The sequence below is a fragment of the Taudactylus pleione genome, unplaced genomic scaffold (genome assembly GCF_031769625.1).
Source record: "Taudactylus pleione unplaced genomic scaffold, aTauple2 ptg000893l, whole genome shotgun sequence".
In the NCBI taxonomy this organism is placed as follows: domain Eukaryota; kingdom Metazoa; phylum Chordata; class Amphibia; order Anura; family Myobatrachidae; genus Taudactylus; species Taudactylus pleione.
Window position 1 is genome coordinate 958,434 of NW_028285294.1, and position 72,089 is coordinate 1,030,522.

The 72,089-nt window shown below is 50.7% G+C and overlaps 1 protein-coding gene across 2 annotated transcripts; it reads left to right on the top strand.

Annotated features, from left to right (window-relative positions):
* Nucleotides 1-26,196: 26,196 nt before the first annotated feature.
* On the top strand, nt 26,197-52,496 carry HYAL2 (hyaluronidase 2). Of its 2 annotated transcripts, none has more exons than XM_088459067.1 (4): nt 26,197-26,287; nt 41,623-42,593; nt 50,020-50,109; nt 51,398-52,496. In XM_088459067.1, exons 2-4 carry the CDS (start codon nt 41,655-41,657, stop codon nt 51,800-51,802), a joined length of 1,434 nt encoding a protein of 477 aa, XP_088315193.1. In that variant the 5' UTR covers nt 26,197-26,287; nt 41,623-41,654; the 3' UTR covers nt 51,803-52,496. The 2 variants fall into 2 exon arrangements, with proteins under 2 accessions (XP_088315193.1, XP_088315192.1); XM_088459066.1 differs by lacking the exon at nt 26,197-26,287 and adding an exon at nt 33,394-33,562.
* The last annotated feature ends 19,593 nt before the right edge of the window (nt 52,497-72,089 follow it).

Sequence of the window (72,089 nt, forward strand, 5' to 3'; positions counted from 1 at the left end):
GTATAAAAGTGGCAGACCCAGCCTTACATGTTGGATAAAGTCCAGATTCTGTGGGCACATAATGCACCCATTGAGCTTGAGAAATGTATGCTCTATGGACCATTTCTATATGAACCTCTTGTAAATAAACAGATTGAAGAATCCGCAACGTAGAATCATAATGATCAATCAAAAGGGAGCTATCAACTTCATTAGGTAAATCTTGTTGCTAAGATGATATTGTATGTGACCAAATTTTCTCGTTCCGAGGTTTAAGAAGTTCCGCATATAAATATCTAGTTCTATAAGTTGTTCTCTTTAAAAGATTGAGCAAAGTTATGAGCCAATCTGGATTTTCCAAAGAAAATGACTCCAATGGAAACGATCTCACAAAATGACTCATCTGAAGCTACGCATAAAAATGAAATCTGGTTAAGTTAAATTAATTTTGTAGATCAGAAAAAGATAATAATTTTCCTCCCGGGTCAAAGACATCAGCCGTTGAGCGGATACCCTTATTTCCTAGGGCTCCATTTAATACCGATGCTTACTGCCGGTAATGGGGACTTACCACTAATGCCATCTATAGATGGCAAAAAGCGGTACAGCGACAAATAGTGGTAAGCTAAGCTTGCTGGAGTTTGGGGTCATGTCCTCTGTTCTGTATTTAACAAACTCCAGTAAGCTTAGCTTACCACTGTTTGTCGCTGTACCGCTTCATTTAAGAATGACACCCATTAGCATTCGCTAAAGGAGTGTCATTCTTAAATTAAGCCCCTAGTTTGTAATCTCTCACGAGCAGAGCCCCCACCCCCTTGGTTCTGACCCTGCACTATCCTTGTCTCTAGTGTGTTCAAACTCACTCTAATCCTTCCTGTGACTCTAACCCTCCTATTCACCCTCCCAGGGCGCTGGGTCATTGAGCTCTACTGGTTTTATCTGTCACTTCTCTTCTTATTATATCACTTTTTGATTTGGGTCATTCCATGTCTTCAAGATCAATTGTGAAGACCGTCCCCACCTGCTGATTGTGCGCTGCGGAGTCAGTGACAGTTACTCCCACCCCCACTACCCACCTGCTGATTGTGCGCTGCGGAGTCAGTGACAGTTACTCCCACCCCCACTACCCACCTGCTGATTGTGCGCTGCGGAGTCACTGACAGTTACTCCCACCCCCACTACCCACCTGCTGATTGTGCGCTGCGGAGTCGGTGACAGTTTCTCCCACCCCCTCTACCCACCTGCTGATTGTGCGCTGCGGAGTCGGTGACAGTTGCTCCCACCCCCACTACCCACCTGCTGATTGTGCGCTGCGGAGTCGGTGACAGTTACTCCCACCCCCACTACCCACCTGCTGATTGTGCGCTGCGGAGTCAGTGACAGTTACTCCCACCCCCACTACCCACCTGCTGATTGTGCGCTGTGGAGTCTGTGACAGTTTCTCCCACCCCCACCACCCACCTGCTGATTGTGCGCTGCGGAGTCACTGACAGTTACTCCCACCCCCACTACCCACCTGCTGATTGTGCGCTGCGGAGTCCGTGACAGTTTCTCCCACCCCCACTACCCACCTGCTGATTGTGCGCTGCGGAGTCGGTGACAGTCACTCCCACCCCCACTACCCACCTGCTGATTGTGCGCTGCAGAGTCACTGACAGTTACTCCCACCCCCACTACCCACCTGCTGATTGTGCACTGCGGAGTCAGTGACAGTTACTCCCACCCCCACTACCCACCTGCTGATTGTGCGCTGCGGAGTCGGTGACAGTTGCACCCACCCCCACTACCCACCTGCTGATTGTGCGCTGCGGAGTCGGTGACAGTTGCACCCACCCCCACTACCCACCTGCTGATTGTGCGCTGCGAAGTCACTGACAGTTACTCCCACCCCCACTACCCACCTGCTGATTGTGCGCTGCGGAGTCGGTGACAGTTGCACCCACCCCCACTACCCACCTGCTGATTGTGCGCTATGGAGTCACTGACAGTTGCTCCCACCCCCACTACCCACCTCCTGATTGTGGGCTGCGGAGTCGGTGACAGTTGCACCCACCCCCACTACCCACCTGCTGATTGTGCGCTGCGGAGTCGGTGACAGTTGCACCCACCCCCTCTTTGAGGGCCATAGTTTTGCTACTATTGCATACTGTGAACTGACATTTTCCGATAGTTAGTCTGATATATGCCTACTGTACCTTCATGTTACATTGTTTTAAAATTGGAGCTGGTCGGGTGAGGACATGGAATGACCCATTTATCCCCTTGTACTGTCTGCTTGGATCTGAGGCCTGAGAGGGGAACTCACTACTTGTATTCATATTCATGCTAACCATGGTCTGAGGAGTCTGGGGCTTATTGTCACTATAACCAGAGAACTGAAGACTCCAGAACCCCGTCACTCCCAGAGGGATTGGGGCCACATCATTCCATATGAGGCCGGAGCTTCTCCACCCAAGAGAGATTGTTCATACACTGTGTGCTGAAGTCTTACCTTCTGTAAGCATTACACCTAAAGGTGTGTATTCCCCGACACATATGTTATATTCATATTATTAAATACATTTCACCTGGGTCTCTCCAGGCTACCTGTGTGTACGGATACTTTCCTGTTTTGCATGTATTGAGCCATTGAAGGCCGCTGGGCTGTCATCCTGTGTATATATAGAGGGATGTTCTGCACTATATTTACTTCATTATGTCATATAACCCATTTCTTCTGCATCTTGGAGTTTTTTTAGCGCCTTGAGGGTTCACAATTACGACATCTGACGTGTTGCAATGTGATCACGCCAACATTCTCAGAATGCCGACAGTTAGGGTTAGGCCTCGGGTGGGTTAGGGATTATTTTTGTCGATATGACAAACTGCACCACCCAAGTCATGCAAAGAAAACACACACGGAAATCACCCAGGCCACTGCTGACGGCCAGTATACTGACAAAAGTGGCACTACAAGTACCAGCACTCCCTGTCACCTGCTGACCCCATACATGCCTGACAGACAGACAGACAGAATGGAAGTTGCCCAAGTCATTTTTAAGTAACACCATACATGTCTACACTTCCGGACCAGCCCCCCGGATCCCCCTCTCTTCCCCACCTAATGGGTAGTTGGCGGCTCCAGCGGCATGATATGACAGTAATGGCATTGCGCGGCGTGGGGTGGGGCAGCATGGCACTAATACATAATCTCCTGGAGGGCAGCAATGAAATGCCGTCATGTACTGTATGATTACCCTTAGATGACGTGAAATACAATGAATTTTCAGGGCAAGAATTAGGGTTGGAGGTAATTTGCGGCAATTATTTAAAACCATAATTTCTAGTATTCTGACAACAGTTATGAAAATGAAAAAAGTGTTTGGAATATATGAAGTTTAGCAGAATAGAATTTGTTATTGGATTTTCAGGGATGAAGAGGGCACTAAAAAGGGAGGGGGGCACAACACAAGGATTGTTAGAGAGGAAGGTGCCTATCCACTAATAGACATAGGGCTCTATTTACTACAACCCGCATTTGTAATGCAGATTGTAGTGTGATATTACCGACTGAATTCGCATTGCCAATTCAGGCAATATCACAGGGATTTACTACAAATCCCTTGCAGGGACAGAGCTTGCGATAAAGCTCTGTCCCTGCGAATCCCCTCCGCACACTTATCACGGTATTTTCACAAAAAATACTGTGACAAGTGCCGATGCATGCGCCGACCGTCGGTAAGTCCCGCCCCCCCGCGAGCCCATAGAAACGAGAGCACGACTACGACATTGTAATCATGCTGTCGGTCCCTCAATGTGACGTCACACGGGGCGGGGCCACAATCGCCAATGATTACAGCAATACCCAGAGCATCCTGAGGATGCTCCGGGGAGGTGTAAGGGCAACGGTGTACCGTCAAAAGGGTCCTAAGGATGCTCCAGGCGGCACGGCTGCATAGATTCTGGCCGCATGGTGCCATTCTAGGCACACTGCTAGCCAGATGAGGCTAGCAGAAAAAAGCTCAGAGGGCCAGACCAAATGATTCCGGGGGCCTTATACGGCCCCCGGGCCTGAGGTTCCCCATCCCTGGCCTAGACTGAACGTTCACTCGTTCAGTACAGGCATGAGATCACATGTGAGTGTCCAGCGTCATCAGCCTGTGACTATGTTGTTTTGTTGCCCTTTCGGCAGTGGTGTGAATGTCCTGGTATGCAGACAGCAGCACAGGCACACGGGAGGTTATTATCACAGGAGACTTTTGCCATTCACTCCTATCCAGAGGTGCTAAGGACACAACGGTTCCGAGAGTGCGGCCACAGGCGAGACTTCAATTCATCCTCCTCTCTCCTGTACTCAGCAAGTGTGTCCCTGCCAGCTGAGCTGACAGTGATGTGTGAGCTACAGTATATGCTAGGTGCTCTCTTCTTGTCATCCATTGCTGTCTCTCCCGTACATGCTGAACCTGACGGGATCGACCAGCATGTACGGGCGATGATAAATGGCAAAAACGACCAGCGGGCGCTGGTATCGCTGGTCGTTTTTGACATTTACATGCCCGATTTGCGGGCGATTAACAAGCTATTGCAGTATAACAACGTCGTTATCGTGCAATCGTCTGTCAAAATCGCCTAGTGGATAGGGGCCTTTAGGTCTCCATTCCAGGCAATGTACTTCAGTTATATAGGGCCTCATTCAGACCCACTCGCGAGCGGCTGTCCGCTCGCAGTGGGTCGATGGTGTGCACTGCGCATGCGCACGACGGAGGGAGCTCCGTCGTGCGCATGCGCGAGACGCGACGAGCGAAGGACTTTCCTTCGCTCGTTGTGTCTGATCAAAGGGGGCGTGCTGTCGATGTTGATTGACAGCACGCCCCCTTTGGTGGGCGTGCCGGAGGCGTGCCAGCCAGACGGAGGCGTTCCCAAGGGAACGTCTACCGTCAGAAGCCGGCCCCACTGACATCACTAGTGATGTCAGTGGGAGTGATTTTGGCTCTGATAGAGCCAAAAAATCACTCCTGGCCTTGCGGTTGAGAAACTCAACCGCAGGCTTCTGGTCGCACTGGCGATGGTGACCCACAGCTATACGAGCGTCCAGGAGGACGCTCCATATTTATGGAGGTGGGCCCTGATTCAGAGCGAGCGCTCTGGTCAGAGCGTTCGGCTCTGAATCAGGGCCATAATCCCCAATAAAAGTCCATTGTTAAAATAAATATTTAAACACATGATCATATCGCAGTGAAACACCTTCATCTTTCAGAATACTGGCGCCGGAATCACGACCGGCAACATCCCAATGGTAAATTTTAGGGTTAGGCACTAGGGGGAGGGTTAGGCTGCGGGTGGGGGGTCGGTCAGTGTTAGGCTGGGGGGGGGGTTAGGGTTTAGGTTACTTACCCAGATCCCGTACCCAGCCCCGTCTGTCACGTGTCCATAGTTTTCATGCTAATCTTTAAATACTTCAGTTTGTCATGTTTGGTTCTTTATTTTTTTGATTGGCTAAAAATGTTACTGTTTTTTTCGTTGAACCATTTCCACTGGCTACGCTCACGATGAAATCGATTCTGCCCAAATTTTTTATGGTGTTCTAGTTGCATAGGGGCCCTGTCACAGGAGTGGCCCACGTGACCGGCGCGCGCGGCAAAAATTGACATGGTCACAAGGGGCGGGGTCAGTTAACAATGGGGCGTGTCAACAGGACACATATACCCCTTTCTCGTCACTCTTAACATTCCTTTCCATATGCACCTTAACACCTGTAGTGCTCCTTATACAATCCGCCCTATGCAGTGCCCCCTGTAGTGGTCCCTCTTATGCAGGCCCACAGTAGTGCCCCTTGTACAGTACCCCCAGTATCCGGTATGCAATCGGGAAGCCGACTGCCTAAATACCGGCAGCCGGCTTCCCGACTGTCAGATGTAGACGCCTGGCATTTCCCCAACGCCGGGAGACCGGCATCCCAATCGTAGTGATGCCGGGCGCCGCGAGCGGACAGCCGCGGGGGGAGGATTAGGTTTAGGGCTCCCGGGGGGGACATAGGGTTAGGCACCCCCCCAGGAGGGTTAGGGTTAGGCACCCCGGGGGGGGGACTTAGGGTTAGGCACCCCCCCGGTGGACTTAGGTTTAGGCAGCGGGGAAGAGGGTGGTTAGGGTTAGGCACTTAGAGGGGGGATTAGGGTTAGGCACTTGGGGGGAGGTTAGGGTTAGGCACCCCTAAGAAGGGTTAGGGTTAGGGGGGTTAGGTTAGGTTAGACAATACTTACCTATCCGCGATCGGGATTTCCAGCGCTGTCGGGCTTCCGCTGACGGGATCTCTGCTGATGTCGGGCTGCCGCTGCCGGGAATCGAACCATGCGGCCGGCGGTATTTCATACCAATTCCCAGTATCCAATGTCCCCAGTAGTGGTGGCTCTTATGCAGGCCCCCAGTTGTGCCCCTTGTACAGTACCCCCAGTAGTGGTCCCCCTTGTGCAGCTCCCCATTAGTTCCCCTTATACAGTGCCTCCAGTAGTAATCCCCTTTATGCAGCCCCCCAGTAGTGGTCCCCACTATCCAGTGCCCCTTGTAGTGGTCCTCCCTATTTAGTGCCCCCAGTGCAGTGTCCCTTGCGCCTCCAGTAGTAAGCCCCTTATATAGTGCCCCCAGTAGTAGACCCACCTTATGCAGTGCCCCTTATATAGTGCCCTCAGTAGCAGTCCCCCCCATGCAGTGCCCCCAGTTGTGGTCCCCCTATGCAGTACCCTTTATATAGTGCCCCCAGTAGTAGTCCCTTCCTATGCAGTGCCCTTTATATAGTGCCCCCAGTAGTAGACCCCCCCTATGCAGTGCCCTTTATATAGTGCCCCCAGTAGTAGTCTCCCCAGTAGTGGTCCCTGATGGAGTGCCCCAGTAGTAGTCCCCCTGATTAGTGCCCCCAGTAGAGGTTCCCCCCAGTGGTGCCCCCAATTACTGCCCCCAGTAGTAGTACCCCCGATTAGTTCCCCCAATAGAGGTTCCCCCAGTGGTGCCCCCGATTACTGCCCCCAGTAGTAGTTACCCCGATTACTGCCCCCAGTAGAGGTGCCCCCCCCAAATACATAGCAAAAAAATAAAATAAAAACAAAACTTACCTGCATCCATGCTCCAGCTCCGGCTCCTGCCGCCGCGATGTCTGCACATCAGCCCTCCCGGGCTGGCGTTCTCAGCATTATGGGAGAGACGTCATGACGTCTCTCCCATTACCCACTGCAGGAACCGGAAGGGAGCCGGCTCTTGCAGTGGGTGCTGCAGCAGCCAATGAGAGTCTATCTGACTCTCATTGGCTGCTGTTTAATACACATCTCCGCCAGCGCTGGCGGAGATGTGTGTGCAGCAGCAGCAGCCAATGAGAGTCTGTCTGACTCTCATTGGCTGCTGATTAACACACACATCGCCGCCGCGCGGCGGTGATGTGTGTGTTAGCACAGCCTGAGCCCGCCACAGGCCCAAAGCACCTCTCCCTCCACCCCTTACCAGCCACACACATGGTGCCACACCTATCTCACCAATGTCACTGTGGGCCTAACTCAGACCCGCTCACGAGCGCTCGCAAGCAGGTCGATGTTGGCCAAGTGCACATGCGCACGATGGAGGCGGCTCCGTCGTGCGCATGCGCGAGACCCGAATAACGATGGCCAAGCCGTCGATATGAGTCTCGCACCAAAGGGGGCGTGCTGTCGATGGTGAGTGACAGCACGCCCCCTTTGGTGGGCGTGCCGGGGGCGTGGCTGCCCAGACGGAGACGTTCCTAGTGATGTGTCAGTGGGAGTGCTTTTGGCTCTGATAGAGCCAAAAGCACTCCAGGGCTTGTGGCCACGAGACCCTACCGCAAGGGTCTCGTCGCAAGCCCGATGGTCGCGATGGTCTTGACCATCGCGACCATCATTTTGGACGCTCGCTATAGCTGTGGGTGGTCACCCACAGCTATGCGAGCGGCCAGGAGGCCGCTCTTAATTTCAGAGGGACGGCCCTGATTCAGAGCGAGCGCTCTGTCAGAGCGTCAGGCTCTGAATCAGGGCCTGTGTGCCCTGTGCACAGACTGCTATGTAGCCTATCCTATTCATGTGACCGCGGGCTCAAAGCCCCTCTCCCCCCACCCCTTACCAGCCACACACATGGTGCCACACCTATCTCACCAATGTCACTGTGTGCCCCGTGCACAGACTGCTATGTAGCCTATCCTATTCATGTGACCGCGGGCCCAAAGCCCCTCTCCCCCCACCCCTTACCGGCCACACACATGGTGCCACACCTATCTCACCAATGTCACTGTGTGCCCTGTGCACAGACTGCTATGTAGCCTATCCTATTCATGTGATCGCGGGCCCAAAGCACCTCTCCCCCCCACCCCTTACCAGCCACACATGGTGCCACACCTATCTCACCAATGTCACTGTGTGCCCTGTGCACAGACTGCTATGTAGCCTATCCTATTCATGTGACCGCAGGCCCAAAGCCCCTCTCCCCCCACCCCTTACCAGCCACACGCATGGTGCCACACCTATCTCACCAATGTCACTGTGTGCCCTGTAGACAGACTGCTATGTAGCCTATGCTATTCATGTGACCGCGGGCCCAAAGTACCTCTCCCCCCACCCCTTACCAGCCACACACATGGTACCACACCTATCTCACCAATGTCACTGTGTGCCCTGTGCACAGACTGCTATGTAGCCTATCCTATTCATGTGATCGCAGGCCCAAAGCACCTCACCCTCCACCCCTTACCAGCCACACGCATGGTGCCACACCTATCTCACCAATGTCACTGTGTGCCCTGTAGACAGACTGCTATGTAGCCTATGCTATTCATGTGACCGCGGGCCCAAAGTACCTCTCCCCCCACCCCTTACCAGCCACACACATGGTACCACACCTATCTCACCAATGTCACTGTGTGCCCTGTGCACAGACTGCTATGTAGCCTATCCTATTCATGTGATCGCAGGCCCAAAGCACCTCACCCTCCACCCCTTACCAGCCACACGCATGGTGCCACACCTATCTCACCAATGTCACTGTGTGCCCTGTAGACAGACTGCTATGTAGCCTATGCTATTCATGTGACCGCGGGCCCAAAGCCCCTCTCCCCCCACCCCTTACCAGCCACACACATGGTACCACACCTATCTCACCAATGTCACTGTGTGCCCTGTGCACAGACTGCTATGTAGCCTATCCTATTCATGTGACCGCAGGTCCAAAGCACCTCTCCCCCCACCCCTTACCGGCCACACACATGGCGCCACACCTATCTCACCAATGTCACTGTGTGCCCTGTGCACAGACTGCTATGTACCCTATCCTATTCATGTGACCGCGGGCCCAAAGTACCTCTCCCCCCACCCCTTACCAGCCACACACATGGTACCACACCTATCTCACCAATGTCACTGTGTGCCCTGTGCACAGACTGCTATGTAGCCTATCCTATTCATGTGACCGCAGGCCCAAAGCCCCTCTCCCCCCACCCCTTACCAGCCACACGCATGGTGCCACACCTATCTCACCAATGTCACTGTGTGCCCTGTAGACAGACTGCTATGTAGCCTATGCTATTCATGTGACCGCGGGCCCAAAGTACCTCTCCCCCCACCCCTTACCAGCTACACACATGGTACCACACCTATCTCACCAATGTCACTGTGTGCTCTGTGCACAGACTGCTATGTAGCCTATCCTATTCATGTGACCGCAGGTCCAAAGCACCTCTCCCCCCACCCCTTACCGGCCACACACATGGCGCCACACCTATCTCACCAATGTCACTGTGTGCCCTGTGCACAGACTGCTATGTACCCTATCCTATTCATGTGACCGCGGGCCCAAAGTACCTCTCCCCCCACCCCTTACCAGCCACACACATGGTACCACACCTATCTCACCAATGTCACTGTGTGCCCTGTGCACAGACTGCTATGTAGCCTATCCTATTCATGTGACCGCAGGCCCAAAGCCCCTCTCCCCCCACCCCTTACCAGCCACACGCATGGTGCCACACCTATCTCACCAATGTCACTGTGTGCCCTGTAGACAGACTGCTATGTACCCTATCCTATTCATGTGACCGCGGGCCCAAAGTACCTCTCCCCCCACCCCTTACCAGCCACACACATGGTACCACACCTATCTCACCAATGTCACTGTGTGCCCTGTGCACAGACTGCTATGTAGCCTATCCTATTCATGTGACCGCAGGCCCAAAGCCCCTCTCCCCCCACCCCTTACCAGCCACACGCATGGTGCCACACCTATCTCACCAATGTCACTGTGTGCCCTGTAGACAGACTGCTATGTAGCCTATGCTATTCATGTGACCGCGGGCCCAAAGTACCTCTCCCCCCACCCCTTACCAGCCACACACATGGTACCACACCTATCTCACCAATGTCACTGTGTGCTCTGTGCACAGACTGCTATGTAGCCTATCCTATTCATGTGACCGCGGGCCCAAAGCCCCTCTCCCCCCACCCCTTACTGGCCACACACATGGCGCCACACCTATCTCACCAATGTCACTGTGTGCTCTGTGCACAGACTGCTATGTAGCCTATCCTATTCATGTGATCGCAGGCCCAAAGCACCTCACCCTCCACCCCTTACCAGCCACACGCATGGTGCCACACCTATCTCACCAATGTCACTGTGTGCCCTGTAGACAGACTGCTATGTAGCCTATGCTATTCATGTGACCGCGGGCCCAAAGTACCTCTCCCCCCACCCCTTACCAGCCACACACATGGTACCACACCTATCTCACCAATGTCACTGTGTGCCCTGTGCACAGACTGCTATGTAGCCTATCCTATTCATGTGATCGCAGGCCCAAAGCACCTCACCCTCCACCCCTTACCAGCCACACGCATGGTGCCACACCTATCTCACCAATGTCACTGTGTGCCCTGTAGACAGACTGCTATGTAGCCTATGCTATTCATGTGACCGCGGGCCCAAAGCCCCTCTCCCCCCACCCCTTACCAGCCACACACATGGTACCACACCTATCTCACCAATGTCACTGTGTGCCCTGTGCACAGACTGCTATGTAGCCTATCCTATTCATGTGACCGCAGGTCCAAAGCACCTCTCCCCCCACCCCTTACCGGCCACACACATGGCGCCACACCTATCTCACCAATGTCACTGTGTGCCCTGTGCACAGACTGCTATGTACCCTATCCTATTCATGTGACCGCGGGCCCAAAGTACCTCTCCCCCCACCCCTTACCAGCCACACACATGGTACCACACCTATCTCACCAATGTCACTGTGTGCCCTGTGCACAGACTGCTATGTAGCCTATCCTATTCATGTGACCGCAGGCCCAAAGCCCCTCTCCCCCCACCCCTTACCAGCCACACGCATGGTGCCACACCTATCTCACCAATGTCACTGTGTGCCCTGTAGACAGACTGCTATGTAGCCTATGCTATTCATGTGACCGCGGGCCCAAAGTACCTCTCCCCCCACCCCTTACCAGCCACACACATGGTACCACACCTATCTCACCAATGTCACTGTGTGCTCTGTGCACAGACTGCTATGTAGCCTATCCTATTCATGTGACCGCAGGTCCAAAACCCCTCTCCCCCCACCCCTTACCGGCCACACACATGGCGCCACACCTATCTCACCAATGTCACTGTGTGCCCTGTGCACAGACTGCTATGTACCCTATCCTATTCATGTGACCGCGGGCCCAAAGTACCTCTCCCCCCACCCCTTACCAGCCACACACATGGTACCACACCTATCTCACCAATGTCACTGTGTGCCCTGTGCACAGACTGCTATGTAGCCTATCCTATTCATGTGACCGCAGGCCCAAAGCCCCTCTCCCCCCACCCCTTACTAGCCACACGCATGGTGCCACACCTATCTCACCAATGTCACTGTGTGCCCTGTAGACAGACTGCTATGTACCCTATCCTATTCATGTGACCGCGGGCCCAAAGTACCTCTCCCCCCACCCCTTACCAGCCACACACATGGTACCACACCTATCTCACCAATGTCACTGTGTGCCCTGTGCACAGACTGCTATGTAGCCTATCCTATTCATGTGACCGCAGGCCCAAAGCCCCTCTCCCCCCACCCCTTACCAGCCACACGCATGGTGCCACACCTATCTCACCAATGTCACTGTGTGCCCTGTAGACAGACTGCTATGTAGCCTATGCTATTCATGTGACCGCGGGCCCAAAGTACCTCTCCCCCCACCCCTTACCAGCCACACACATGGTACCACACCTATCTCACCAATGTCACTGTGTGCTCTGTGCACAGACTGCTATGTAGCCTATCCTATTCATGTGACCGCAGGCCCAAAGCCCCTCTCCCCCCACCCCTTACCAGCCACACGCATGGTGCCACACCTATCTCACCAATGTCACTGTGTGCCCTGTAGACAGACTGCTATGTACCCTATCCTATTCATGTGACCGCGGGCCCAAAGTACCTCTCCCCCCACCCCTTACCAGCCACACACATGGTACCACACCTATCTCACCAATGTCACTGTGTGCCCTGTGCACAGACTGCTATGTAGCCTATCCTATTCATGTGACCGCAGGCCCAAAGCCCCTCTCCCCCCACCCCTTACCAGCCACACGCATGGTGCCACACCTATCTCACCAATGTCACTGTGTGCCCTGTAGACAGACTGCTATGTACCCTATCCTATTCATGTGACCGCGGGCCCAAAGTACCTCTCCCCCCACCCCTTACCAGCCACACACATGGTACCACACCTATCTCACCAATGTCACTGTGTGCCCTGTGCACAGACTGCTATGTAGCCTATCCTATTCATGTGACCGCAGGCCCAAAGCCCCTCTCCCCCCACCCCTTACCAGCCACACGCATGGTGCCACACCTATCTCACCAATGTCACTGTGTGCCCTGTAGACAGACTGCTATGTAGCCTATGCTATTCATGTGACCGCGGGCCCAAAGTACCTCTCCCCCCACCCCTTACCAGCCACACACATGGTACCACACCTATCTCACCAATGTCACTGTGTGCTCTGTGCACAGACTGCTATGTAGCCTATCCTATTCATGTGACCGCGGGCCCAAAGCCCCTCTCCCCCCACCCCTTACTGGCCACACACATGGCGCCACACCTATCTCACCAATGTCACTGTGTGCCCTGTGCACAGACTGCTATGTAGCCTATCCTATTCATGTGACCGCAGGCCCAAAGCCCCTCTCCCCCCACCCCTTACCAGCCACACGCATGGTGCCACACCTATCTCACCAATGTCACTGTGTGCCCTGTAGACAGACTGCTATGTAGCCTATGCTATTCATGTGACCGCGGGCCCAAAGTACCTCTCCCCCCACCCCTTACCAGCCACACACATGGCGCCACACCTATCTCACCAATGTCACTGTGTGCCCTGTGCACAGACTGCTATGTAGCCTATGCTATTCATGTGACCGCGGGCCCAAAGCCCCTCTCCCCCCACCCCTTACCGGCCACACACATGGTGCCACACCTATCTCACCAATGTCACTGTGTGCCCTGTGCACAGACTGCTATGTAGCCTATCCTATTCATGTGACCGCAGGCCCAAAGCCCCTCTCCCCCCACCCCTTACCAGCCACACGCATGGTGCCACACCTATCTCACCAATGTCACTGTGTGCCCTGTGCACAGACTGCTATGTAGCCTATCCTATTCATGTGACCGCAGGCCCAAAGCCCCTCTCCCCCCACCCCTTACCAGCCACACGCATGGTGCCACACCTATCTCACCAATGTCACTGTGTGCCCTGTAGACAGACTGCTATGTAGCCTATGCTATTCATGTGACCGCGGGCCCAAAGTACCTCTCCCCCCACCCCTTACCAGCCACACACATGGTACCACACCTATCTCACCAATGTCACTGTGTGCTCTGTGCACAGACTGCTATGTAGCCTATCCTATTCATGTGACCGCGGGCCCAAAGCCCCTCTCCCCCCACCCCTTACTGGCCACACACATGGCGCCACACCTATCTCACCAATGTCACTGTGTGCCCTGTGCACAGACTGCTATGTAGCCTATCCTATTCATGTGACCGCAGGCCCAAAGCACCTCTCCCCCCCACCCCTTACCAGCCACACATGGTGCCACACCTATCTCACCAATGTCACTGTGTGCCCTGTGCACAGACTGCTATGTAGCCTATCCTATTCATGTGACCGCAGGCCCAAAGCCCCTCTCCCCCCACCCCTTACCAGCCACACGCATGGTGCCACACCTATCTCACCAATGTCACTGTGTGCCCTGTAGACAGACTGCTATGTAGCCTATGCTATTCATGTGACCGCGGGCCCAAAGTACCTCTCCCCCCACCCCTTACCAGCCACACACATGGCGCCACACCTATCTCACCAATGTCACTGTGTGCCCTGTGCACAGACTGCTATGTAGCCTATGCTATTCATGTGACCGCGGGCCCAAAGCCCCTCTCCCCCCACCCCTTACCGGCCACACACATGGCGCCACACCTATCTCACCAATGTCACTGTGTGCCCTGTGCACAGACTGCTATGTAGCCTATCCTATTCATGTGACCGCAGGCCCAAAGCCCCTCTCCCCCCACCCCTTACCAGCCACACGCATGGTGCCACACCTATCTCACCAATGTCACTGTGTGCCCTGTGCACAGACTGCTATGTAGCCTATCCTATTCATGTGACCGCAGGCCCAAAGCCCCTCTCCCCCCACCCCTTACCAGCCACACGCATGGTGCCACACCTATCTCACCAATGTCACTGTGTGCCCTGTAGACAGACTGCTATGTAGCCTATGCTATTCATGTGACCGCGGGCCCAAAGTACCTCTCCCCCCACCCCTTACCAGCCACACACATGGTACCACACCTATCTCACCAATGTCACTGTGTGCTCTGTGCACAGACTGCTATGTAGCCTATCCTATTCATGTGACCGCGGGCCCAAAGCCCCTCTCCCCCCACCCCTTACTGGCCACACACATGGCGCCACACCTATCTCACCAATGTCACTGTGTGCCCTGTGCACAGACTGCTATGTAGCCTATCCTATTCATGTGACCGCAGGCCCAAAGCACCTCTCCCCCCCACCCCTTACCAGCCACACATGGTGCCACACCTATCTCACCAATGTCACTGTGTGCCCTGTGCACAGACTGCTATGTAGCCTCTCCTATTCATGTGACCGCAGGCCCAAAGCCCCTCTCCCCCCACCCCTTACCAGCCACACACATGGTGCCACACCTATCTCACCAATGTCACTGTGTGCCCTGTGCACAGACTGCTATGTAGCCTATGCTATTCATGTGACCGCGGGCCCAAAGCCCCTCTCCCCCCACCCCTTACCGGCCACACACATGGTGCCACACCTATCTCACCAATGTCACTGTGTGCCCTGTGCACAGACTGCTATGTAGCCTATCCTATTCATGTGACCGCAGGCCCAAAGCCCCTCTCCCCCCACCCCTTACCAGCCACACGCATGGTGCCACACCTATCTCACCAATGTCACTGTGTGCCCTGTGCACAGACTGCTATGTAGCCTATCCTATTCATGTGACCGCAGGCCCAAAGCCCCTCTCCCCCCACCCCTTACCAGCCACACGCATGGTGCCACACCTATCTCACCAATGTCACTGTGTGCCCTGTAGACAGACTGCTATGTAGCCTATGCTATTCATGTGACCGCGGGCCCAAAGTACCTCTCCCCCCACCCCTTACCAGCCACACACATGGTACCACACCTATCTCACCAATGTCACTGTGTGCTCTGTGCACAGACTGCTATGTAGCCTATCCTATTCATGTGACCGCGGGCCCAAAGCCCCTCTCCCCCCACCCCTTACTGGCCACACACATGGCGCCACACCTATCTCACCAATGTCACTGTGTGCCCTGTGCACAGACTGCTATGTAGCCTATCCTATTCATGTGACCGCAGGCCCAAAGCACCTCTCCCCCCCACCCCTTACCAGCCACACATGGTGCCACACCTATCTCACCAATGTCACTGTGTGCCCTGTGCACAGACTGCTATGTAGCCTATCCTATTCATGTGACCGCAGGCCCAAAGCCCCTCTCCCCCCACCCCTTACCAGCCACACGCATGGTGCCACACCTATCTCACCAATGTCACTGTGTGCCCTGTAGACAGACTGCTATGTAGCCTATGCTATTCATGTGACCGCGGGCCCAAAGTACCTCTCCCCCCACCCCTTACCAGCCACACACATGGCGCCACACCTATCTCACCAATGTCACTGTGTGCCCTGTGCACAGACTGCTATGTAGCCTATGCTATTCATGTGACCGCGGGCCCAAAGCCCCTCTCCCCCCACCCCTTACCGGCCACACACATGGCGCCACACCTATCTCACCAATGTCACTGTGTGCCCTGTGCACAGACTGCTATGTAGCCTATCCTATTCATGTGACCGCAGGCCCAAAGCCCCTCTCCCCCCACCCCTTACCAGCCACACGCATGGTGCCACACCTATCTCACCAATGTCACTGTGTGCCCTGTGCACAGACTGCTATGTAGCCTATCCTATTCATGTGACCGCAGGCCCAAAGCCCCTCTCCCCCCACCCCTTACCAGCCACACGCATGGTGCCACACCTATCTCACCAATGTCACTGTGTGCCCTGTAGACAGACTGCTATGTAGCCTATGCTATTCATGTGACCGCGGGCCCAAAGTACCTCTCCCCCCACCCCTTACCAGCCACACACATGGTACCACACCTATCTCACCAATGTCACTGTGTGCTCTGTGCACAGACTGCTATGTAGCCTATCCTATTCATGTGACCGCGGGCCCAAAGCCCCTCTCCCCCCACCCCTTACTGGCCACACACATGGCGCCACACCTAGCTCACCAATGTCACTGTGTGCCCTGTGCACAGACTGCTATGTAGCCTATCCTATTCATGTGACCGCAGGCCCAAAGCACCTCTCCCCCCCACCCCTTACCAGCCACACATGGTGCCACACCTATCTCACCAATGTCACTGTGTGCCCTGTGCACAGACTGCTATGTAGCCTCTCCTATTCATGTGACCGCAGGCCCAAAGCCCCTCTCCCCCCACCCCTTACCAGCCACACACATGGTGCCACACCTATCTCACCAATGTCACTGTGTGCCCTGTGCACAGACTGCTATGTAGCCTATCCTATTCATGTGACCGCGGGCCCAAAGTACCTCTCCCCCCACCCCTTACCAGCCACACACATGGTACCACACCTATCTCACCAATGTCACTGTGTGCTCTGTGCACAGACTGCTATGTAGCCTATCCTATTCATGTGACCGCGGGCCCAAAGCCCCTCTCCCCCCACCCCTTACTGGCCACACACATGGCGCCACACCTATCTCACCAATGTCACTGTGTGCCCTGTGCACAGACTGCTATGTAGCCTATCCTATTCATGTGACCGCAGGCCCAAAGCACCTCTCCCCCCCACCCCTTACCAGCCACACATGGTGCCACACCTATCTCACCAATGTCACTGTGTGCCCTGTGCACAGACTGCTATGTAGCCTATCCTATTCATGTGACCGCAGGCCCAAAGCCCCTCTCCCCCCACCCCTTACCAGCCACACGCATGGTGCCACACCTATCTCACCAATGTCACTGTGTGCCCTGTAGACAGACTGCTATGTAGCCTATGCTATTCATGTGACCGCGGGCCCAAAGTACCTCTCCCCCCACCCCTTACCAGCCACACACATGGTACCACACCTATCTCACCAATGTCACTGTGTGCCCTGTGCACAGACTGCTATGTAGCCTATCCTATTCATGTGACCGCGGGCCCAAAGCACCTCTCCCCCCCACCCCTTACCAGCCACACATGGTGCCACACCTATCTCACCAATGTCACTGTGTGCCCTGTGCACAGACTGCTATGTAGCCTCTCCTATTCATGTGACCGCGGGCCCAAAGCCCCTCTCCCCCCACCCCTTACCAGCCACACGCATGGTGCCACACCTATCTCACCAATGTCACTGTGTGCCCTGTGCACAGACTGCTATGTAGCCTATCCTATTCATGTGACCGCGGGCCCAAAGCACCTCTCCCCCCCACCCCTTACCAGCCACACATGGTGCCACACCTATCTCACCAATGTCACTGTGTGCCCTGTGCACAGACTGCTATGTAGCCTCTCCTATTCATGTGACCGCAGGCCCAAAGCCCCTCTCCCCCCACCCCTTACCAGCCACACGCATGGTGCCACACCTATCTCACCAATGTCACTGTGTGCCCTGTGCACAGACTGCTATGTAGCCTATCCTATTCATGTGACCGCAGGCCCAAAGCACCTCTCCCCCCCACCCCTTACCAGCCACACATGGTGCCACACCTATCTCACCAATGTCACTGTGTGCCCTGTGCACAGACTGCTATGTAGCCTCTCCTATTCATGTGACCGCAGGCCCAAAGCCCCTCTCCCCCCACCCCTTACCAGCCACACACATGGTGCCACACCTATCTCACCAATGTCACTGTGTGCCCTGTGCACAGACTGCTATGTAGCCTATCCTATTCATGTGACCGCGGGCCCAAAGTACCTCTCCCCCCACCCCTTACCAGCCACACACATGGTACCACACCTATCTCACCAATGTCACTGTGTGCTCTGTGCACAGACTGCTATGTAGCCTATCCTATTCATGTGACCGCGGGCCCAAAGCCCCTCTCCCCCCACCCCTTACTGGCCACACACATGGCGCCACACCTATCTCACCAATGTCACTGTGTGCCCTGTGCACAGACTGCTATGTAGCCTATCCTATTCATGTGACCGCAGGCCCAAAGCACCTCTCCCCCCCACCCCTTACCAGCCACACATGGTGCCACACCTATCTCACCAATGTCACTGTGTGCCCTGTGCACAGACTGCTATGTAGCCTATCCTATTCATGTGACCGCAGGCCCAAAGCCCCTCTCCCCCCACCCCTTACCAGCCACACGCATGGTGCCACACCTATCTCACCAATGTCACTGTGTGCCCTGTAGACAGACTGCTATGTAGCCTATGCTATTCATGTGACCGCGGGCCCAAAGCCCCTCTCCCCCCACCCCTTACCGGCCACACACATGGTGCCACACCTATCTCACCAATGTCACTGTGTGCCCTGTGCACAGACTGCTATGTAGCCTATCCTATTCATGTGACCGCAGGCCCAAAGCCCCTCTCCCCCCACCCCTTACCAGCCACACGCATGGTGCCACACCTATCTCACCAATGTCACTGTGTGCCCTGTGCACAGACTGCTATGTAGCCTATCCTATTCATGTGACCGCAGGCCCAAAGCCCCTCTCCCCCCACCCCTTACCAGCCACACGCATGGTGCCACACCTATCTCACCAATGTCACTGTGTGCCCTGTAGACAGACTGCTATGTAGCCTATGCTATTCATGTGACCGCGGGCCCAAAGTACCTCTCCCCCCACCCCTTACCAGCCACACACATGGTACCACACCTATCTCACCAATGTCACTGTGTGCTCTGTGCACAGACTGCTATGTAGCCTATCCTATTCATGTGACCGCGGGCCCAAAGCCCCTCTCCCCCCACCCCTTACTGGCCACACACATGGCGCCACACCTATCTCACCAATGTCACTGTGTGCCCTGTGCACAGACTGCTATGTAGCCTATCCTATTCATGTGACCGCAGGCCCAAAGCACCTCTCCCCCCCACCCCTTACCAGCCACACATGGTGCCACACCTATCTCACCAATGTCACTGTGTGCCCTGTGCACAGACTGCTATGTAGCCTATCCTATTCATGTGACCGCAGGCCCAAAGCCCCTCTCCCCCCACCCCTTACCAGCCACACGCATGGTGCCACACCTATCTCACCAATGTCACTGTGTGCCCTGTAGACAGACTGCTATGTAGCCTATGCTATTCAAGTGACCGCGGGCCCAAAGTACCTCTCCCCCCACCCCTTACCAGCCACACACATGGCGCCACACCTATCTCACCAATGTCACTGTGTGCCCTGTGCACAGACTGCTATGTAGCCTATGCTATTCATGTGACCGCGGGCCCAAAGCCCCTCTCCCCCCACCCCTTACCGGCCACACACATGGCGCCACACCTATCTCACCAATGTCACTGTGTGCCCTGTGCACAGACTGCTATGTAGCCTATCCTATTCATGTGACCGCAGGCCCAAAGCCCCTCTCCCCCCACCCCTTACCAGCCACACGCATGGTGCCACACCTATCTCACCAATGTCACTGTGTGCCCTGTGCACAGACTGCTATGTAGCCTATCCTATTCATGTGACCGCAGGCCCAAAGCCCCTCTCCCCCCACCCCTTACCAGCCACACGCATGGTGCCACACCTATCTCACCAATGTCACTGTGTGCCCTGTAGACAGACTGCTATGTAGCCTATGCTATTCATGTGACCGCGGGCCCAAAGTACCTCTCCCCCCACCCCTTACCAGCCACACACATGGTACCACACCTATCTCACCAATGTCACTGTGTGCTCTGTGCACAGACTGCTATGTAGCCTATCCTATTCATGTGACCGCGGGCCCAAAGCCCCTCTCCCCCCACCCCTTACTGGCCACACACATGGCGCCACACCTAGCTCACCAATGTCACTGTGTGCCCTGTGCACAGACTGCTATGTAGCCTATCCTATTCATGTGACCGCAGGCCCAAAGCACCTCTCCCCCCCACCCCTTACCAGCCACACATGGTGCCACACCTATCTCACCAATGTCACTGTGTGCCCTGTGCACAGACTGCTATGTAGCCTCTCCTATTCATGTGACCGCAGGCCCAAAGCCCCTCTCCCCCCACCCCTTACCAGCCACACACATGGTGCCACACCTATCTCACCAATGTCACTGTGTGCCCTGTGCACAGACTGCTATGTAGCCTATCCTATTCATGTGACCGCGGGCCCAAAGTACCTCTCCCCCCACCCCTTACCAGCCACACACATGGTACCACACCTATCTCACCAATGTCACTGTGTGCTCTGTGCACAGACTGCTATGTAGCCTATCCTATTCATGTGACCGCGGGCCCAAAGCCCCTCTCCCCCCACCCCTTACTGGCCACACACATGGCGCCACACCTATCTCACCAATGTCACTGTGTGCCCTGTGCACAGACTGCTATGTAGCCTATCCTATTCATGTGACCGCAGGCCCAAAGCACCTCTCCCCCCCACCCCTTACCAGCCACACATGGTGCCACACCTATCTCACCAATGTCACTGTGTGCCCTGTGCACAGACTGCTATGTAGCCTATCCTATTCATGTGACCGCAGGCCCAAAGCCCCTCTCCCCCCACCCCTTACCAGCCACACGCATGGTGCCACACCTATCTCACCAATGTCACTGTGTGCCCTGTAGACAGACTGCTATGTAGCCTATGCTATTCATGTGACCGCGGGCCCAAAGTACCTCTCCCCCCACCCCTTACCAGCCACACACATGGTACCACACCTATCTCACCAATGTCACTGTGTGCCCTGTGCACAGACTGCTATGTAGCCTATCCTATTCATGTGACCGCGGGCCCAAAGCACCTCTCCCCCCCACCCCTTACCAGCCACACATGGTGCCACACCTATCTCACCAATGTCACTGTGTGCCCTGTGCACAGACTGCTATGTAGCCTCTCCTATTCATGTGACCGCGGGCCCAAAGCCCCTCTCCCCCCACCCCTTACCAGCCACACGCATGGTGCCACACCTATCTCACCAATGTCACTGTGTGCCCTGTGCACAGACTGCTATGTAGCCTATCCTATTCATGTGACCGCGGGCCCAAAGCACCTCTCCCCCCCACCCCTTACCAGCCACACATGGTGCCACACCTATCTCACCAATGTCACTGTGTGCCCTGTGCACAGACTGCTATGTAGCCTCTCCTATTCATGTGACCGCAGGCCCAAAGCCCCTCTCCCCCCACCCCTTACCAGCCACACGCATGGTGCCACACCTATCTCACCAATGTCACTGTGTGCCCTGTGCACAGACTGCTATGTAGCCTATCCTATTCATGTGACCGCAGGCCCAAAGCACCTCTCCCCCCCACCCCTTACCAGCCACACATGGTGCCACACCTATCTCACCAATGTCACTGTGTGCCCTGTGCACAGACTGCTATGTAGCCTCTCCTATTCATGTGACCGCAGGCCCAAAGCCCCTCTCCCCCCACCCCTTACCAGCCACACACATGGTGCCACACCTATCTCACCAATGTCACTGTGTGCCCTGTGCACAGACTGCTATGTAGCCTATCCTATTCATGTGACCGCGGGCCCAAAGTACCTCTCCCCCCACCCCTTACCAGCCACACACATGGTACCACACCTATCTCACCAATGTCACTGTGTGCTCTGTGCACAGACTGCTATGTAGCCTATCCTATTCATGTGACCGCGGGCCCAAAGCCCCTCTCCCCCCACCCCTTACTGGCCACACACATGGCGCCACACCTATCTCACCAATGTCACTGTGTGCCCTGTGCACAGACTGCTATGTAGCCTATCCTATTCATGTGACCGCAGGCCCAAAGCACCTCTCCCCCCCACCCCTTACCAGCCACACATGGTGCCACACCTATCTCACCAATGTCACTGTGTGCCCTGTGCACAGACTGCTATGTAGCCTATCCTATTCATGTGACCGCAGGCCCAAAGCCCCTCTCCCCCCACCCCTTACCAGCCACACGCATGGTGCCACACCTATCTCACCAATGTCACTGTGTGCCCTGTAGACAGACTGCTATGTAGCCTATGCTATTCATGTGACCGCGGGCCCAAAGTACCTCTCCCCCCACCCCTTACCAGCCACACACATGGTACCACACCTATCTCACCAATGTCACTGTGTGCCCTGTGCACAGACTGCTATGTAGCCTATCCTATTCATGTGACCGCGGGCTCAAAGCCCCTCTCCCCCCACCCCTTACCAGCCACACACATGGTGCCACACCTATCTCACCAATGTCACTGTGTGCCCTGTGCACAGACTGCTATGTAGCCTATCCTATTCATGTGACCGCGGGCTCAAAGCCCCTCTCCCCCCACCCCTTACCAGCCACACACATGGTGCCACACCTATCTTACCAATGTCACTGTGTGCCCTGTGCACAGACTGCTATGTAGCCTATCCTATTCATGTGACCGCGGGCCCAAAGCCCCTCTCCCCCCACCCCTTACCAGCCACACACATGGTACCACACCTATCTCACCAATGTCACTGTGTGCCCTGTAGACAGACTGCTATGTAGCCTATGCTATTCATGTGACCGCGGGCCCAAAGTACCTCTCCCCCCACCCCTTACCAGCCACACACATGGTACCACACCTATCTCACCAATGTCACTGTGTGCCCTGTGCACAGACTGCTATGTAGCCTATCCTATCCTAGTGACCGCAGGCCCAAAGCCACAGAATAAACTTTAATAACCTGCGGCTCCCACCATTGTCTTCAATGGAGGAGCCGTTCATTGGGTGAGAGTGGCGGGGGCTCACCTCTCTCAGTCAATGAACGCTCAGATACGGCTCTATAAAGGCAGAAGCCGCGTCTGAGCATGTTATTCGGGAGATATCAGCCATCCTGGTTGGTAACTGTTGCGTGGATTGCGATTAGCGTGTTTGTTTTTTTCTGAAGACCTTGGATGCCTACTTTGGACAAGGGGACCACTCCTGGTAATGTAGGTGAGTATGTGTGCGCGTGTGTGCGCGTGTGTGCGCGTGTGTGCGCGTGTGTGCGCGTGTGTGCGCGTGTGTGCGCGTGTGTGCGCGTGTGTGCGCGTGTGTGCACGCGTGTGTGTGTGTTTATGTATGTAATAAAACTGAACTTTCACGGTGTGTGCTGTGTTTTTTTTACACATTTCTTTACAGGTGAACTACAGGTACCAGTGGGCCCTTAATGCCCCGCATGCTGGCACTTGTGGTTCTCCAAGTGCCAGCATGTGGGGGAGGCTTGCTGGGACCTGTAGTTCCACTGTAAAGACATGGCGGAGATAGCCCGGGCGATCAGCCTAGGCCAGGGGTGGCCTGGAGAGGGGGACCCCTTTATTGGGGGGGCCCCAACTCCCCAAGGATCCCTGGCCTGGGCTGACTAGTAGTCAGGACTGATGCTGCTGCTGGGGGACCTGGTGAAAGGGCTCCCCTGGCTGTGGCATCACCCCCCGCTAGAAAGGGTCCGGTGCTGGTTTAATTATAGGGGGACCCATACGCAAGTTTTTCCCCCCTATAATTAAAACCAGGACTGGCCCTGCAGCCTGGTGCTGGTATCTAATTTACGGTGGAACCCTACACATTTTGTTCCCCGTAATATTAGGTACTAGGACTGGCTGGCAAGTCCGGGGCTGGTAGCCTTTTGGGGGGGGGTGACCTAACGTCATTTTTTTTTTTAAACTTAACCCTTAGAACACACTTGCCATTCAGAAACATACACAAATCACACTGATTTGTGTATGTTCGATGGCAACTCGCAGCTCAGGAGGTGGTGCATTGAAAACTTCTACTGAGTCCCCGATTTGAGTGTAAAATGGCCGACTTTAGCAAAATGAATAATGGTAAATTCCTGATTTGTATTAAAAAAGGGAAAAGTACTTCCGATATGAGCCGATGGTGATATCATTTCTATTGTTCAAAACGGACGAATTTGCGGCATTAAACCACCCGATTTCAAGCTGAAAAAATGAAGAAATCACTCGACTTTAATGATAGTAAATTCGCGATTTGCAAAAAGTGATATTATCACCCGAAAATGCAAATCGGGACCAACACGAATGTTAGTAAATTTACCCCTCATTGTCAGGGAGACTCCCTGAAATAGTAGCAATCTCCCTGAAGAGTCTAATAATCTCCCTGATTGCACCTTATCCAAATTATGAAGCTGATATATTAAAAAAACAGACATAGGGGCCTATTCATCAACACTAAAATAACGGTTTTAAGGACATTTTCCTTAATTACCCTTTTTTTAGTATTCATGAACACACTTAGCACAGGAGATATCACTGATATCTCCTGGGCAAGTCCGCCTACGTTAATTTCCACACTCCCCAAACATTAGTACATTAGTACATTAGTATGGGGATATGGAAATTAAGGTATTCATCAAATTCTGAAAATTATGTATTTTTGGAATCTGATGGTGTTACTATACGTCACTCTCAGGTGGCGTATAGCGGGTTACACTTACCTGCTGTCATCTGGGCAGGTCCTCCTCGGCTCTCTCCGGCACTCCCTGGTTCCTCCTCCGGCTGCTGCTCTGACACTGTGTTCTCCCGGCAGAACACAGTAAAGTTTTAAACAAAAAATGTGTTTTTTTTTTACTTTACTGTGTTCTCCCGGGAGAGCACAGCGCGAGAGCAGCGGCCGGAGGCGGCTGCAGCGGCCAGATAGGTGGGGAACAGGGAGGTGAGCGGAGAGGTGGAGGAGGGGTTGGGGGGACACAGAATTACCGCATTTGTAATCAGTGCTGCGCATGCGCTGCTTTTGTGAATGTAACCACGCATGCGCAGCGCTGATTACAGCTGCGGTAAGTTAGAGCAGGCAGGGAAAAGTATATATTTCCTGAACAGCTGTCATTGCAAAAATAACAGCTTTTCAGAATAGATTCTGATGGAGAGGAGGAATGATGGATTCCTCCGGTAGAACTCCATGCCAGTTCTAAACCTAATTACCTCCAGAGAATTTTTAGTTATGATGAATAGGCGCTACGTGCGGTTACACAGCTGCCATTACAATTGCCATCCGTGCTGAATGAGGCCCTAATTCCCTATTACAGCTTCTATTTTATTCAGCAGCCAATTAGCTTAGTTTTTGCTGTTTGCCAAAAGGGTTACACTGACCGCAGATGCCCCTAAAACTTATACTACGTCCCCCGGTCCCATTACAGGGGGCTCACAGGAGGACAGAGACATAATGTCCTAATACACAGAATGTTCTGCGGGGAGGATTTCACCTGTCAGCAGATTCCAGCTTCATTCCCACTTCCCCTAACGGAGCGTCACAGAATACTGGTGGGGGGGGACATATAGTGTATCATGTACAGTAATACAGGTCACCCACCCCCCACTGTATCTCATACCAACGCCCTGGCTTTACTCTGTCAGCGCAGCTACTGGGCAGAGAGGGGAAAACATCCTATTCCATTCAACAGAGGAAATCAGCCCAGATTTTGGGTGGGGGCTGCAGGGCAGGAAGGAAAGGGGGAAGCTGTATGGGACAGATAGAGAGGAGAGTGTAGCACAAGTGCAGAGCTGACAGCCGGGAGAGGACTAAGACTGCGGAGCGCACACAGGTAAGAGGGGCTCCCACTGCACAATGTGGGGAGGGGGCTGCATAGAGCAGAGATAATGATGAATCTGATTAAGGCTCTGTGGGGCCACTATAGAGTAGAATGACGATCCCCTATGGACTAAAATAAAGTGTGTGTGTAATGTGTGTATATATATATATATATATATATATATATATACCTTAGATCTATGCAAAGCACTCTGTCTTGTCTCGTGGTGCGGTCAGCGACTCCTCACCTGTACAGCGGAGCGACGTCATTAGCTGATGATGTCCAGACACTTCAAAGTGCATGCTGGGAGTTTCAGACCAAATATAGGAACATAGAATTTGACGGCAGATAAGACCCTCCGGACCCATCTAGTCTGCCCTAGACAATGTGCAGCTATAAGGAATGCTGATATTCGGGGCCACAGCGCAATTATCAAAGACTTTCCAGGGGACAACAAATGCGGCCAGTCTGATGATTTCTTCCTGGCCCCAAAAGTCAGATAAAGTACCTGGATGATCCTGACCACGGACGTATGGGGGGTGGATGAAAGTACCTGGATGATCCTGACCACTGACGTATGGGGGGTGGATGAACTTTTATGCATTTTTCATATTACAAAAAACAGAACCATGCAAGCAAAGGGCTGGTGGTGGTCAGCAGGGAATGGGTATGTAATGCCGGCTGTCGGGATGCCTCCTGTCAGAATACCGACAGCGCATTACGACTGTCGATATTGCTAACTCTCCCCATTAGTGCCTAAACCTAACCTTAACCCCCCCAGTAGTGCCTAACCTTAACCCTCCCCCCTAGGGGTATCTAAACCCCCCCCAACAAAACCTAACCCCGCTACACTCCCTAACCCTAACCCTCCCCCCGCAGCTAACGCTATGGGCGCCCAGGACTTACCTCGTTCATGCTGGCGGCCCAGCGTCGGGATTAAGATAGGCAACAGTAATTTGGCGCCTATCTTAAATCCCTTTGGATGTCGGTATCTCGGCCGCCGGTCTCATAACTATATCCCGGATGGCAGACATGGTGGATAGCTGAGAGAGGGGGCTCAGGGTCATGCCCCCCCCCCTCCCTTTAATCCGGCTCTGATTGCAACCTGCAGCTTTACCTGTGGACAGTATGAAACTAACTCCACCATGTATATCACGGTAGACCTGCTCTCCACCCAGCGTTGTACTGCAACTCCCAGCATTTTTATAGGCTGCGTGTTTAGTACATATGCACTGGCTGAAGGGTACTATCTTCTATTATCTTCTAGAAGGTGCTAGAGAAATGAAAAGTATAAATAGATTGGTTGCTATGGGCAACATCTCCACTTTTAAAAATCTGCACTTTAGTAATTACACTCCCTGGAGATCCCAGCAGTGTATGAGTATGAAGAGAAGGGTGAGCAGGTTACTATGGGGCCTATTCATCATCACTTATTTTTCACAAAAGCATGTGGTGATGATAATTACATTTGTTCACATACTGGTATAATAAATAAGTGTCGGGGGCCATTCATCAAGTTCCGAAAAAGCATTTTTTTTTCCAGAACTTGATGGTGTGCGATGCGCCTGGCTGCTGGCTGCCTGCGTTCCTCCTCCCGTCCACTGTGCCGCTCCGGGATGAAAGAAGCCACGCGGAGACAGGTTAGTGGAAGCGGAGAAGGGGGGAGCAGGGGGGTGCGAGGACAGACCGGTCACCAGGGAAACCTGAGGCACACAGCGTGGGGGAGGAGCAGGGGAGAGGACAGAGCCGACATCGGGGGTAAAGCTAGGGACACAGCAGCAGGGGACACCGTCAGCCCGAACCAGGGGTGTCTTAGCTGTTAGCCGTGTGTGGGGGGTGGCGGCGGGGGTTAGGTTTCGGTAGCGTAGCGGGGTTTTTTTGGGGGAGAGGTTAGGATTAGGCACCTCTAGGAAGGGGGTTAGGGTTAGGCACCACTGGGGAAGGGGGTAGGATTAGGCACTAAGGGGGGAGGGTTAGGATTAGGCACCCCTAGGAAGAGGGTTAGGGTTAGGCACCACTGGGGAAGGGGGTAGGGTTAGGCACTAAGAGGGGAGGGTTAGGATTAGGCACTAAGGGGGGAAACTTAGGTTTAGGCACTAACGGGGAGGGTTAGGGGGAAGAGTGGGGGGGGTTAGAGTTAGGCTACAAGAAGGGAGGGTAAGGGTCGGGGGGAGAAGGGGGGTGGGTTAGTATACTTACCTGACCACTGTCGGGATACCAACCATCGGGATGCCGCTGTCGTTATTTTGACAGGAAGCATCCAGACTGCCCGCATTACATACCCATTCCGTAATGACAGTGCCTGACCCCCCTCTCTGACAGCCATTGTGATACAGCTAATGTATACATACTGTATGGGTCATATGGATAAATCACATTTACTCTGATAATACGGGAACACTTTACGCAATCTTATGTAGTTAATTTAATTAAATCATTTGCCCAAAGGGGAAAACATTGTTCCCCGTGTTCCCTGTTTCAGTAACAATTTCCTGCCACGGCAGTTATTAGTCGTGTCATTATACCCTATTACTTGCCAGAAACGCATTGTACTATAAAGAAACTAAATGACACTTGTGTAACACATAGGAAACAATGAGAGGTCTTTGTTATAAGCTGAATCTGTAAAGATTGGAGGCGATGAGCCAAGCCTCGGAGAGAAACTAAGGGGCCCATTTATTAACCATCTCATTTGCAATGCGACCTGGGCATGAGATTATCGCACATGATGGCACCGCGTGATGCGATCATATTGCCTGAATGTATCATCCGGCGCCCTCTCCTGACTAATTATGCGATGTGTTTATAATCTTCCGATGGCGTCAGCTGCGGGGGCCAATCCCAGCAATGCTTTACATTCCAGAAGTCATCGCATCCCCCATAGAGACCAATGGGGGCTGGGGCTACCAGCGGGAATGGACGGATCACAGCAGGTGTCTGAGATATCTGCTCTGGTCCCTCCTTCATCCATCTGGGGGAAACTAAATATTTGTGTTTAACCCACGAAAACTGAGTTTTCGGGGATTAATACCGCAAATATACAATGATAAATGGGCCCCTAAGTACCAACCAATCAGCTGCTAACTCAATTTACAGGCTGCATTTGAAAAATGACAGACAGGAGCTGATTGGTTGGTATTTTATCTCTCTCCACGGTTTGATACATCTCCCCCTGAGAGACTCTATAGATGGACAAGGTTACATCCATGTATTGAGCTCTCTGGCGGGAATAGGAAGTGAAGGGTGAGTAGTGGACGGTTCCAGGTTCTGTGAGACGGACACACTGAACAGACAAATATTTAATTAGAAAGACAATGGTAAAGGATTCCTGCCACATGGGGGGGGGGATCGTCCGGCGGAATGCCCTCTGTACCTATAGTCAGTAACCGGGATCATTCATGAATATGTATGTGAACAAATCATCAGACTGGCCCCATTTGTTGTCCCCTCGGATGTCTTTGGGGTCTATTATAGCTGAGCCATGGCTCCGAAAATTAGCATATTGCTTTATGGGGGCTATTTATTATGGTCTCATTCCAGGACATAGGCTACAATAGAAGCCTGTTCCATCTAAGGCAGGGGTGGGCAATACTAGGCCCTCCAGCTGTTGTAGAACTACACATCCCAGCGTGCCTTACCAGGGTAAGAGATGGAGTGATAGCTAACGCTGCGACTTTACTTCCAGGTGCGGCCCTGGCTCCTTTAATGCGCACGTGACTGAAAATACTAGAAAGCCCCTGCAGGGGTTAGTGACTGATGTCTGTCTATAAAGCACTGCACACACTGCCTTAATGTGTCCCATGTCTGTGTTTAGTGGTCAGCTTTATTCATGGTAGCGCTCGGTCACTGCCATAGGTCCAGGCTTTGTGTCACAAAGTGCCCTTTGTCTGTGCCAGCGTCCTGTCTATATGACACTTGTCTCTGGAAGGCAGACGGTGCAGATGGCAGAGAGTTCAGAGGTCGCAGTGACTGGGAATTCTGCACATAACACAGTGGTGTTTGGACACATCCTGGGAGTGAGAACTGTGCAGGGACAGCTGTCAGGGTAACAGACACTAACACACCTGGGAAGCTGGCGGAGGGGCCATTACTCTCCGGGCCCGGCTGCTGATAGGGGAAAAGTATAATAGTAATAATAATTTCCCTGTATGTAGCCTCTGTCCCTCTGGCTGTCCTGTCCCTGGGATCTATATCCTGACATTGCCACGTGCTGGATCCCAGCATTGTATCTCTGTAAGACGGACACTCAGAGGCTGCACACTGTACTTTACCTTGGCAATTCCATCCTGGATAATAACAAATCCAGAACTGCTCCCTAGGTCTGTGCCGCAGGCAGCTGACTGGGTCCTTCATCTTTCATCAGGGGTTATCCTGACAAGTGCAGATTGAATTAAGGCACTTTAGTGCGTCGCGCACTGATTGCTTCAGGGGTCTAGTGGCTGAGTATATGGAACAGCTGTAGCCTGTAATTCCCAGCAGCATCCCCCCTGTACGTAGCTTTCTTACTAATCATTACTGTAAATGTTTTACATATAAGCTACTCTCTTACTGTACATGATCACAAATATATACAGCATCAGACATTCCCCTGAGCCTGTGATCTTCTGTGCTGCTTCCACCAGCCTCAGACCTTCTGTGCCTCTTCCCACAACCCAAGACCTTCTGTGCCTCTTCCCTCAACCTCAGACCTTCTGTGCCTCTTCCCACAACCCCAGACCTTCTGTACCTCTTCCCTCAACTTCAGACCTCCTGTGCTTCTTCCCTCAACCCCAGACCTTCTGTGCCTCTTCCCTCAAGCCCAGACCTTCTGTACCTCTTCCCTCAAGCCCAGACCTTCTGTGCCTCTTCCCTCAATCTCAGACCTTCTCTGCCTCTTCCCTCAAGCCCAGACCTTCTGTACCTCTTCCCTCAAGCCCAGACCTTCTGTGCCTCTTCCCTCAACCTCAGACCTTCTGTGCCTCTTCCCTCAAGCCCACACCTTCTGTACCTCTTCCCTCAATCTCAGACCTTCTGTGCCTCTTACCTCAACCTCAGACCTTCTGTTCCTCTTCCCTCAAGCCCAGACCTTCTGTACCTCTTCCCTCAAGCCCAGACCTTCTGTGCCTCTTCCCTCAAGCCCAGACCTTCTGTGCCTCTTCCCTCAAGCCCAGACCTTCTGTGCCTCTTCCCTCAACCTCAGACCTCCTGTGCCTCTTCCCTCAACCCCAGACCTTCTGTGCCTCTTCCCTCAAGCCCAGACCTTCTCTACCTCTTCCCTCAACCTCAGACCTCCTGTGCCTCTTCCCACAACCTCAGACCTTCTGTGCCTCTTCCCTCAAGCCCAGACCTTCTGTGTCTCTTCCTCAAGCCCAGACCTTCTGTACATATTCCCTCAACCTCAGACCTCCTGTGCCTCTTCCCTCAACCCCAGACCTTCTGTGCCTCTTCCCTCAAGCCCAGACCTTCTCTACCTCTTCCCTCAACCTCAGACCTCCTGTGCCTCTTCCCACAACCTCAGACCTTCTGTGCCTCTTCCCTCAAGCCCAGACCTTCTGTGTCTCTTCCTCAAGCCCAGACCTTCTGTACATATTCCCTCAACCTCAGGCCTTCTGTGCTTCTTCCCACAACCCCAGACTTCTGTGCCTCTTCACTCAAGCCCAGACCTTCTGTGCCTCTTCCCTCAAGCCCAGACCTTCTGTGCCTCTTCCCTCAACCTCAGACCTTCTGTGCCTCTACCATCAAGCCCAGACCTTCTGTGCCTCTTCCCTCAACCTCAGACCTCCTGTGCTTCTTCCCTCAACCCCAGACCTTCTGTGCCTCTTCCCTCAAGCCCAGACCTTCTGTACCTCTTCCTTCAACCACAGACCTCCTGTACCTCTTCCCACAACCTCAGACCTTCTATGCCTCTCCCCTCAAGCCCAGACCTTCTGTGTCTCTTCCTCAAGCCCAGACCTTTTGTACCTCTTCCCTCAACCTCAGACCTCCTGTACCTCTTCCCTCAACCTCAGACCTTTTGTGCCTCTTCCCTCAAGCCCAGACCTTCTGTGCCTCTTCCCTCAACCTCAGACCTCCTGTACCTCTTCCCACAACCACAGACCTCCTGTGCCTCTTCCCTCAAGCCCAGACCTTCAGTGAATCTTCCCTCAACCCCAGGCCTTATGTGCCTCTTCCCTCAAGCCCAGACCTTCAGTGAATCTTCCCTCAACCCCAGGCCTTATGTGCCTCTTCCCTCAAGCCCAGACCTTCAGTGAATCTTCCCTCAACCCCAGGCCTTATGTGCCTCTTCCCTTAAGCCCAGATCTCTTGTGCCTCTTCCCTCAACCCCAGACCTTCTGTGCCTCTTCCTTCAATCCCACACCTCCTGTGCCTCTTCCCTCAACCCCAGACCTTCCGTGCCTCTTCCCTCAACCCCAGACCTTCCGTGCCTCCTCCTCCCTCAACCCCACACCTTCTGTGCCTCTTCCTCAACCCCACACCTTCTGTGCCTCTTCCCTCAACCCCACACCTTCTGTGACTCTTCCCTCAAGCCCAGAACTTCTGTGACTCTTCCCTCAAGCCCAGACCTTCTGTGCCTCTTCCTTCAACCCAAGACCTTCTGTGCCTCTTCCCTCAACCCAAGGCCTTCTGTGCCTCTTCCCTCAACCCTAGACCTTCTGTGCCTCTTCCCTCAACCCAAGGCCTTCTGTGCCTCTTTCCTCAACCCCAGACCTCCTGTGCTTCCTCCCTCAACCCCAGACCTTCTGTGCCCCTTCCCTCAACGAGAGAGAAGAGAGTGGGGAGGGTGTGTGTACACACTAAACACACATTGGGGCAGATGTATGAAGCTCTGGGAAGTGATAAAGTGCAGAGTGTTAAACGACCAACCAATCAGCTCCCAACTGTCATTTTTCAAACACAGCCTGTAACATGACAGTTGGGAGCTGAGTGGCTGGTCACATCACTCTCCACTTTATCACTTTCCAGAGCTTCATACATCTGCCCCATTGTGTATTGTCATCCTCACAGCTCACAATCACCACCACATAGTCACTGGCTCCTGCTGCAATCAGCTGTCTCTTTAATCTTCAGCTCCGCCCCGCTGATAGTGGACTGGTCCACTCCGGGGGGTGCTGAGCGCTGCACGCTGCCTGAGCCGGTGAGCTGGAGTGTGTTCCGCCCCTATGCTGGGAGGCGGCGATGGTTGCGGCCGCAGAGGTCTCTTTATGTGAATGAAAGGCCCGGGACAGGCAGCCGGAGACAGTGACACAATGTATCAGGGCACAGGACAGTGAGAGCCCGGCTGCCCGGCCCGGAGACTGCCGCCAGGGGGTGAGTATATGGGGCCAGCTCCCCTCCAGGTCTGTGGGTGGGGGGGACTCTTATCAGACTAGTGATTCACATGTACATACATGTTACATATTCATACATGTGCCTTAGGTGTTATACACAGGCATATATGCTCCTTCTAGTCATACATATAATTATACATTGTCATACATGTTCCTATATACACATCTCCCACATGCAGCTAGATGTAATGCACAGAAGTGAGTAATACATGCTGAGTGGGGCACAAGAGTTTACAATCTAGAGTAGAAGCTGCCTTATTGCCAGGCCCTGCCACAGGGCAGGAGGTAATTATATATAATACAGAGACCACAGAGTCACATTCACCACCTACAAAACCACAATCTCCAATGTTCTGCGGCTCAGGGGCCACGGTTCCTTCCCACCCGCTCACCTGGAAAAGGCTGGAGAGAGTATTATCTAATATCTTCTTTCCCCATAAAGCCTCAGCCATAATACTGACTGACATGCAAATGTAAATGAGCCCCAAAGCAGTCAGTAAGATCTATTTGTTGATGAAAACGCACTGATACTTTTCAGTATATGCATAGGGATCATTGTGCCTTATACCCAATGCAGAGAATTATACTAATACATGTAGCCATAGGGATCATTGTGCCTTATACCCAATGCAGGGAATTATACTAATACATGTAGCCATAGGGATCATTGTGCCTTATACCCAATGCAGGGAATTATACTAATACATGTAGCCATAGGGATCATTGTGCCTTATACCCAATGCAGGGAATTATACTAATACATGTAGCCATAGGGATCTTTGTGCCTTATACCCAATGCAGGGAATTATACTAATACATGTAGCCATAGGGATCATTGTGCCTTATACCCAATGCAGGGAAGTGATACTAATACATGTAGCCATAGGGATCATTATGCCTTATACCCAATGCAGGGAAATGATACTAATGCATGTAGCCATAGGGATCATTGTGCCTTATACCCAATGCAGGGAATTCTACTAATACATGTAGCCATAGGGATCATTGTGCCTTATACCCAATGCAGGGAAATGATACTAATACATGTAGCCATAGGGATCATTGTGCCTTATACCCAATGCAGGGAAATGATACTAATACATGTAGCCATAGGGATCATTGTGCCTTATACCCAATGCAGGGAAATGATACTAATGCATGTAGCCATAGGGATCATTGTGCCTTATACCCAATGCAGGGAAGTGATACTAATACATGTAGCCATAGGGATCATTATGCCTTATACCCAATGCAGGGAAATGATACTAATACATGTAGCCATAGGGATCATTGTGCCCAATGCAGGGAAATTATGCTAATGCATGTAGCCATAGGGAGCATTGTGCCTTATACCCAATGCAGGGAAATGATACTACTACATGTAACCATAGGGATCATTGTGCCTTATACCCAATGCAGGGAAATGATACTAATGCATGTAGCCATAGGGATCATTGTGCCTTCTACCCAATGCAGGGAAATGATACTAATGCATGTATCCATAGGGATCATTGTGCCTTATACCCAATGCAGGGAAATGATACTAATGCATGTAGCCTTAGGGATCATTGTGCCTTATATCCAATGCAGGGAAATGATGGGTGGGTATTATAGCACTGGTTAGTGAGTGACAGTGGGTATTGGTGAGTATTAGAGGAAGGGTGAGCGGGTGACATTGGGTGGGTATTATAGCACAGGCATAGTGAGTGACAGTGGGTATTGGTGAGTATTAGAGGAAGGGTGAGTGGGTGACATTGGGTGAGTATTATGGCACAGGTTAGTGAGTAGGTGAGCAGTGGGTGGGTAGTAGAGGAAGGACGATGGGGTGATATTGGGTGGGTATTATGGCACAGGTTAGTGAGTGACAGTGGGTATTGGTGAATATTAGAGGAAGGGTGAGTGGGTGACATTGGGTGGGTATTATAGCACAGGTTAGTGAGTGACAGTGGGTATTGGTGAATATTAGAGGAAGGGTGAGTGGGTGACATTGGGTGGGTATTATAGCACAGGTTAGTGACAGTGGGTATTGGTGAATATTAGAGGAAGGGTGAGTGGGTGACATTGGGTGGGTATTATAGCACAGGTTAGTGAGTGACAGTGGGTATTGGTGAATATTAGAGGAAGGGTGAGTGGGTGACATTGGGTGGGTATTATAGCACAGGTTAGTGCGTGACAGTGGGTATTGGTGAGAAGGTGAATGGTTGGCAGCTGGTGAATGGTTAATAGTATGGGAGTATTGAAAAGATGGTAACGGAGAGAGTAAGTGGGTGGGTATTGGAATAGGTTAGGTGGGTGACTGGCAACAGAGAGAGGGAGAGTGTTGAATATTGGAGAGAGTGTGGGTAGATATTGGTGAGCAGGTGACCGTGCCAATGGTGAGAGTGCCTCTCTTGCTAACTGATTATTTCCTTCCACTCCCGCATCCGAGATTTTGCCCGTGCTGCTCCCTACCTTTGGAACGCTCTCCCTCTCCCTATCAGACTCTCCACCTCTCTACAAATCTTCAAACAGGCTCTCAAGACCCCCTACTTCATCATAGCCTTCCAGCTCTCATCCTAACCCACCTCATGCTCTTTCCTCCCTATCTTCCCCTTCTGTGTGAGAGCGGGTGGACTGGTGACCATTGAGGAGAGAGCGGGTGGGCTGGTGAGTATGGGAGAGAGCGGGTGGGCTGGTGAGTATGGGATAGAGTGGGTGGGCTGGTGAGTATGGGAAGGAGAGGATGAGCGGGTGAGTATGGGAGAGAGCGGGTGGGCTGGTGAGTATGGGAAGGAGAGGATGAGCGGGTGAGTATGGGAGAGAGCGGGTGAGTATGGAAGTAGAGGATGAGCGGGTGAGTATGGGAGAGAGCGGGTGGGCTGGTGAGTATGGGAAGTAGAGGATGAGCGGGTGAGTATGGGAGAGAGCGGGTGGACTGGTGACCATTGAGGAGAGAGCAGGTGGGCTGGTGAGTATGGGAAGTAGAGGGTGAGCGGGTGAGTATGGGAGAGAGCGGGTGGGCTGGTGAGTGTGGGAAGTAGAGGGTGAGTATGGGAGAGAGCGGGTGGGCTGATGAGTACTGGATTGAGAGTGGGAGGGAGTATGACAGTAGTAATGGTACTAATGGAGACAAGGTGAGTAGATGACAATGGGTACGTTCTGGGGAGACTGTATGTTTGCAATGCCGGATGTCTCGCAGTAAGACCAGGGTGAAGAAGATGGCGGATAAAGGACATAATGGCCCCCCGGGATAATTAGAAAGAGGGGTGGGGGAACATGATATCTGACTCTCCTCTTTGGAGCTGGTTTTTAGACATGTCATTTCCCGTAAACACTGGGATGACTGTACCAGTTAGTTAGGGAGCGACATTATAAATGTGGTGACACTGATCCCATTACCAGTACAGTACACAACGCTGCAATCTCTGTATGATACATAGCAGGGAGAATGGGTGAGGAGTTTCTGCAGAGACTCAGACAGGGTAGAGGAACAGCAAGGTGCCTGGTGTCTGGCTGGAGTGGGACAAACAAGGGACAAGTCAGACAAAGAGACATCCGGAGAACAAGAGACTGACCACAGGGGGGAGTCAATAAAGGAGAGAGTGGGGGATGGCAGGTAAAGCCTCCATGTCAGTATTCAGGGTCTCTGTCAGGAAATCACATTATTTCCACAAAGATAAATGTATGTATTATTGTCAGCCTGCCCGGGGAATGATATATATACGCAGCCGGCCTATCTATCTCATATCTATTTATCTATATCTATCTTATGTCTCAGGTTTAGTGATAAGATACTTTAATGACCGGACATAAACTCTGAGCTTTTACATTAAAAGAATCTGAGCATTTGCTTATGGAAGTAACATTGGTCATCATGTGTCTATACGTATGGAATATTGGGAGACCTGTGTAGCATTTTGAATGGAACTGAATACTTTTGCAAACAGAGAAAGCAACTGAATATGGAAAACTAAATCCTTCCAGTTTATGGAGACAGATAGAGTATGATCTCCTCTATAAATCCCAGAATGCATACTCCAGATCCAACAGCAGCCTGGATAGTGACACCTGCTGGTAGCTAAAGGTACTGCAGTAAATAGGATGGATGTATTTTACCCATGTGCTCCGTTGCCCCTTCATCTGTTTACTGTGTAACCATTTGTACCAAGAGACACTATATGGAATTAGGGCTGTATATTATGAGTTGCACTTTATACAGAGGCCTCCTCCATCTGTCGGGTTTAGATTACTCTTCAGGCTGTAGAATTGCCGCAGGTATGTACAGTAGTTTTACGTTATAAATGTGTACTGGACTGAATGGAACCTTTATTAACATTTTATTTTTCCTGCACCTGGTCACACTATTACCCAGGCCAGCAGCAGGTGGGGGCATGCTGGAACTTGCAGTACTACAGCAGCTGGAGAGAATGGTTGCTTGCTTGGGGTATTCATGATGTAATATTGTATGTTTGTGATAAGACCAGGGACAACGTCTCTGCTACCTGTTAGTGAACTGAGGGCCCTTATACGCACGCAATCAGTCGATTGTTGTGTACTGCGTATGCATCGCAGTGCGCGAACTAGCCACTGCGATTGGGACAGCGATCGCAGAGGATACGCAGACCCATGGCAGAGTGATTGACAGTAAGTGCTGTTTGTGGGGGGTGACGGGGGGTTGGGCGAACACCGGCGTGCCAGTGCGTCTCATCGCTGTTGCATGGGTGTGCAGAAATTAACCACTGCGATACCAGACGCCGCCTGAGGTCTCATAGCGTGCGCTGAAGTAAGCAATTCCTGAGTAAGGTCCGGGCTTCATTATCTGTCCGATGTTACCGATTGTTTCACACTGTTGGTCAATTATACAGATGTGAGTAAGGGGAAGTGGGGGTCCTTATGTCAGGCTGCGATCGCAATGTGAATGCAAACATTTACATGTCACCGCTGAGTTTGGCAACTGCGTTTAAGCAGAATAGCGCTCCTTAGTGAATCAAGCCCTGACAGCGCTCCCATTTACTTCAAGACACGAGGGGTCTGAAAATACAATATTTCTCCAGCAGCTACTATAAGTGGCACGCGATACGCCGCCGCACCGCCCCCGAGCGTCCGCCGCAAATAACAGCCATCGGTATCATACAGACTTGCTGGGTGCAGAACCGCTAGATAGAAGCCTGCGCACCGCTGAGAATCACACTTGAATTCTGTATACACGCTCACTACGCACTTATTTCCGCCTTAGACTATGCCTAGTTGCCGCCCATAAACACCCATATACTGGTTAGTGGAGATTAGTGCGACTGACGTACGGGAAAGCCGTACATACGCATACATATGTCCATCACAAGAAACAGTGCGGATATTCACACCTGCGGCTGCTGCTTGTACGACTCCCACAATGGGGATTTCTCTTTCACTTCTGGGGAACTTTATAGGTTTATCTCTGAGGATGTAAGTGATACAATTGGCTGTAGTACGATCTTTCTGATTGGTTGCCAAAGTCTGCGGTGTATGGGGCCTGTGTGGCTGAAAGTCACCATAATCCCCGATTAATAATATCAATATAATTTGTGACCTTTATCTGGCATGTTGGTTAATGCCTGCCATCGTGTCTCTCAGCGTTACATATATGGATAAAGTGTACACACCCGTCAGCCATAGCATTAATACCACGGACGGGTGAGGTGAATAAAACTGATTATATCGTTACAATGACACCTGCAAGGGGGTGGGATATATTAGGCAGGAACTGAACCGGTGGCAGGTTAGTGATGCGCGTGTCCAGGTTTGAGGAACATGACGGAGTTGAAGGAGGTGACTTGGCCTCTAACTTCCCCAGATCTTAGTCTGATCGAGCATCTGTGGGACATGCTGGAAAAACCAGTCCGAGCTTCTCCAGGTATTACAGGATCTGCTGCTAGCGTCTGCCAGATACCACACGACACCTTCAGAGGTCTTGTAGAGTCCAGGCCTCGATGGGTCAGAGCTGATTTGGTGGCACGAGGGGGACATACACAATAATGGACAGGTGGCTTTAATGCTCTGGCTGATCAGTATATAAATCCTGACAGTATTTTCTATGGGTGTGTTGGCTATAGAATCAGTACAGGGTCTCGTATAGAGCTCACTCTCTAGGTTACTGAATAATATGACTGCATTTTATACTGTGTATGACATGGTTACTGTATGCGTCCTGCAAAGGTGACTTTTCCCATAATATAACAATATATCCATTACATAGATTTTGTAAAGTTTTCCTGTGCACTTTTGTTTTAAATTGTTACCTGTCTTTTGTGCTAACAGGAAAACTCCAAAGACCGTAATAACACATAGTAACCCCTGTAGGCTGATGCAGCATATGGAAATTACAGTATAGCTTGGAGAGTTTATACAAGTATAAAGTGTGTGTGTGTATATATAATATATATATCTATATATACCTCTCCCCCGCTCTCCATCAGAACTATGAAAGATCACATATGGAATTATGTTGTATAGACAAAAGTGTTAAACAAATCAAAATATGTTTTATATTTAGATTCCTCAAAGTAGCCCCTTGTGCTTGGATGACAGCTTTGCACACTCTTGGCATTCTCTCAGTCAGCACCATGAGGTATCTCCTGGATGGTTTTCCAATAGTCTTGAAGGAGTTCCCAGAGGTGCTGAGCACTTGTTGGCTGCTTTCCCTCCACTCTGCCGTCCAACTCATCCCAAACCAGCTCAATTGGGTTTAGGTCGGGTGATTGTGGAGGCCAGGTCATCGGACGCAGCACTCCATCACTTTCCTTCTTGGTCACGTAGCCCTTACATAGCCTGGAGGTGTGTTTGGGGTCATTGTCTTGTTGAAAAACAAATGATGGTCCCAGTAAGTGCAAACCAGATGGGATGGCATGGCGCTGCAGAATGCTGTGGTAGCCATGCTTGTTAAGTGTGCCTTGAATTTTGAATAAATCACTAACAGTGTCACCAGCAAAGCACCATCACACCACCTCCTCCATGCTTCACAGTGGGAACCACACATGCAGAAACCCTCCGCTCGCCTTCTCTGCGTCTCACAAAGACACAGTGGTTGGAACCAAAAATCTCAAATTTGGACTCATCAGACCAAAGTAGATTTCCACTGGTCTAATGTCCATTCCTTGTGTTTCTTGGCCCAAACAATTCTCTTCTTCCTGTTGTTCATCCTCAATAGTGGCTTATTCGCAGCAATACAACCATGAAGGCCTGATTCATGCAGTCTCCTCTGAACAGTTGAGATTTGTCTGCTACTTGAACTCTGTTTAGACTTTGTGGTCTCTAATCTGAGGTGCTGTTAAGTAGCGGTTTCTGAGGCTGGTAACTCTAATGAACTGATCCTCTGCAGCAGAGGTAACTTTTGGTCTTCCTTTCCTGGGGCGGTCCTCATGAGAGCCAGTTTCATCATAGCGTTTGATAGTTTTTGCAACTGCACTTGAGGATACATTCAAAGTTATTGAAGTTTTCCATATCGACTGACCTTCTTGTCTTAAAGTAATGATGGACTGTCTTTTCTCTTTACTGAGTTGAGTGGTTGGTGCCATAATTTAGATTACAACAGTAGTCAAATAGTGGTGTCCACTGTGTACTAACCCTACCTCTGCACAACACAACTGATGGTCTCAACACATTAAGACGGCAAGTAATTCCACAGATCGACTCTTGACAAGGCACACCTGTTACTTCAACACCATTCCAGGAGATACCTCATGAAGCTGACTGAGAGAATGCCAAGAGTGTGCAAAGCTGTCATCCAAGCAAAAGGGGGCTACTTTGAGGAATCTAAAATATAAAACATATTTTGATTTAACACTTTTTTGTTTACAACATAATTCCATATGTGATCTTTCATAGTAAATTAATACTGAAGACATGAAAACTATGTTGAAAATAATTTAAATATACAAAAACCATTGAATGATTTTGATTGGTACTGTGTGTATGTATGTATGTGTGTGTGTGTATATATATATATATATATATATATAATTTTAATCTGCAGGTATAAAGTAGTGCTAATATAAACCACATCTCCCCTCTCTTCCTCCGTAGGGTCTGTGCACCGTCTGTCCCCGTCTCTCAGAATGCCTGCCCACATTACCTTGGCTTACCTCCTGGGGTGTCTCCTGCTTGCTTTGGCTGATGGCCAGTCATCCAGCACCATGATGGACAATCCCACGGTGCGCCCTGTGTTCAGCTCTCGGCCGTTCATGGTAGCTTGGAATGCCCCCACGCAGGACTGCCCGCCTCGGTTTGATGTGCCTTATGACTTAGCTCTCTTTGACCTCAATGCGACCCCCAATCAGGGTTTTGTGAACCAGAGCCTTACAATCTTCTACAAAGAGCGCCTCGGTTTTTATCCTTATTACGATGACCAGAATGTTTCCATCAACGGCGGCGTTCCACAGAATGCCAGTCTCCGATCTCACCTGAACAACCTGCAGGAAGATATTTCCAAGTATATACGGGTCTTTAATAAAGATGGGCTGGCCGTCATTGACTGGGAAGAATGGCGTCCTATTTGGATAAGGAACTGGAGGAGCAAAGACGTGTACAGGCAGGCGTCGCGGCAGCTGGTATCCTCCCGCCACCCCGACTGGACAGCGGATAACGTGGGCAAACAAGCTCAGTACGAGTTTGAAAACGCTGCCCGCGACTTCATGGAAAAAACTTTGCACTACGCCAGGAACTATGCGCCCCGCCAAATGTGGGGCTATTACCTTTTCCCGGACTGCTACAACCACGACTATCTGGTAAACTGGGACAGCTATACTGGGAGGTGTCCTGATGTAGAAATGTCCCGAAACGACCAGTTATCGTGGTTGTGGGAGGAGAGCACGGCACTTTACCCGTCCATTTACCTGGACCCGTCCCTGAAATCCTCCGCAAACGGGCGTAAGTTTGTGCACTACAGAGTGAAAGAAGCCATGAGAATAGCATACAAGCATCACAAAGACTATTCCGTCCCCGTCTTCGTGTACACACGACCTACCTACATAAAGAATATGGATCTTCTCTCAGAGGTAAGAAGCTCGGTGCACAAATGGGAACATTAATACAACAGCAGAACGTATCATGATCTGTTATTCCCATGCGATAGGCGCCCTGGTATGTATTGTTCTTGTTTACCTTCACTAGCAAAATATAATGCAGAGCCCTCCCCCCAGCACCCTGCTCTCTGGGCATCGCTGCCTGGACCACTTGCCATGGGTGCGGAGATACTATGCGGGGGGGGGGCCCAAGTACATCAGCTGACTCCAGTGTTGCAGTATATGTTGGATTATTGTTATTAAAGTTTGTGTAGCACCATCATACAATCTCAGCACCTTTGTAAGTGCGGCAGCGTGAAATGCCAGGAGAATTGGCATCTTACTGGTATAAGTGTGACAAACTGGTAACGTATATGAGTGTGTCAGCATCACTTACTCTTAGCGGGTTTTTTAATGTTCCAGTCCCGCTTACTTTTAGATGTCCGAATGGATTGAAAAGGTAGGAAATCAGATCCACTCAGAAATGAATGCACTTTAAGAAATTATAATGACATTTATTGCAACGTACAATTTTCTGTTAAAATTTACGTTACACACAAAATATATTCAATATAACTTATAATAGTAAGTTATTAGTGTAATTGATATGCAATTCAAAAAGGCAGTTTTATTGTGCAGGAATTGGAACGGGGATTTTCAGGATTTGGATCTGCGTCGAATACCTGCAAAATCCTTCCTACCAGCCCTGCAAGTTTCTACAATACTTTAACTAAATGACAAATATCACTAACCCTAAAACTGAGTTTATTTACCTTACATACGAACCCTATTGTATGTAGACACAATATATTTGCGCACAATTGCTAACTTAAGTAACATAACATTTTCTTTCAACAACTATGCTTTTTGTTTCGAATTCCTTTTTAAATGTCCCTTTCCCCTAGCATGCATGCTATAAGTCACTGCCAATACTTTCAATCTGGTGTTTATAGGTGGTGGTGCACTTCTGGAGAGTTGCCTAGGATCCTAGTTTATTCCTATATGTGAGCTAGAATTCCTGACCCTGGCTCGTTCTAACTGTCCTGGCTGAAGGGAACGAGGGTATAACGTAGTAATTGTTATCACTTGGCTCTTGGAGATTAATTTACTTTCACTGTTATACGTTGAAATCACTATCTGTTCTGATGACCTGAAGCTGTCACATGTATTATCACTCAGTCTATGATGTCTCAATGTGGAGGTTTACTGTAAGCTCTGTGTATCTCTTTAAGCTGGGGGCTTATTTACCCACAACTCTGCATGCAGGCTGTAATCTTCTTAGGGAGGAAGACTGCCAGGGCTGTGCAGTTTCCGAACCTGGGATGCTGTCCTGCTTTCCGTAGCGCTGACACTTTCCTGTTGCAGCTCTATGGTCACTGTGAAGGGAGTCAGACACCGCGGCACTTTGAGAGGGATATCAGTCTCAGCCCCTCCACCGATCAATCCGACCTAGGCTTCAAACCGGAGGAACCGCTTCACCCACTGGACCTGCTAAGCGCTCAGTCACCACACTTACTGCACCGCAGGTAACCGGCGCAATGGCGCTGCTCCTGCCACTGGCAACGGTTCTCTCCTAACGGTTCTTTTCAACTGTCTCTTTTTTTTTTTTTTGGTCTTCTGGCAGAATCCTTGCCCAGTCCCCCTATATGATCAGGTTGCTGGACAGTTCATTAAAGACCTGAAACGGGGAAAAATATTAAATCTAACATCAACTGTTTTTACAATTTTGATGAAAGCGCCATAACAATAAAAAGTCACTGAAACGTTGTCACTTACAATGATGAGTCTGTGATCATTCTGGGCCAGGAGACCCGCACCAACTGGATTACTATATTATTTATATTTCTGCGGGCACCCGGCATATAGCTATTTTAAAGGGAGAGCCGCACCTCTATGATAGAGATATATATATATATTACTCCCTATGCCTATGAATTTATTTATTTATCATACATTACAAAATCACATTGACATGACTGTACCCCAGCCTCTAAAGGCACCCTGCCTGATATGAGACACCCCGGTTCTGGGGTATCACATTAGGGCCCCATGGAAACCCCTACGACTCAGATTGATGCATCGCATGGTGGTAACACCGTCTAATATTGTGGCTGTATAATGTGCTTCATCTCTGAAACGAAAACTGTTGTTAGAGACCCAACCCTTGTCAGGAATCCAGCAGCCCACCACCCACTACACGTGGGCCTAAGTGTTCTGATGGAATGAATCAAATGGGACTTTCTGTGTGTCTAACACAACCGGAGCCCACAGTCTCTGCTTAGCGTCCTGTTATTCTAGCTCTGGCATGTGGAATAATATCAAATATCGCATCAGTGTATATACTGTACCCTCTCCTAGTATGTTATACTGCCGGTCACTGCGCACGCTCCCAATCAGTGTATATACTGTACCCTCTCCTAGTATGTTATACTGCCGGTCACTGCGCACACTCCCCTTCAGTGTATATACTGTACCCTCTCCTAGTATGTTATGCTGCCGGTCACTGCGCACGCTCCCCATCAGTGTATATACTGTATCCTCTCCTAGTATGTTATACTGCCGGTCACTGCGCACGCTCCCCATCAGTGTATATACTGTACCCTCTCCTAGTATGTTACACTGCCGGTCACTGCGCACGCTCCCCATCAGTGTATATACTGTACCCTCTCCTAGTATGTTATACTGCCGGTCACTGCGCACGCTCCCCATCGGTGTATATACTGTATCCTCTCCTAGTATGTTATACTGCCGGTCACTGCGCACGCTCCCCATCGGTGTATATACTGTATCCTCTCCTAGTATGTTATACTGCCGGTCACTGCGCACGCTCCCCATCGGTGTATATACTGTATCCTCTCCTAGTATGTTATACTGCCGGTCACTGCGCACGCTCCCCATCGGTGTATATACTGTACCCTCTCCTAGTATGTTATACTGCCGGTCACTGCGCACGCTCCCCATCGGTGTATATACTGTACCCTCTCCTAGTATGTTATACTGCCGGTCACTGCGCACACTCCCCATCGGTGTATATAATGTACCCTCTCCTAGTATGTTATACTGCCGGTCACTGCGCACACATGTTACAGTGCAGACAGAGGGCTACAGAATAACTGATAAGGGTCATTATCTATGTAACGCTCTGGAGATTTAGGGGTCTATTTACTAAGCAGTGTTAAGAGACAGAGTGAAAAGTGATAAGAAAGTGATAAGGTGCCAGCCAATCAGCTCCCAACTGCCATCTCACAGGCTGTGTTTGAAAAATGACAGTTGGGAGCTGATTGGCTGGCACCTTATCACTTTCTTATCACTTTTCACTCTGTCTCCTAACACTGCTTAGTAAATAGACCCCCTAAGAGCTGTATTCAATTTGAGCGGACCCGCGATACTTTTTCGCCTCCTGGACTTTTCGCCTTTTTTGCAGGCGGAAAAATAGCGCGCATCGCCGTATTCAATTTGAAAGTATGTAAAAACGGAACCCGGTGAAACTTAAACAAGTGGAAAGTACTGTCGGATTTGGGGATATCAGCCTGACACACCCCAAAAGATGCTCTGACATGGGGGTTCCCTATGGTACCCCCCGATTTGGCTTACTGAAGGTATTTAGTGTTTTTAAACTGGCTCAATAGCTGCTAAATAGCATTTTTCTATACCTGATGCAGAATAGTATTCAGGAGGTTTTTTTTACAGAAAATAACTTATCCCAGCAAATTTGGGGTACTTGAAAATGGGGGTCAGCATATTTTATAGTTGCTAAAGTAAAGTTTAAAAATTTTTGAAAAATCCACCTGCCACAAGCCCCTGCAATGAAAAAAACACCTGGGGCATACTTGGGGACCCCCATGGAGTCTAGTTCGCTAGTTTTTAACTTTGTCCTCCCAACATTTTATTTTCTTTGCCCCAAATGCAAAGTGTTTTTTTTGGGGTGTTCCTAAGTCTTTTTAAAAAAATTTTTTGATACAGATTACCTTTGGGGGACTGTCTGAAGGCTGCTGGGGGGTTCCCGCAACGTTGCACCCAAAACCCCAATTCTGCACTTTTTTCCGCCTGCCATTCATAGGCGATACTTTTCCGCCTATTACATTGCATTGACTTTCCGCCTAGGCTTAAAGTCTTTGAAATGGAATACGGAGTAAAGACAAAACAGGTGAAAATTACGTGATCGGCGAAAAGTTTCCGCCAAAAGCAATAGGAAATGGCTTTTTACCTCAAGTTGAATACGGCTCTATGGGGTCTATTTACTAAGCAGTGTTAGGAGACAGAGTGAAAAGTGATAAGGTACCAGCCAATCAGCTCCCAACTGTCATCTCACAGGCTGTGTTTGAAAAATGACAGTTGGGAGCTGATTGGTTGGCACCTTATCACTTTCTTATCACTTTTCACTTCTCCTAACACTGCTTAGTAAATAGACCCCCTAAGTCTTGTATACTTTGCTGGTAAAAAATGTCACTACAGTGACTGTTCCTTCTGGAGTTTGTAAAACTCTGGGTGGTGCGCGGGGTGGTGTGTGGTCTCTGGGTGGTGTGTGGTGCTGTCTCTGCATGGTGCGGTATCTGGGTGGTGTGTAGTGCGGTCTCTGGGTGGTGTGTGGTGCGGTCTCTGGGTGGTGTGTGGTGCGGTCTCTGGGTGGTGTGTGGTGCGGTCTCTGGGTGGTGTGTGGTGCGGTCTCTGGGTGGTGGGCGGTGCGGTCTCTGGGTGGTGGGCGGTGCGGTCTCTGGGTGGTGTGTGGTGCGGTCTCTGGGTGGTGTGTGGTGCGGTCTCTGGGTGGTGTGTGGTGCCGTCTCTGGGTGGTGTGTGGTGCGGTCTCTGGGTGGTGTGTGGTGCGGTCTCTGCGTGGTGCGGTCTCTTAGTGATGTGTGGTGCGGTCTCTGCATGGTGCGGTCTCTGGGTGGTGTGTGGTGCGGTCTCTGCATGGTGCGGTCTCTGGGTGGTGTGTGGTGCGGTCTCTTGGGGATGTGTGGTGCGGTCTCTGGTGTGTGGTGCGGTCTCTGCATGGTGCGGTCTCTTGGTGATGTGTGGTGCGGTCTCTGGGTGGTTTGTGGTGCGGTCTCTGCATGGTGCGGTCTCTTGGTGATGTGTGGTGCGGTCTCTGGGTGGTGTGCGGTATCTGGGTGAGGTGGTGTGCGGTCTCTGGGTGGTGTGTGGTGCGGTCTCTGGGTGGTGTGTGGTGCGGTCTCTGGGTGGTGTGTGGTGCGGTCTCTGGGTGGTGTGTGGTGCGGTCTCTGGGTGATGTGTGGTGCGGTCTCTGGGTGGTTTGTGGTGCGGTCTCAGCATGGTGCGGTCTCTGGGTGGTGTGGTGTGCGTTCTCTGGGTGGTGTGGTGTGCGTTCTCTGGGTGGTGTGTGGTGCGGTCTCTGGGTGGTGTGTGGTGCGGTCTCTGCATGGTGCGTTCTCTGGGTGGTGTGTGGTGCGTTCTCTGGGTGGTGTGTGGTGCGGTCTCTGGGTGGTGTGTGGTGCGGTCTCTGGGTGGTGTGTGGTGCGGTCTCTGGGTGGTGCGGTCTCTGGGTGGTGTGTGGTGCGGTCTCTGGGTGGTTTGTGGTGCGGTCTCTGCATGGTGCGGTATCTGGGTGATGTGTGGTGCGGTATCTGGGTGGTGCAGTCTCTCATATGACTGATCAAGTGACCACACCCTGGCCATACATAGTGTCTGAGATTGTCCACTGCTGCTCTGGTTATAGACTTTCTGTTGATGTATCTGAAGTCCTCCAGCGTTCTACCCCACCGGGGGCTGCTCTCTCCTAGTTACCTGCACTTTTATTGTGTCTCAGGGGCTCATGTAGGGAATATATATATATTATAGTCTGTTGTATTACATGGAGCCGCATTCATCTATTCCCGTTACTTAGTTGTGATTTGTATGCACTTACCTGAAGATAATGATAGAGCAGCTTTATTTGTAGAGGGGAAGAAAATGGATGTTTATATTGAATATAATATGTACTTGTCTTTGTGTCAGGAATTGTATCTTACATGGTAAATGTGACTCTTCCCAGACACTGCTCCATCTTGTGCATATGACACCGTCACTACAGTATTGTATTGTGTATAGTTTGATTAATGTGAGCAAACCCCCCCGTACAGTATGAGCCTGAAAACTGCAATGACTGACACGTCGCGTCTCCTGGTGCAGCCCTGGCACATGTGCTCCGTCCCCTCATGGTGTAACCCTGGCACATGTGCTACTGCCCTCCCCCTCCTGGTGTAACCCTGGCACATGTGCTACTGCCCTCCCCCTCCTGGTGTAACCCTGGCACATGTGCTACTGTCCCTCCCCCTCCTGGTGTAACCCTGGCACATGTGCTACTGTCCCTCCCCCTCCTGGTGTAACCCTGGCACATGTGCTACTGCCCTCCCCCTCCTGGTGTAACCCTGGCACATGTGCTACTGCCCTCCCCCTCCTGGTGTAACCCTGGCACATGTGCTACTGCCCTCCCCCTCCTGGTGTAACCCTGGCACATGTGCTACTGTCCCTCCCCCTCCTGGTGTAACCCTGGCACATGTGCTACTGCCCTCCCCCTCCTGGTGTAACCCTGGCACATGTGCTACTGTCCCTCCCCCTCCTGGTGTAACCCTGGCACATGTGCTACTGCCCTCCCCCTCCTGGTGTAACCCTGGCACATGTGCTACTGTCCCTCCCCCCCTCCCCTCTTGCTGCAACCCAGGTGCATATACTACAGGCGCGTGTGCTACTCCTTCCTCCTGGCCTCAAGGCACATACAAAACAGTTATTTTATGTCGGTGTGACCCCCTCTGAGTGTGGTGTGCAGTACAGTGAGCCCCTCTGTCTGAATGTGGTGTGCAGTGAGCCCCTCTGTCTGAGTGTGGTGTGCAGTACAGTGAGCCCCTCTGTCTGAATGTGGTGTGCAGTACAGTGAGCCCCTCTGTCTGAATGTGGTGTGCAGTACAGTGAGCCCCTCTGTCTGAATGTGGTGTGCAGTACAGTGAGCCCCTGTGTCTGAATGTGGTGTGCAGTGAGCCCCTCTGTCTGAGTGTGGTGTGCAGTACAGTGAGCCCCTCTGTCTGAATGTGGTGTGCAGTACAGTGAGCCCCTCTGTCTGAATGTGGTGTGCAGTACAGTGAGCCCCTCTGTCTGAATGTGGTGTGCAGTACAGTGACCCCCTGTGTCTGAATGTGGTGTGCAGTGAGCACCTCTGTCTGAATGTGGTGTGCAGTACAGTAAGCACCTCTGTCTGAATGTGGTGTGCAGAGAGCCCCTCACATTTTGGTGGCTGTAACGATATTCTTAAAAAGGCGGCCTATCAATTCACTTTGTGCCTCATGCCTCAGTTATGTCACTGTTTCCTAATGAATCAAACTGAATAATGGTTCAGCACACAATATGGCTGTTGTGTACGTGATGGGCGCACTTTACAAGGCTCGTCATAAATAATGAGGTTTTTTTTTTTTTATTTTGTCTCTAGTTGGATTTAGTTTCTACCATCGGAGAAAGCGCCGCGCAGGGGGCTGCAGGTGCAATATTTTGGGGAGATGCAGAATATGCTAGGAACAAGGTGAGTGTTTTTTCTAAAACCTTTATCCAAGCGATCAATTTCCATTGTGACACATTGTGTGTTCTTAATCCCCCTTTCTCCTTTTCTACTTTTTTCCTTTCCTCCTTTTCTCCCTGCTACTTTTCCTCCTGTGCTGCTTGTTTTAGGTCACTGCACCTCATAATGCACCATGATCTAGCACACACCATGGTCTGTTCTCTTCCCTCTCCTGTACTTCATGATCTAGCACATACCATGGTCTGTTCTCTTCCTTCTCCTGTACACCATGATCTAGCACACACCATGGTCTGTTCTCTTCCCTCTCCTGTACACCATGATCTAGCACACACCATGGTCTGTTCTCTTCTTTCTCCTGTACTTCATGATCTAGCACATACCATGGTCTGTTTTCTTCCTTCTCCTGTACACCATGATCTAGCACACACCATGGTCTGTTCTCTCCCTTCTCCTATACACCATGATCTAGCACACACCATGGTCTGTTCTCTCCCTTCTCCTATACACCATGATCTAGCACACACCATGGTCTGTTTTCTTCCTTCTCCTGTACACCATGATCTAGCACACACCATGGTCTGTTCTCTTCCTTCTCCTGTACACTATGATCTAGCACACACCATGGTCTGTTCTCTCCCTTCTCCTATACACCATGATCTAGCACACACCATGGTCTGTTCTCTCCCTTTTCCTATACACCATGATCTAGCACACACCATGGTCTGTTCTCTCCCTTCTCCTGTACACTATGATCTAGCACACACCATGGTCTGTTCTCTCCCTTCTCCTGTATACCATGATCTAGCACACACCATGGTCTGTTCTCTCCCTTCTCCTGTACACCATGATCTAGCACACACCATGGTCTGTTCTCTCCCTTCTCCTGTACACCATGGTCTGTTCTCTCCCTTCTCCTGTACACCATGATCTAGCACACACCATGGTCTGTTCTCTCCCTTCTCCTGTACATCATGATCTAGCACATACCATGGTCTGTTCTCTTCCTTCTCCTGTACACCATGATCTAGCACACACCATGGTCTATTCTCTCCCTTCTCCTGTACACCATGATCTAGCACATACCATGGTCTGTTCTCTTCCTTCTCCTGTACACCATGGTCTGTTCTCTCCCTTCTCCTGTATACCATGGTCTGTTCTCTTGCTTCTCCTGTATACCATGGTCTGTTCTCTCCCTTCTCCTGTGCACCTGTTTATAGATGGCTCAGCTGTACAGTAGAGTGTGTAATAATTGGAACACACAAGGTTTCTAATGTGATTGTGCACTCCCTAGGACACATGTGAAAAGATTAAGAAATATGTGGATGAGGATTTGGGTCGCTACATTGTGAATGTGACAACCGCCGCGGAACTGTGCAGCCAGACGCTCTGCAATGGGAATGGCCGGTGCCTGCGTCAGGAAAACAACACTGATGCCTATTTACACCTCAACCCAGCCAATTTCCAAATCGTACGTCGTCCTCTGGGATCTGTGGCGGCCCTTCCTCTGTGGGCGGAGGGTCGATTATCCACAGAGGACATTCTCCTGTTACGATCACAGTTCCGCTGTCAGTGTTATGTCCACTGGTACGGAGGAGGCTGTGGGAAAGAAAAACAGTCAAACAACAGTGCCCTCAGGCCCTTGTGGGGCCACACACTTTGTTGGTCCTTGTTGGCTTTCCTCGTCATGCTGCTATAAGAGCTATGGACAGTAATAGCTTGTTATTGAGGTTTAGTTTTAGACACTACAATGGACGCAAGATCATCGGATATTTCCGACAGCAGCACTAATACAAACTTTATTTATTTGAAATGTACTCCCCATCCGCAAAGGGATGGCTCTATATATTCCTACCTCTAGGACGTGTTGATGATCCCCCCAGTGCTGCCGTTACACAGCAGAGGAAGCGTGGGTACCTCGGAGCTCGGACTGTGCAAAGACGTTCTCTTCCCATAGGTCTGGGGATTGGGAAAGCTCCCACATTAGTCAGCGGTGCAGACCCCGACCCCTCCCCAACTTGCCCCACCCATTTCTGACAGCACAATGATCGATTGCAGTAAGGCACTCAGGGAATGTACACCCCCCTCCCCAATCTCTCACCACCAGTGCCTAGATCCATTGTTTATTGGGACCTGTACTTTTATAGCGTTATAAGGACTTCCACGGTGCCTTGGTTTATTATATTATCTGCGTAATTGTGAGGTCATCATGTGTCCCCTGACAGAGGGGTTAATGTATGAATGAGCAGGGGATGCTGCACCCCAAATCTGGAGCTGGTCATCCAGACCCTTTCCTATCATCTCTATCCATGCCCAGCTCTTGCAGACCAGCAATAATAACAGTAAAGACAGGGACAAGAGACATGACACAATAAAATGCTGTAACAATTCTGGGAATGGTTTTGTGTCATTACTAGAACCTGGTCTTATTGTCCATAAATAAGCACGTTCCCATATAACGATGTCTGTACTAAGCCCCCCTGGGTGTGAGCAATTCATGTCTGATACTGTAACTACAGCTCACTCTGCGGCGTTGCCGGGTTTAAATCTTCAAGTTACTAAGTTATGCACCCAGACCAATTGCCACCCCCCTGTGAAGTTTTCATCTAAATCCATCCAGTGGAAGACCCAGGACAGGCTCCCCGAGTCACAGCGCTTGGCCAGCGTCCCCCGGGTCACAGCGCTTGGCCAGCGTCCCCCGGGTCACAGCGCTTGGCCAGCGTCCCCCGGGTCACTGCGCTGGCCAGCGTACAAAAACCAGGGATCAACTGGACCACCTCACGTTGGTTTCAACCCAGACATGAAGGGGTGTCCGAATGCATAACCGGACAGACAAACAAACAATAAAAAGATATTGCTTGAGATTTCTGTATTCCTTCTGTGCATTTTAGCTGTGTCTTCATATTAACAGGCAAAAGAATAATGAAATGGCATTAAGGGTAGTTTGCAGGTGCAGAGATGGAAGGAGACCCCATGTAGTGCTTGCATAACGCTGGGCTTGTAACAAGGATAACTATTATCAGGACAGAAAGTCATAGAATAAGCTACAGACAGGTGCTGTAATGGGAGGTATATTCCTACACCCAGCAGTCTGCCCGTCAGTGATTACACCACCACCAGCCTCTTTTACAGTATTATTGCAGAAAATGACTGGTAACAGAGAACAATAGCTGCATATAAATTCTGCACAGCCATCTATACAGTATGTTCTGTATTTGTCTAGGTGGGGAAATCTACACTCACACAAAATCTCATTGAATATTTTGCTTTATATATATATATATATATATATATATATATTTATTTAAAGATCTGTTTCTTAAATTATTCAAAAGGCTATATAGTACACCAGCAGATGTACCAGGTTTCACCCAGATATTTCTTTTTTTTTTTTTTTTTACTGTTTCCATGTCCATCTCACCACTCCAATAACACATTAATCCCTCACCTCTATAGTAATGCACCACTGCTATAGTAAGTCATTACCTTCCCTCACCTGTGTACTAACACATTCCACTCCCTCACCTCCATAGTAATGCATCACTGCTATAGTAAGTCATTACCTTCCCTCACCTGTGTACTAACACATTCCACTCCCTCACCTCTATAGTAATGCATCACTGCTATAGTAAGTCATTACCTTCCCTCACCAGTGTTCTAACACATTCCACTCCCTCACCTCTATAGTAATGCATCACTGCTATAGTAAGTCATTACCTTCCCTCACCTGTGTACTAACACATTCCACTCCCTCACCTCTATAGTAATACATCACTGCTATAGTAAGTCATTACCTTCCCTCACCTGTATACTAACACATTCCACTCCCTCACCTCTATAGTAATACATCACTGCTATAGTAAGTCATTACCTTCCCTTACCTGTGTATAACACATTCCACCAGGGCTCAACAAATTTTTCTAACATCTATTAGCCAGCTTAAAAATGTAGGAGCCAGATCATCCTCCCCAAAAAAAACATATGAAACCTTTGTGTATACACTACCACACAAGCACCTTCAATGCCCCTCAGATCTCCCAACATGCCATTTAACCACCACATATGCCTCTTCAATGCCCATCAAACCCAGCCACATGCATCTCTGATACTCAATATATACAGGTTGAGTCTCCCATATCCGTTATTCTAAAAACCGAAATATTCCTAAAACCGGAATATTTTGGGGCATCTGTGATGTCATTAGTATCAGTTGCCAATGACTAGCGGCATGGTAAACACGCCAGGCCACCCCCCCACAGCACTAGCCGGGCCCTTCTGCGTAACCCGTAGTACCCCTCGTGGCAAACGCCGGACCCTTCCGCCTCACTCGCCAGGCCTCTCGTGACACCCGCCGGACCACCGCAACAGCCACAGCATCCGCACGATACCTTCCGGACCCACCCGCAGCACACGCCGGGCTTCCCGTGACGCCCGCCGGACCCCCCCCCCCCCCAGGTATTCCGAAAACCGAAATAATCCAAAATCCGAAATGCTCCTGGCCCTGAGCATTTCGGATATTAGAGACTCAACCTGTAGTATACCACACAAAAGGGCCCCCAATTCATAGCATGCCACACAGGAGGGCCCCCAATTAATAATACTTTTATAAGAGGATGACCTTAAAATAAAATGTCTGCAGTAGATTATTTGAGAACATGAAGCCCAGCAGAGGGGGGAGGGGCTACAGACCAGCAGAGGGGGGAGGAGCTACAGACCAATCAGCAGAGGGGGGAATGGCTACAGACCAACCAGCAGAGGGGGGAGAGGATACAGACCAACCAGCAGAGGGGGGGAGGGGCTACAGACCAATCAGCAGAGGGGGGAGGGGCTACAGACCAGCAGAGGGGGGAGAGGATACAGACCAACCAGCAGAGGGGGGAGGGGCTACAGACCAGCAGAGTGGCTTCAGGACCAAATTAGGCACACGAGGAGGCCAAGATAATAGGTGTCAGGACAGTGGCATAATGGAAATGTGCAGCTAGAAGCAATGTGACTTATTGTATTGTATTGCTGCTGCTCTGATTCTTCACTGGGGATTCCTAGGACCACTGGTTCTCCCAAAGCTGCTTGGACCTGAGAAAGGCAGGTATGATGGGACCTAGAGACCGCCGCGCCGGGGATGCTGGGACACTGAGACCGCTGGGATATGAAACCACAGGATATGCTGGGACTGCTGAACTTATTTCTGACATCTCCAGAGCTTCTAAGGAATTCTCTCTTCCCTGCAAAATCCAGTCGCCAGGTCTGAAAACTTGATCGCCATGGTAACCGGGATTTGTTGAGCCCTGCATTCCACTCCCTCACCTCTGGAGTAACACCTTTCCCTCCCTCGCCCATATTGTAACACATTCGACATTCCCCTCCCTCACCTGTGTAGAAATACAATCCTTCCCTCACACTTGTAGTAACACATTACTCCATCACCCCTGTAATAACACATTCCCCCTCCCTCACCATTCTTTTCATCCCGTAGTAACACATTTTAAATTCCCCTTCCTAACCTCTGTAGTAACACATTCCCTTCCCTCACTATACAAATAGGGGAGCCACACCAACTGCCAGTGATGTTTGGCAGTGGTTGGGGTGACAGTTGGTGTTTGAATATGAACTATGCTGCAGCCACGATGAGTCAGTCAGGCAGGACACTGCACAGGGGGAGGAACATTTTAGCCCTTTTCACCTCCTTAGGAGTCGAATTGTGAAGAATCCCTTCTTACTGGACAACCTACGTCATGGAAGGAATATACTCCCCGATTTTCATGTTTCTAGGTTCAGGGTTTTGGGCTAGGCGTTGATGAGTCAGCCAGGACACCCCCCAACTCTCAAATTAAATATCTGGGGGTTTCTATTCATAACCGTCTTGCGGACTTATTCAAATGTCTTGGTTGGGTCGGAAAAACATTATTAAGATGTTATATCTACATCAGACTCTCCAGGTCAATATTCCCCCAGGCTTCATTAAGGAACTAAATGGGGTAACCCTAAGGTCACGCAGAATGGTCGCTATATCTCCGCTGCCGAGGCCAGTAAATCTGCGTCAGAAGAAGCCGCTCACTGGCATCGGCACTATCACAAAATGGATTTTTGCGCAACGGTCCCTGTCTCCCTCAAACGGCCGCAGCCTGTCAATCACACATTACTTCCGGGACCAGCGTCCGTCTCTGAGTCAGCCCATATATGAACAGATATGATGCCTATTTGTCCAGCTTGGCACACGCCACAGGGCCTGATTCAGAGTCGTACGCGAACCCGATGGTTAGCGTACAGCTCCAATGGCTGGCGATCGGCGCATGCGCAGGATCTCTGTATGTATCAGGACCTTAGTGTGATCCTATCCCTCGTCCAGAAGACAATTTACAGGTGAGCAGGTGTTACTATATATGTTATCTACAAACAGATTCTGATACATTGTAGCATTATGCAGCATTGGGGAGAGACAGTGCCAGCATCTGACAAAGTATAGAGAGGCACAAGAAGGTCTCACATCACCGCAGTGGTTCCTTACACCTCTGGCACTGCCACTCCCTAAGGCCGCAGGTACAGGGTGGGCAGGCTGCCCTATGGGATTGGCGCACAGCCTTTAATAACGGCAGGACAGAAGTTCAAGATGAGCAGCGATCCGACCGGCCAGGCACGTCCACCACAGATGACAATATCTGCCGCATTGAGGGGTCTATTTACTAAGCAGTGTTAGGACTAGGAGACAGAGTGAAAAGTGATAAGGTGCCAGCCAATCAGCTACCAACTGTCATCTCACAGGCTGTGTTTGAAAAATGACAGTTGGTGGCTGATTGGCTGGAACCTTATCCCTTAAGCTCTGATTCAGGAGGACAGACGCTGCTGAGTTAGTGATATTGCTGAGGAACTGACCATCTCAGTGGGTGCTGTGCACAACATCGTTCATGAGCACCTGGGGTACAGGAAAAAGTGTTCCCACCGGGCACCGAAGCATCTCACAGAAGTTCACACAACCAATAGGATGGGATTGTCTCTCCTGCACGTGACGCGGTACCATGAGGAGGGAGTACAGTTCCTGCAGCGTATTGTTACAGGTGATGAAACATGGGTGCGTCATGTGACACCGGAGACAAAACATCCGTGACATGGGAACACGCATCGTCCCCACCTTCAAAGAAAGTCATAACAACTCCATCAGCAAAGAAGGTCCTGGCGACCATGTTTTGGGACCACAATGGCGGGCTTCTTCTTGATTTCCTCACCAAGGGAAATACTGTGAATGCTGATCGCTATTGTGACACATTAAGTCGTTTGCAGAGGGCAAGTCATCGAAAACAACCTGGGTTGCGGCGAACAGGCATCGTAGTGCTACCCGATTGTGCCAGGCCACATTCAGCCAACCGCAAGCGTGAGTTATTACAGCGCTACCATTGGGAGGTACTGGACCATCCCCCCTACAGCCCAGATCTGGCACCGAGTGATTTCCATCTCTTTGGACCACTGAAGAAGCACCTGGGTGGAAAGCGATTCCCAATCGATGGTAAAGTTCAGCAAGCCGCCATGTTCTGGCTTCAGGCACCTGACACGGATTACGCAGAGATAGATACCTTGGTACCGTTGGAACAAATGCTTAGACAACTATGGGGACTATGTAAAAAAATTATCTATGCTAAGGCCATACTGCTGAATATACATATATGCATACTTGCCTACCCTCCCGTTTTGGTCGGGAGCCTCCCGAAAATCAGGTGCCGCTCCCGACCTCCCGGGAAGGCAGGCAATTCTCCCGGCTGCCGCCCACCCCTCCTATCTCCCCCACAATAACCCCTGCAACCCCCGCAGCGGGGGGGGCGGTGACGCGATTCGCGTCATTTTGGCTCTGCCTCCTGCTTCACAATGCCTGTTTTATCGGCATTGTGTAGTGGGGGCGGGGCCAAACTGACGTGATCGGGTGACCCCGCCCCAACCACACCCACAATTGATGTCACCCACCCGGCCACTCCCCCTTGCCCCGGCCACGCCCCCCACCTGTCCTGCTGATCTGGCTGCTCCCTCCCGGAAGGAGCAGCCAGAAAGTCGGCAGGTATGGCAGTGTATGTACAAGTTTAGTAAATGTAAGCAATGAGAGGTCTTATTACCTTATTTATTGAACCACCCTTCTGTATACAAAGAATATAAACATGGCGAGGGTCACGGTTTATTCCCCAGTGAAAGTCCTGTGATAAAGGTGCTTCAGGCTCTCAGTATGACACTACAGCATGACCTCCATAACTTGTGGTGATTACAGTACATAAATAAAAACCCATCAGTGAAACAGATGCAGCCGCCAATGTAACTGTAAGGAGAGCCCAGCAGTTCCTGTGCTACGTCCAGATAAAGCTCTGCGGGGGGTAAGGGGGCTGTGAGGATAGGCCCCCCGGAGGTACACCTCTCCTATGCCGGAATCATGATGCGTCTATAGAGAATGCCACAAACCTGCTGTACAATTACTATCTGTCACACTATAGACACCGCCTGCGGGATTTATATCATACAACATCAATACAGCAATGGCTGAACCCCAGGGGCTCTCTCCTTCCTCCTTCTCTCTAGTAACCCAAACACACAGCAATCCCTGCAACACGTTCCAGATGTGCAGTCTGACTCCCACTTTACTGTCACTGGACCCCAAGGGTGTAACACCAGGCTTAACATCTTCACTGCTGGCACAGATGGCACTCTCAGCCCCGGAGAATAATTAACTATTTAGTGTCAGAGGCCTTTACTGACATGTATCTTCTACAGTGTATGGACCAGAGGTAAGCCTCTGGCTGGGAGGGCATGCTGGGTTAGCTAGTTCCACAGCAGCTGGAGAACCACAAGTATCTTATATACACATAACCAACTTGTATTAGGCTAGGGAACTGCTCTGAGAGGTGTATGGGGGAATTCGTGCTGAGAGCACAAGCAATCGTCTTATGTTACAGAAAGTCCTATTACATAATTACAAGTAACTAGTTAATCAGCCTTCCTGCCCCGAGCGCACTCTAAGAGATCTATATGGATATAATCTACAGATTTCCGGCTGAAAATCCTATATCGTGATCTGCGGCTTCACACACACATATTGCGCTTCCAACAATATTATTTTATTGTATTTATATCATAACAGCAAATTAAGATTACAACAACTCAGACCTATATATTTCTTACTAACACATCAAAAAGCAGCATAAACAATATGTCAGTAAGATCTTCGGTAACCAGTCATCGCAGGGGTACGGGAACTATATAAGTGAGTATTTCTGGAAACAGGTTTTGTATCCTCCAAAGACCACTGGAGAGAATTGGCTGAGTGTGTGCGGGTCCTGGGGGGGTCCGCATCGCACACCCTGCGCCCAGCGCCGTCCTGTGTTTCTGCCCCCTCCCTCCTCCGCTCCCTCCCCCTAAGCTTAAATATAGACTATAGCGCTGGGAGGGAGCTGGGCGTTTCCTGTGCCCTCCGGAAACAGTAGCGCTCCGGGCGACGGACCGGCTTGCCCGTACCTGGAGCCGCTACTGCCTGCACCCATACTTTTTACACTTACCTCTCCGATGTCCCATGGAGTAACGCTACAGAAAGCAACTGGAAAACGACCGCGGCAGCCATTCTCCAGGCATTTTGCGCATGCGCAGTAGGAAATCACCGGGAAAATGTCTGCAGCGCCATTTACCCCATAATATATACGCCCCTGCGCACACATATACGCCCCTGCACACACACATATATATTCCCCTGCGCACACATATATACGCCCCTGCGCACACATATATACGCCCCTGCACACACACATATGTACACCCCTGCAAGCACACACATATATATAGTTATATATGCCCCTGCACACACATATATACGCCCCTGCACACACATATATACGCCCCTGCACACACACATATATACGCCCCTGCACACACACATATGTACACCCCTGCAAGCACACACATATATATAGTTATATATGTCCCTGCACACACATATATACGCCCCTGCACACACATATATACGCCCCTGCACACACACATATATACGTCCCTGCACACACACATATATACGTCCCTGCACACACATATATACGTCCCTGCACACACATATATACGTCCCTGCACACACACATATACGCCCCTGCACACACACATATGTACACCCCTGCAAGCACACACATATATATAGTTATATATGCCCCTGCACACACATATATACGCCCCTGCACACACATATATACGCCCCTGCACACACACATATATACGTCCCTGCACACACATATATATACATCCCTGCACACACATATATATACGTCCCTGCACACACATATATATACATCCCTGCACACACATATATATACGTCCCTGCACACACATATATATGCCCCTGCACACACACATATATACGCCCCTGCGCACACATATATACGCCCCTGCGCACACATATATACGCCCCTGCGCACACATATATACGCCCCTGCACACACACATATATAGCTATATACACCCCTGCACACACACATATATACATCCCTGCACACACATATATACGTCCCTGCACACACACATATATACGCCCCTGCACACACATATATGCCCCTGCACATACAGTACATATATACGCCCCTGCACACATATATACGCCCCTGCACACACATATATACGCCCCTGCACACACATATATACGCCCCTGCACACACACATATATATTCCCCTGCGCACACATATATACGCCCCTGCACACACACATATATACGCCCCTGCACACACACATATATACGCCCCTGCACACACACATATATATGCCCCTGCACACACACATATATATACGCCCCTGCGCACACATATATATGCCCCCGCGCACACATATATACGCCCCCGCACACACATATATACGCCCCTGCACACACACATATATAGTTATATACGCCCCTGCACACACACATATATACATCCCTGCACACACATATATACGCCCCCGCACACACACATATATACGTCCCTGCCCACACACATATGTACGCCCCTGCACACACACATATATACGCCCCTGCACACACATATATACTCCCCTGCACACACACATATATATTCCCCTGCACACACATATATACGTCCCTGCACACACATATATATGCCCCTGCACACACACATATATACGTCCCTGCACACACATATATACACCCCCGCACACACATATATATACGTCCCTGCGCACACATATATATACGTCCCTGCGCACACATATACGCCCCTGCACACACATATATATGCCCCTGCACACACACATATAGTTATATACGCCCCTGCACACACACATATATACATCCCTGCACACACATATACGCCCCTGCACACAGACATATATACGCCCCCGCACACACACATATATACACCCCTGCACACACATATACGCCCCCGCACACACACATTTATACGCCCCTGCACACACACATATATACGTCCCTGCACACACACATATGTACGCCCCTGCACACACACATATATACTCCCCTGCACACACACATATATACGTCCCTGCACACACACATATGTACGCCCCTGCACACACACATATATACTCCCCTGCACACACACATATATATTCCCCTGCACACACATATATACGCCCCTGCACACACATATTTACGCCCCTGCACACACATATATATGCCCCTGCACACACACATATATACGCCCCTGCACACACACATATATATGCCCCTGCGCACACATATATACGCCCCTGCGCACACATATATATGCCCCTGCACACACACATATATACGCCCCTGCACACACATATATATGTCCCTGCACACACACATATATACGCCCTTGCGCACACATATATACGCCCCTGCGCACACATATATACGCCCCTGCACACACATATATACGCCCCTGCGCACACACATATACGCCCCTGCACACACATATACGCCCCTGCGCACACATATATACGCCCCTGTACACACATATACACCCCTGCACACACACATATATACGCCCCTGCACACACATATATGCCCCTGCACATACAGTACATATATATACACCCCTGCACACGCATATATACGCCCCTGCACACATATATACGCCCCTGCACACACACATATATACGCCCCTGCGCACACATATATACGCCCCTGCGCACACATATACGCCCCTGCACACACATATACGCCCCTGCGCACACATATACACCCCTGCACACACACATATATACGCCCCTGCACACACATATATACGCCCCTGCGCACACATATATACGCCTCTGCGCACACATATATACGCCCCTGCGCACACATATACGCCCCTGCGCACACATATATATGCCCCTGCACACACATATACACCCCTGCACACACACATATATACGCCCCTGCACACACATATATACGCCCCTGCGCACACATATATACGCCTCTGCGCACACATATATACGCCCCTGCGCACACATATATACGCCCCTGCGCACACATATATACGCCCCTGCGCACACATATATACGCCCCTGCACACACATATATACGCCCCTGCACACACATATATAGTTATATACGCCCCTGCACACACACATATATACATCCCTGCACACACATATATACGTCCCTGCACACACACATATATACGCCCCTGCACACACACATATATACGCCCCCGCACACACACATATATACACCCCTGCACACACACATATATACGTCCCTGCACACACACATATGTACGCCCCTGCACACACACATATATACGCCCCTGCACACACACATATATACTCCCCTGCACACACACATATATATTCCCTTGCACACACATATTTACGTCCCTGCACACACATATATATACCCCTGCACACACACATATATACGCCCCTGCACACACACATATATACTCCCCTGCACACACACATATATATTCCCTTGCACACACATATTTACGTCCCTGCACACACATATATATACCCCTGCACACACACATATATACGTCCCTGCACACACATATATACACCCCCGCACACACATATATATACGCCCCTGCACACACACATATATACGTCCCTGCGCACACATATATATATACGTCCCTGCGCACACATATACGCCCCTGCACACATATATACGCCCCTGCACACACACATATATAGTTATATACGCCCCTGCACACACACATATATACATCCCTGCACACACATATACGCCCCTGCACACACACATATATACGCCCCCGCACACACACATATATACACCCCTGCACACACATATATACGCCCCTGCACACACACATATATATACGTCCCTGCACACACACATATGTACGCCCCTGCACACACACATATGTACGCCCCTGCACACACACATATATATGCCCCTGCACACACACATATATACTCCCCTGCACACACACATATATATATTCCCCTGCACACACATATATACGTCCCTGCACACACATATACGCCCCTGCACACACATATATACGTCCCTGCACACACACATATATGCCCCCGCACACACATATATATGCCCCTGCACACACACATATATACGTCCCTGCAAACACACATATATACGCCCCTGCACACACACATATATACGTCCCTGCACACACACATATATACGTCCCTACACACACACACATATATGCCCCCGCACACACATATATACGCCCCTGCACACACACATATATACGTCCCTGCACACACACATATATATGCCCCTGCACACACACATATATACGTCCCTGCACACACACATATATACGCCCCTGCACACACACATATATACGTCCCTGCACACACATATATATACGTCCCTGCGCACACATATACTCCCTTGCACTTAGGTGCTTTGAACATACATAGGAAAAACATGCATAAATAAGAGCAGAGCAGCGTTAATGAGAGCTGGTAATCAGTAATTATTGTGTCAGACATAGCAGCAGTGGTGTCTCTGTAATGGGTGCAGGGATGTGCAGGGTACACGGGCCCCCAAACCGCACACCCTGCACCCATCTTCTACAATACTCACCTCTCTGCAGTCCCACATAGTGTTAGCGCTGCACAAATCACTGTGAAAATGACGTACAGCGCCAGAGGCTACTCACTTGCTCAGAGAGCTAGAGAGGAGGAGGGGGCCTGGACGGAGACTTAGCACAACCCCACTCCTCTCCTAATACTGTTGGAAGAAGTGCGCTCCTGTGCTGCCTCCCTACAGCACTATTTATGTAGGAGATTGATGGCGGTCACTAGGACCTGCGAGGAGTCAGCCGTGCGCTACTGCCCATGCACGGTGTCTCTGCGCCTCTTTATTCCCCTGCGTTCATGAGGATTGGTCGGACCAGATGACTCTCACCGCCAAAGAGCCCTACTCTATGCCCACAAGTACCAGCACCGTCGTACACTAAACTATCAGCGCTACTATCGATCGGTGTCAGAACTATGATCACGCCCGGTGCACTATAACACCCAGCAATACCCTGAGCTCCAGGCTGCCACAAGCAGTGTATTACCTCTATCTCTATTACACCTGTGTACTTCCCTGTGTCACCTGCTACCTGTTGTTCTACCTGATATATAATAAATCTGGGAACTGGTTAAGCTGCACTACGTGTGGACTAATCGCCACCAGCACCAACCCAGTGGCGGATCCAGGGGGGTGGGGGATAATAAGGGGGCGTGGCCACACCTCCCTCGATTAGGCCACGCCCCCTTGAACCAGCCGTCTCTCTACAGGGACACGTGCACAGGCAGAGGAAGAGCCAAAGAGCCTGAGGAGCAGGCAGTGCACAATAAACCGGCTGCCGTGGCCGGAGTCGCAGGACGCCTAACTAAAGAAAAAGGAGCAGTCCAGCTGCAGAAATGAAGGTAAGTTGGAGGGGGCTGGGGAGCTGGTTGGTTGTTGAGGTTACTCAGGGGGCTGGAGGCTGGAATGGCAGGGGGGCTGGAGGGGACACGGGGCTGAAGGTTGAAATGACAGGGGGCTGGAGGGGACACAGAGGACTGGAGGCTGTAACGGCAGGGGGGCTGGAGGGGACACGGGGCTGAAGGTTGAAATGACGGGGCTGGAGGGGACACAGAGGGCTGGAGGCTGGAACAGCAGGGGGGCTGGAGGGGACACGGGGCTGAAGGTTGAAATGACAGGGGGCTGGAGGGGACACAGAGGGCTGGAGGCTGGAACGGCAGGGGGGCTGGAGGGGACACGGGGCTGAAGGTTGAAATGACAGGAGGCTGGAGGGTACACAGAGGACTGGAGGCTGTAAAGGCAGGGGGGCTGGAGGGGACACGGGGCTGAAGGTTAAAATGGCAGGGGGGCTGGAGGGTACACAGAGGACTGGAGGCTGGAATGACGGGTGGCTGGAGGGGACAAATGTGATACCCTGCCAAGGTAAGTATAATTAGTGGTGTGAAGCAGGTGTAAGCTGGAGTTACCTCTGTAGTGTAGACACCTCCTCACTTCTTCCCTCTGTGGCAACTCTTAGCTAAGACCACACTCTGGCAGAGAGGCAAGGACCCCACCATTGCCCCAAGCTCAGTGACCAACAATTGTTATGGACAAAAAGAAAAGTTTATTTACCTCCAGTCCAGGACTGCAATGCTGGGATACCTGTTCTTATTAAATGTTGAATTTCAGTTAAACAACTATACTAATTACCGCCACAGTTCTGCAGTACAATGTATAAAATAACTAACTATACTACTATCTAATGGTTTTTATATCCTTGGCTGCTAACTTTTAGAACTGCTCCCTTTTACCTTTACTTACTCACTATATTAGTTACACTTTATAATAACACATGTAAAACAATACCAGCAATACATTTTGTTTAGATCCTTATAAGCTTATATGCTGTCTTGTCAGTCCAGATCACCATTTATCACAATAGTCCTATTAGCTGCAACTAAATAGCTGATGCATTGGTGCACATACTGTAGCTGCTGTGGTGGTGCACATACTGTAGCTGCTGTGGTGGTGCACATACTGTAGCTGCTGTGGTGGTGCACATAAGTAGCTGCTGTGGTGGTGCACATAATGTAGCAGATGCGGTGGTGCACATACTGTAGCTGCTGTGGTCGTGCACATAATGTAGCAGATGCGGTGGTGCACATACTTTAGTATCATTTACTTTTTGTCATTGTAACAAGCTGATAACTGGCTGTGATTCATAAGTTGCCGCAGTTCCTTATTGAAACAAAGTCACTGTTGGGATAAAGTTGTGTCACTATCCAGTTTTAATATTGAGGTGAAAACTTTGCCTGTAAACTACAGCCTTCTCCTGCTGCCAGTCACTGGGTCACTGCACTGTAGGGATGGGGCAATTTACCTCAAGTCTCACAGAGGCTCGTATTCAATTTGAAGCGAAAAGCCGTTTTCGCATTTTTTTGTTGAAAACTTTTCGCCGATAATGTCTTTTTCGCCTGTTTGAATTGTACTCCATATTTATTTTGAAAGACTTTCCGCCTAGGCGGAAAATCAATGCAATGTAATAGGCGGAAAAGTTTCGCCTATGAATGGGAGGCGGGAAAAAGTGCAGAATTGGGGTTTTGGGGTGCAACGTTGCGGGAACCCCCGTGCAGCCTTCAGACAGTCCCCCAAAGGTAAACTGTGTCAAAAATTTAAGGACACCCCAAAAAATCACTTTGAATTTCGGGGTAAAAAAAAAAAATGTTGGGGGACAAAGTTAAAAACTAGCGAACTTGACTCTGGGGGGGTCCCCAAGTACGCCCCAGGTGTTTTTTTCATTGCAGGGGATTGCAGCAGGTGGATTTTTCACGCTTTTTTCAACTTAACTTTAGCAACTTTTAAATATGCAGACCCCCATTTTCAAGTACCCCAAATTTGCTGGGATAAGTTATTTTCTGCAAAAAATACTCCTGAATACTATTCTGCACCACGTATATAACAACAACGCAATTTAGCAGCTATTGAGTCCGTTTAAAAACACCAAATACTTTCAGCAAGCCAAATTGGGGGGGTACCATAGTGAACCCCCATGTCAGAGCATCTTTTGGGGGGAGTCAGGCTGATTTCCCCAAATCTGACAGGACTTTCCGCCTCTCCAAGTTTCGCCGGGTTCCGTTTTCGCGTACTTCCATATTGAATACTGGGTAAAGCCGGCACGGCCGCGATACTTTTCCGCCTACAAAAGACGCGAAGTAGGCGAAAAGTCTGGGAGGCGGAAAAGTATCGCAGATCCGCTCTAATTGAATACAGCTCAGAATAGGATGAAGCCTCAGATACAATGAGGGGTGGAGCGGCTCCTGTGATCTATTCTCTGGCGACTCCCACCTTAGACTTTGGGTCAGCCTCAGCCCTACGTTCCTCAGCACCTCTAGTACCCCTCAGATCAGTTGCCTGTGTCAAAGTCCTAATCTCTGCAGACCTGGCAGGAGCGCTGGGGACACAGATCCCTCCGCCTGAGGTACCTCTCTGAAAAACCAGCCTCAGCGCAACTTCCCAGCATCGCTCTGGCCGGACTAACTGCCACTAGCTTCCAACTGCCACTTCCCTACCACCTGACCCTGATCATGTGACCTGCTCCTGTCCTCTTGACCAGCTGCAGAGATTGCCGACATGACAGGCACATGCAATGCAGGAGTGATGCACAGTGTCAGGTGTAATATCTCACGCAGCAGCGTATTACACACGGAGGGCTGGAGGCTGGAAGGATGAGGGGCTGGAAGGGACACAAGGGACTGAAGGCTGGAATGACAAGGGGTTGGAGGCTGGAATGATGGAGGGCTGAAGGGTACACATAGGACTGGAGGCTGAAATTATGGGGGGCTGGAGGGTACACATAGGACTGGAGGCTGAAATGATGGGGGGCTGGAGGGGACACAGGGGGCACATTTCTGGTTGAACTTCTATTGTATGATGATGACATTGGTTTTATTCCTACACAAACAGGCATCTTCCGGACCATGTGATCTTCAATGTGAATAGTGACTACTGATTGAGGACACTGGCCCTGAATCAGACCTGCTCGCAAGCGGTTGATGGTGGGGCATTGCGCACATGCGGCATGCGCAATGTGCGTGCGCAAGCACCGGAGTGAGAAATTCACTCGTTACGGGGCTCGCTACAAACGGGGCGGCCGTCGATGTTGGCCGACAGCTTGCCCCGTTTTGTAGGCCAGGAGGGGGGTGGCTGGCCAAACGGAGGCATTCCCGAAGGAACGCCCGCCGTTTGAGGGCGGCCCTACTGACATCACTAGTGATGTCAGTAGCAAGCTTCCTGCTCTATTAGATTCAGAGCGAGCACTCACAAAGAGCGTCCGGCTCTGATTCAGGGCCACTGTCTGCCCACAGAGGATCAATTTCTTCAGAGGATCCCCATTGCCGAGAAATCACCATATAGGTAAGGTGACTTTTTATGCAGTACACACAAATACAGTATAGATTTGTATTGTCCTTGTAAGTGGGGCACCAAAAGGAATTTTCGCCCTGGCCTCTAATTGGTCTAAAACCATCCCTGATATGACACACAAGGCCCCCCTCCTACAGGTGACTAACACCGGATTAATGAGACGTCTGAGGACCCAGGCAACACGTACCTCACTCCCAGGGCCCCCACTGGGATCTATGATTATGGACGGATCGCCGACGTGGTGGCCGGCACATCCGTGCCACCACTGCACATACACACACCTCCCCCCCTAAAGCAAGAGTCTAGATCCGCCCCTGCACCAACCACTGCGCTATACATCCAATCACCATCACTTACACTCTGGCCAGTTATGTTATACTCTGCTGTATCCATTCATCTGGAGAACTACAGTTCCCAGCAAATTCTGTATTTACATAATTGTGACAGTCTACACTATCACCAGCTGTCACCCAGGGCCATAGAGGGCACGGCCGGGCCGGGTACTGTAGTAGACATGGCCTAAACCTGGAGGCGTGGTCACACCCCTACACAAATATGAATCAATTGTATGCGCAGCGCTGCACAGGGGGGCACCGTGCACTCATCAGCCAGGGGGCGCTCACTGCGATCGCTCGCCCGCACATCAAGCAGGGAGAAGAGACTGCTGCTGCCTCCCTGGGCTTACCACAGCCCAGCGTACAGCAGCATGTGCATGAGGCTGCTGCCGCTGACAAGTAAGAGGGGGGGCCAGACCCGTACCCCTGACGAACCTTATGACACTATATTGAGAAAATTGCTGAAGGAGAATCTGCCACAATCAGGGGCACAGAGAGCGGGGGGGTGGCGGGTACAAATTACCCGGGCCCGGGCTTGCTGGAGGGGCCCGGGTCTGGCACCGCTCCCCCCCTCTTACATCACACAGCAGCCACAGCTGTCTCCTATGCCTGTGGGGGGGGCGATTAAGCTGATCGCGCCCCCCCACTGGTTATGTGCCGGGCTGAGGGGGCTCACTGCGCCCCCCTCGGGCGCTGCAAAACTGTTTTTTTTTTTAGCTAAGGGGGCATGACCACACCTCCCGTGATTAGGCCACGCCCCCTTCTTTTACCGGGGCCCCGCACGGCTCTAGACGGGCCTGGCCACAATAGTATGTAATGTGTAATGTAGCCAGCCCTCGTATGAATAACAATCTTTATTGGGTATAATATATTAACATATTATTATTATTGAACAGGATTACCAGCATTGAATCAATCAAGACCCAATATAAAGCAGGTGCTGCTAATGTACATCAACAAATAAACAAACAGGGGGTCAATCACTTTATTCACCTTCTTATACACTTACCGTTGTTTTTAATATTTCGACATCGTAATCGTGCAGTCGCTCAGTAATCGTGCACAAATCGTGCACTTTTATGTCGGAAATGACCAGCGATGCGCACTCCTGCTGGTCGTTTCCGACATTGTCCATTGCCTGAACATGCAGCACAATCTGATGATAATGACAGATTGGCATGTTCAGGAATGATGGAGGGTGCCTGCACTGAACGACTGATCATTCAGTGCATACCCTACAGGGGATCAGGAACGACGGTACGATTACGATGATTTAGGGGGCAATGTCAACTTTAGACCCCTGGAAGAGCAATAGGGTCCCAGAGGCCAGTGCAGCAAACAGACACTTTGGCGGCCGAGCGCTGTTATGGAGCTCTGGCAGCTGGGACATTTCAGTCACATCGGGGCCCTTTATCAGAACAGTCGCTATGGGGGTCTCTGGGAGGCAGCATGGAAATAGGGACTAGAATCGCCATATTTAAGGGATCTACCAACCGACAAATGTGCAAATCGCGAAATCTCCATAAAGCGCAATTGTTTTTTAACCCTGAAAAGAAACAATTCCAGCCCCAGACTGGTCATTGCAGCACAGAACGCCTCTGTGAGTGAGGGGAGGCTGCAGGAACAGCACGTCCCCCTATCACAGCCACCTCCTACCTGGTTATTAAAGAAAATTGTTTTTTTACAGAGTTTGGACAATTAATTTACTTTTTTTTTTTTTATTTGTAAAAAGGTGGAAATAAATAAATCGATCTTTAGTAGATTGTTAAAAAGTAACATCTGACTTTTAGGGAGCAAAGTTGCTGTATTCTGAGAAGGAATTTCCACATTAAAAGTTTAGCAAAATATACATTCAGATGAAAATTTAAATCTCTCTTTGAACGGAATTTGAAATTCCAGGAAAAGTCTCTCAGTAAACTGGTAGCGGGTGCGGTGACTGCGGCCGATTCCTGGCAAGGAGAAGACAGTGATATAAACATTTATAGGTAATCAGTAGTAGATTCTATCAGACCAGAACCCAGCTGCTGAGCCAGCGACTATTGTATAATATCTGCTAATTGCTTGTATGAAGTACACCATTAACCGGAAAAACAGGTTATTTCACTGCTACAAAAAGAAAGTACATTTAGTGACCAGCTGCATTTCTCATTAACGAGCTTTTCCACTGCAGAATGATACCCCTTTTACACCAGAGCTAAAACCCGGGTTATTGCAGGGGTAACCCGGGTAGCTCCTTGGTGTAAAAGGGGAGAGGGTTGGATTGCCGGATCGAGTGACAGTCAGGTAACTAGCAGGGTATAACACGGGAATAACCTGTGAAACCCTGCAGTGTAAACGGCGCGATCCGGATCAGGATGACCTGGATAGTGCCGCTTTCCTGCCGATTGGCCGGCTTCAGTGGCGCTTGTAGATGATGTCATCTCCAAGCGTCCACTTCAACACCAGAAAAGCCGGGTCTCTGCAGACCCGGCTCCAGTGTGAATGGCGCCGACTCAGGAATATCCTGGGTCGGCGCCGCGGAAACTCCGGGTCTGATCCGGATTGGAACCCTGTTCCAACCTCCGGGTCAGACCCGGAATTTCGGCATAAAAGCAGCATGAGGCTGTTTTCCGGGGCAATAAATTTTTTTTTACAAAATGTCCAGAATCCTTAAGGTGCAAATCCTCTTGGAGTTGCTCATATAGATTAGCAGATTTCTTTTATACTCTGTCTGACCCATACTTGCCGGCTCTCCCTGCATGTCAGGAGACTCCCTAAGATAGTGGGTGATCACCCTGACTCCCTAAAGAGTCTAGCATTCTCCCTGAGACCAGGCCAGGTGGATGCAACACAGTGATGACCTCATCACTCAATCTGCGCACCATGGAGGAAAAAAAAAATACTGGGGAGAAGAATATTGACTGAGGACTTGTACTACAAGAAAATGGCCGCCACGCTCCAGCACACTGATGCCTGAGTGACTGTGTGCCTAAGGACGTGTGCTGCATTACAGGGGATTTGTGATGAATTGCATAAACCTGGTGAAAGGGAGGCACTTAGGCGATATAATGCAAACCCGTGGGGTAATACCCTTACGTGGCCACGTCACAACCTGATAATTTAATCAGATCAATCTTTTTTAATTGCTAAAAAATTCCTTCTGGTTGGTGATCCAATATGATCAAATGTAGATGACCCACAATCACTTTTCATGCAAAATCAATCTGATTCATTCTGATGAAGTGTGTGCGTGTTATAATTGTGCAATTAGTCCAACGATCCTACAACTACACTTCACAACACCTACCAAAGTAAGAGCCTTAGAGCCTTAGGGAGTTAGCTGAGG

Excerpts from the sequence above, each read along its gene's own strand:
- HYAL2 (XM_088459067.1), top strand. The coding sequence starts at position 41,655 with ATGCCTGCCCACATTACCTTGGCTTACCTCCTGGGGTGTCTCCTGCTT. Across the intron at positions 42,594-50,019 it reads ATATGGATCTTCTCTCAGAG|TTGGATTTAGTTTCTACCAT; the intron begins GTAAGAAGCTCG and ends TTTTGTCTCTAG. Across the intron at positions 50,110-51,397 it reads CAGAATATGCTAGGAACAAG|GACACATGTGAAAAGATTAA; the intron begins GTGAGTGTTTTT and ends TGCACTCCCTAG.